This window comes from Barbus barbus (genome assembly GCF_936440315.1).
Source record: "Barbus barbus genome assembly, chromosome: 9".
NCBI classification, from domain to species: Eukaryota; Metazoa; Chordata; class Actinopteri; order Cypriniformes; family Cyprinidae; genus Barbus; species Barbus barbus.
Genome location: NC_136737.1, coordinates 26,078,068 through 26,143,606, shown reverse-complemented (window position 1 = coordinate 26,143,606; position 65,539 = coordinate 26,078,068). Strand labels below are relative to the sequence as shown.

Genomic DNA, 65,539 nt, shown 5'->3' with positions numbered 1-65,539 from the left:
CTGGTTTTAAAAATGTGAATTTTATTTTTACAGACACTAAAAATGAATAGCATTTATTTGACTTTAACTAGGATAACAGTACATTAATTTCTTACTGCTGAATTAACGATGTTCTGTCTTTTGGTCCGTAAACACAAACTTCTCAGTTAATATCATGTTCTCTTCATTTAGATGTGTCCAATCTCTCTGAAATCACGATATTTACTCTGGAATATATATGAATTATAAGTAATTATTCAATAAAGACATCAATAAACAATGTTTGCCGAGTACCCATTCTCCTGTTTCTATACTAGGCGCAGCATTTTGTTTGTCAGAAATACATGCTCGGTTTTAGTCTTTCTTTAAGTTGGGGTAGAATTAAATGAATGCCAAAGCTCAGCATTTTGTTGGCGTACCCCCTCCGTCACCTCACGTACCTCGGTTTGAGAACCACTGCTCTAGGTTATAAAATTAAACCTAAAAATAACCTGCAGGGAACGTTCCGGGAAGGGTCTTATTTGGTTCCCAATAATTAACCATATGGGAACGTTCTGTTTGTTGGGCAGTGTTTGACCGAGTGTGTGTGTGTGTAGTGAGTGTTACTGTGTTTGACTGCAGAAGAAGGTTTTGGGGAGTCAGCCCGGCGCAGACAGGAGGGGGCGGCACGTGTCTCCTCCGGGGAAGGAGAACATCAGCTGTGATCCGGCGAGCTGAGCAACATCAGGTCAGCAGCAGTTTAACCATCACAACCAACACACAGAGTGCATGGCATCAGCTACTCATGATCACTTATTTGTTTTGATTGGCTTTCGTCTTAGGTGTTTTATGTTGTTTTCTTTTCATTTGCTTTGCTTTGTTTTGTATTTTACTTTGTCTTCATTTGTTTTGCTTTGCTTTTGTGTGGTGTTTTTGTTTTGATTTAATTGTTTTTTTTGCTTTCTGTTTTTTTTTTATTATTGTATTTTGCTTTGCTTTTTTGTATTTGCTTTTCTTAGGTTTTTTTGTTGTGTTTTTTTGTAAAAAATGTATTTATTTTGCTTTTCATTGTGTGTTTTGTTGTTTTTGTTTTTATGTCATTTGTTTTTTGTTTTGCTTTGGTTTTATGTTTAGTTTTATTTGTTTTGAAAGTGTATTTAATGTTTACTTGTTTTTTTTATATATATTTGTTTTTGTTCTTTATTTCAAAAGTATGAATTGGTTTTAAATACAATTTTAATTTAGTTTTTGTTGAACAAGGCTCAATGCATAAATCTCTGCTTATTTTCCAGCGCGGACCGTCTTTATTGTGAATTCTGCCCGAATAGAAGACTTCACTCTACACAACCAGAGGAGATAGTTTTTTTTTTATTTTATTTTAATTATTTATATCTTTATATTCTGTATTGTTTTAACATGCTAAATGGTGAGACTAATTTTCATTTAATGTGAATTTTATATTTTTTTTAATTCGCTGTATGGTTTTAAACTGTTACATCAGGTTTAATGGGTAAACCACTTGTCAGTTACACTGGTCCTTTTAGACTGACCCATGATAAGATTAACTCGCTCAGCTCATTCATATCGCCAGGGTATATATGTGTAAATATATTTGCGTGTGCTGATAACTGGGCATTACGTATCTCACATTAATCACTCAATTCATGCTGTAATCAGATTTTAAGGGAACTATAGGCAACATTTACTCAGTGTTTTACTGTCATTTAGAGATCTGTGAGAATATAAACTGGCATTTGTTTACATATATATAGAGATATTGTCTTAATGTAACACTGTGAACATTCAAAATATGGTATTTTGTGACCAGAACAAGACATATATATATATATATATATATATATATATATATATATATATATATATATTTTTTTTTTTTTTTTTTCAAAACTTGATGTCGCTTTTCTGACCCAAGACTAAGTCTTCCATGTAATTTAACCACTAAGTCAAATAGGTTCCTGTATTTTTGTATAAAAATGTATTTGAGTGTACGATAATTTAGTGCTTTCATATTGAGAAGTGCACAAAGCAGCTGTGTTTTTGTATTAATTGCTGTTAGGTGTTATTTTTGAAGGGTTCTGGGTCTTGGCGAGATGTTTCGAAGGTGTTCGTACGTTACAGGTGAGATGGATGAAGGTGCAGAGGTCGGGATGTAAGTGTTTGTGTGAACTCGAGTGGGTATTAAAGGATGTTGTGAAAGGAATTGCTGGTTTGGCTTTGACCCCGAACGTCTCGGTCTTATTCCTCAAAGCAGAGTGTGTTTTTCATGTTTCTGGAGAGCGCTGTGAAGTCACTTCCTTTCATTGTCTTTCATATATATCTCTTTCAGATGTGTTTGGTCATAAGCACTCTCCAAATGCACATTCCCTCGACTGATAAATTGCATAATATTAAATAAAACGTCTTTCACACCAGTAAAAAAGCAAGCTTTCAAGTGTGAAATGGCATTAACAATTCACATGGACTTTGCAATTCACAAATTCAAATACATTTTCACAATAATCAGCAATTGCTGAAGTGTTTAAGGAGAAGAAGAGCTAAAGTTTTTTAAGTTCAGATATGGGTGCTATCTGCAAATGTGTGATTGACATTAATTGGGATGTTTTATGTAACTGTGTGTGTACAGATGGTACGAGTGGAGATTGGGGATTTTGTTAACTGTTGGAAAATATGTGATTGATTTTGTTTTCAAGTTAAGTTTTATATTTTCTTTTTTTGTTACAGCAATTAAAACTGGAGTTTTTAAAGAAAAAACATTTTTGTATTTAATCTGGGAATCATTTGTATTTGTACTTAATCTGTGCTTGTACAACGAGCCGTTCCGTGTATTTCTTTATTTTTGATTAATTTTGACCAGCTGACCTGTTTCTCGTGTGTTGATGGTCAGTGCGCGGATGACCACTAGAGAGCGCTGCCGCACAGCTAATATCCCTCCGCGCTCGGCCGCATTGACTGCTTCTGACGGGAATCTTGACCCGATGCAAAGATTTCGCGCTGATTTAATAATCACAAATCATGTACTTTAAATCATTTAAAAATGTCCGTTGGCAGAGATTCGCCTATACTTAGAGTTGGACTACAAATGGAGGGTTATCGCTTTGGCAGCCTTCCAGTTTGTGATGAAGCATCGGGACTAATTTAATCGTTTTAACCTGTTCTGCTCATTATCTGTTATTTGTCTTGCTTAGGACGGATTTGGGAAATGTTTATGTCGAAGATTTAACTCAATGTTAATTCAAAGTGTCGTAAAGGGACGGCGTGATTAACTAATCAGACTTAAAAAAAAAAAAAAAGTACAGTAAATTGCCTTCAAAAATGTCTTGTTTGCTCTGTTTGGTCTATAGACCAAACAGAGCAAACAAGACATTATATATGTGTGTGTGTGTGTGTGTGTGTGTGTGTGGCCCTGGAGCACAAAAGCAGTCATCAGTAGCACAGGTTTGTTTGTAGCAATAGCCAACAATACATTGCATGAGTCAAAATTACAGATTTATTTTATGCCAAAAATCATTAGGATATTAAGTTAAGATCATGTTCCATGAAGATATTTTGTACATTTCATACCGTAAATATAAATACTTATTTTTTTTTAAGCTAAGTGGTTGCAAACAATTTATTTCAGCTACAATTAAATAAAAAATAATGTTGAAAGTATGTCAAATAAATTTATTTAACTGTAGCTCTACTGTAAATATATCAAAACTTAATTTTTGATTAGTAATATGCATTGCTAAGAACTTTATTTGGACAACTTTAAAGGAGATTTTCTCAATATTTAGATTCTAGGCCAAAATATTGTCCTATCCTAACAAACCATACACCAATGGAAAGCTTATTTATTGTATCTAGTGTATGTATCTCAATTAAAAAAAAGTAAATAAATGACCCTCATGACTGGTTTTGTGGTCCAGGGTCACACACACACACACACTTATATTTATTTATATATATATATATATATATATATATCACCACAGAGTGCCTTTCAACCCTCACAATACTATTTTTAGCTTTTAATTTCCCATTCACTTTGTCATATCATAAATAGTAGACACTCAAGTACTATAGAAACATATTAGCTGAGCTCCCACACATTTTGTTAGATAATTATGGGCCATTATTCAAAGCATAAACCATAAGGTGTATATATATATATCTATATATATATTACATATATATTACTGTTAAATACGTTTTCATTGCAATATTAAGATGCAAATGATATTTTCTGAAAGGTATGATGTCCCTTTCCCAAATAGGGTTCTTTGTTTGCTTTAAAATCATAAATGCATAAAAGATTTTATGTAAACCATGTGTTTTTAAAGAAAGTTTTCACACATGTATTTTTTCTTATTTGGGTGCAGTTTTTTGTTTGCACGTTATTGCCCCCACACCGAGCTATTGAACACACTGGATTATATAGATATGATTGAATTATTATTTACAATAATGCAGAACACACAAATCATGACAAAATATGATAACTTCTAAAAAAATAATAAATAATATATTTACATCCTCAATCACATTGCTATAGCGACCCCTCCCCATTCATTTTCATTCATTTTGGACTTTAGTATATTTAAACGTACATATTTTGAAAATACTGTATTATTTTTTGATAAGTTTGGGAAAAGCAAGTAAGCAAACTCATACAAAGAAAATTTGTCAATGGAAAAGTCACCAATTTATTCACCTAAGCGGTTGAAATTAACGCCACTAAAGAGACAACAAAAATCTGTTGTCCTGATGTCACTAAAGGGGATGGTCTTTTTTTAAAGGGCCGGATTTCCCAACACGACAGGGTGGACAACCATTGAAGGGACATGGAAAAAAATATTGTATTCTATTCTACTCTCATTCAAATTTAATGAGGAGTGCATGGGACAAAGCAAAACAACACGCTAAAGAGCCAAGTAATGCTTTTGTTATGAAAAACTTAGCCTAATATAGCACACCCTTTTATAGGCATTTTTATGTTAAGTTATCATGGCAAATTAGTTCTTTATGTACAGGTCACCAAAAGGCCCCCTGCAGTGATATTAACCCATATAATATATAGTAAATGTTAATATAAATGTAAATTAAAAATTGCATATTGCTTATATAAATACACACACACACACACACACACATTTATGTATATGTATGTGACAAATAAAATTTGAATTTGAATTTGATATATATATATATTATATAAATATAAATTATACACACACACATATATATATATATATATATATATATATATATATATATATATATATATATATACACAATTTATATAATTTATCCATTTCTTAATTTATTTTATTAGTTTAAAAACATAAAATTATATGTATAATCACAATTTAATTTACTTAAATTTTTATGTATTTATATTTTTTCTGTATGCATATAGTTTATATTCATGTTCCATGGTTTGATTGGGTAATTTGCCTATTGCACGAACTGAGAAATGTCCATGTTACACCAAATAAATGATTAAACCAGCGTAATTGCGAAGAGTTTACAGTATGTGCTTAGTACAGACTTTCTGTTTACAAAATTGTTTTATAAAATATTATAAAAAAAAAGCCTATTGTCGATGTTTTTGTAAATAAGACATTCAATAATTTTCCCCTAAACATATACTTCTGCAAAGTCATACTTGTGTGCACATGAATGCTCAGTTATTGTGTTTCTGCAGCCTCCTCTTCCTCCCTCGTCATCCTCCAGACCCCTGCCAGAGAGCGTAATTACATCTGCAGGACTCCCATTACTGTGATTCTGTGTGTGTGCGACCGTTAGAAACCATTGGAGGGTGTAATATTGACTGGGAGGAGTCCGAAGCAGTGATTTGTAGATCCTTTGATGGATGATTCCTATATGTGAATGAGGGAGGACGCGTGTGGGAGATTGTACGAGTCTGTCTTTTTTTGTTTTCCAGAGCTCTACCCTAGAGGAAAGAAAGAAGAAAGAGAGAGAGAGAGAGAAAGGGAACCACTGTAGAAAGACAAGCACCTCACAAAGCCCAGACAAAAAACAGCCTGGAGAGGAGAAAATAACAAGTGCTGTTATTCCTGAGGGACCTGCAGTCTGTTAGCTTTACTTTTACACTTGGTTGTTCACATTTTGAGTGTTTTAAGAAGCGATACCTGTCCTGTAGTTTATGTTTGGGCGTTTGCAGCTGCAGTAGAGGTTTTGGTTTGGAGATGCCGGTCAGGACTGGCTGTCTGAACGCTGAACTGATGCTTCCCAGCTGTGGTTTGTGGATTTGGGGTTTGTTGGTCGTCCTTCTCCTGGCGGGTCAGTCTGGAGCGTGTCCTCCTCACTGCTCCTGCACAGGAACCACTGTGGACTGCCATGGACTTGCCTTCAAAAACATGCCACGAAATATACCAAAGAACACAGAACGACTGTGAGTATCTTCTGCTGATTGCACATGTGTCACTATACGTCACTAATGTATCTGCATTATTATGCATTTGTGAATGGCATAGGCTGACCATTTATGTTAACTAAACTAAAAATGAATATCCGTTTTTTTATAGACAGATTTAGTATTGGCCATGCATGACATATAACCAATTGTTAGATATTGCTAATGAAAACTATTCAAAATCATTTTCCGTAAACAATAAAGCTGAAATAAAGTAAATATTACATGAAAAACTGAAAATAAGTTGAAGTACACTAAAACTGAAATAAAAATAAATTAAAGCTAAATTGAAGTAAATAGAAAACGACTAAAATGACAAAAGATAAAAATAAATACATTTTAAATACAAACTGAAAATACAAAATAAATAAATATATTAAATAGTACAAGAAATAATATTAGCATTGGCAATACCATGAAAATAATTATCGGCTTATCGGTATCGGTTAAATTTTTAAATTTTAAGCTACAGTATTTAGATAAAATCATTTACTAACCTTGTTTGTGCAAAATTAAACCCGATCTTTAAAACCTCAACAAACACAACATTTGTGTGATGTGCTGAACGAGTTCAGAGTGTTACATTGAGAAAGTTCCTGTAAATAGTTTTATGTCAGATACACATGATAGATGGATAGATAGATAGACAGAGATTTGTTTGCACAGTCAGTAGTGTTTTAGTCAGAGAAAGGACAGCACAACAACTGTTGTGTTCTGGTTTTGTTTACAGTGTCGGCCTTTAAATTATGCACTGGCTCTGTATATGAGCATGTTTGTGTATCTCAGAGGTTGGAGTATCTCATGTCAGAGCTCTATCAAACCCTCTGTGAGGCTCAAGAGATGTCAAATGTAACTGATACTACAGGACATAATGTCCATTGATTCAGAAGATGTAATTCCGGTTATCATCCTCCTCGAGCGCGCTTTCAGATCATACTGAGATGTATCATATGTTTGTTTACTTGGATTGGCGTGTGATTTAGTAGTGCCTCATATTTCAATTCATGCGCTTAAAGGAATTGTTCACTCAGAAATGCCATGTTGTGCCAAACGTGTATGACTTTCTTTCTTCTGCACAAATATTTGAAGAATCTCTCAGATTTTTACATAGATACAATGAAAGTCAATGGGGTCCAAATATTGTACACCTCAAAAAAGGTATTGGAAGAGTAATCCATGGTTAAATCCAAGTCTTCTGAAGTTATACAATAATTGTGTATGAAGAATAGAACAAACTTAAGTAGTTCATTTGCAAATCAGATCAAAACATACATTAACTCACATATTCATAGCCCCAAATTAAATATAACGACACATGATTGGACCCCATTGGTATTTGAGTCATGACATGTGACCAGCTTGAACCCATTGCGAATTCTGTGTAGGGCTATCTTATGCCCTTAAATAAAATTCCCAATCATGTGGAATCTAATTAAAATGACTGGATTTCCCGCTCTATTGTAAATGTGACCAGACCTTAAGGTTAGGTCTTTTTCCTCAACAGGAATTATGTTTCAGTACCAACAAACAATTCAGGAAAGAGCCGCAATAAACAATGAAAAGGCATTTAGATGAGGTTCAATGTGTTCAACCCTGTTGAACATTTAGCAGTGAAAACAATATTGATAACAGCAAGCAGCTCTATAGTGAGGAGGACATTCCCTAGTGGATGCACAGCAAAGAGAGTCATTTATCAAGGAGACTGCACTAGCCAAATTAGATCCCCCATCGTCCCCTGAGCTTTGCCCCTGCGGTGGTAAAAAATGGAGCTGCGGAGGCACCGTTATTTGAGTTGGCTGGGGGGAGGCGGGGATCGTGAAGGGGGGCAAAAGGCTGCTGAGGGTTGCAGTGCTCAAACGGCTCAACATGATATCACTGGCCAATAATAGAGTTGAGAACGGACAGGATATCTGTGTACAGGCTGTTTTTGTCTTTTGAATGAAATGAATTGAAACTAAATGTAAACGGATTGATTAGATCATAATATTAAATATCTGGTGTAGGGTATCTTGTGTCTCAAATGTTCTGTAAAAGTGTTCAGTGTAAGCCTAGCTGTTCGTAAGAGATTGAATCAGAAGTGATTGGTAGGGGTCGAACACTGAAGGTGCGTATGTGCATGTGCCAGAATGAGTAACAAGGTTGAAAATGTAGCCTAAATTAATTTGTCACTTAGTAGAGCTTAGCTAGTTTGAGACCAGATGCTGGTTTCTATAAAAGCGAAGTCCAATAAATTATATATATATATACTGTATATATATATATATATATATATATATATATATATATATATATATATATATATATATATATGTGTGTGTGTGTGTTCAGTGTAAATTAACAGGTTGAATCTTAAGTATAGGATGGATGATTGTTTGGGACTGAACTCTGAAGGTGTCTAGGTGCTTATGTAGGGGTGCTGATAGAGCTTATCGACCTCCTAGACAGGCTATTGACTCTTGAAATCGTGTTCCAGGGGTAAGGCTGAAAATTGCGTGGCCCCCTTAGGATTGTCCTAGCCTTTCCCCTTGTGTTAATGAATATGCCAGAATGGGTAACGGGGTTGAAAATCTAGCCTAAATTAATAATTTACTGTAGTAGATCTTAGCTAATTTGGGAAGAGATATTGGTCTCTTCAAATATAAATTCATTAAATTAAATATATGTTCAGTGTAAACTCAGCTCTTCATGAGAGATTGAATCAGAAGTGACTGGTATTGGCAGAACACTGAAAGTGCGTAGGTATATGCCAGAATGAGTAACAGGGTTGAAAATGTAGCCTAAATTCATGTATCTCTTAGCTAGTTTGGGAATAGATGTTGGTTTCTGCAAAAGTAATGTCTAATTAATTAAATAAAATATTTTAGTATAAACATAAGCCACTTTTCCACCGAAATTACCTGGAACAATTTGTCCCAGGAAAATTTTTTTTTCCAGATCTGTTGCTGTCTGCATTCCCATCGTGGGCTAAAGCACCGTGAAGATTAGGCAAATAGTCTGGTGATGTACGACTGTGTGTGACTGCTCCTCCCAGTCCAGCGCCGTTTTTCAGTACCAAGTATTTTGGACATGCGTCCACGGTAGTTCGGACTTCACAATTTTGACTTGGGAGTGTGAAGTGAACTCCTGAGGACGGGACGATGTAAGTCGGGTAATTCTGCAAATGGAACAGCATTGTACTTGATAACATCAGTCAGCTCGCTGTCACGAATCCTGGCCATGAACTTCCATTCGCTCACCACCAGAGGTCACTCGCTCACTGCATGGACTCTTGCACTACACTACACTACTGTTGCACGCCACCTCAGACTACAATTCCCATCATCCATTGCACTGACGACACACAGCTGATTGCACTCACAGGTGTTTCCCATTGACTCTGATCTACTTAAGCTGTTCCCTCAGTTACCTCATTGCGAAGTCTTGTCTTGCCATGCAAACATTTCCGAGCGTTTATTCTGTGTGTGAGCCCCCGTGTATGACCTGGACTGTTTACTGGACTCTGATTCTCTGCCGCCTACCTATTCTGATTCAACCTGCCTTGTCATTTGATTATCCTGTGTGTATGCGCCTGCCCTGATCTCTAGCCTGAACTCTGACTTTGATTCTGCCTTATCTACGTTGTGTTTGAAGCCCGTGATTGAACTCTGCCTGTTTGACTTGCATTCTGTTTTAATAAAGCTGCACATGGATCCTAACGTCACTGACTCCTCGGTACACTAACCATTAGGCCACGTGGGAAGTCGTGGCCTAATGGTTAGAGAGCTGGACTTGTAATCCAAAGGTTGCGGGTTCGAGTCTCCGGCCGGCAGGAATTGTAGGTGGGGGGAGTGAATGTCCAGCGCTCTCTCCACCCTCAATACCACGACTGAGGTGCCCTTGAGCAAGGCACCGAACCCCCAACTGCTCCCCGGGCGCTGCAGCATAAATGGCTGCCCACTGCTCCGGGTGTGTGTTCACGGTGTGTGTGTTCACTGCTGTGTGTGCGCACGTTGGATGTGTTAAATGCAGAGCACGAATTCCGAGTATGGGTCACCATACTTGGCTGAATGTCACTTCACTCACTACACTCGCCTTGGCTACTGAAATTGTCCTCACTGTATTTACAATGATATGAAACACCACTGCCTCTTTTAATTTTCCTTTAAACATATTAATAGCCACAGAAATGTAGTTTAGGGAACGTACATACATTACAATTAAACTAAATATTATATCAAACAGCATGTTCCGCACACAAGTCCCAACCCCGAAAGTTCCTGACCTTTGAAAAAGTACTACCTCGCGAGCCGGGACTTTCTGAGGGGCAAATTTTTACCTGGAACTTTATTTAGATCCTGGTCCCTGCTGTGGAAACACACTGAGTACTGCCCCAAAGTCCCAATGACTATAGAATACCCAAGACGTGTCACTCATATTGTTTTGAATGGGGAAAATTACACCGCTCAATCGCAGGAAGCCCCGGCTTCTGAATGAAAGAGCCAATCGTGCGCTTAGGGCTGCGCATGCTCACTGGCTGATCAAGCCTGAAAAATGAGCTTTTTATAATGCTATTTGAGCAAAAGAAACAACATTAATGATACAGTTTTTGTCAGATTTCTTTGGTGATTTTAAATATGAAATTTAATCGCAAGCTTAGTGAACAGTTATGGAGAATTTGATGTTTCCCAATTCAAAGAGATAGGAGGTGCACTTGCATGCCCGAGAGGCGTTTCAAAGATGGCTGCCGAGTGACATGATTTGTCTTAAAGAGACTTTGAAAGTCCCTAGTTCCTGGGAAAAGTTCCTGCGGTGGAAACGGGCATAAAGATGTCCATAAGAGGTTAAATCTGAATATGGGACTGCTGATTGTTGGGGCCAAACTCTGAAGGTATGCCAGAGTGAGTAACAGGGTTGCAAGTTACAGGGTTGAAAATGTAGGCTAAATTAATTTGTCTAGTTCACTAGTTTGAGGCTAGACGTTGGTTTCTACAAAAAAAGTACAATAAATAAAATTCATGTTGAGTATAAACTTTTCATAAGAGGCTATTCATAAGAGGCCAAATCTGAAGTATGGCTTATGTAACTCTGTGTGTCTCTAGGGCAGGGGTCCACAAACTTGATCCTGGAGGGCCGGTGTCCTGCAGAGTTTAGCTACAACTTGCCTCAACACACCTGCCTTGAAGTTTCAAGTATACCAAGCAGGACCTTGATTAGTTGCTTCAGGTGTGTTTGATTAGGGTTGGAGCTAAACTCTGCAGGACACCGGCCCTCCAGGATCGTGTCTAGTGACCCCTGCTCTAGGGTTTCTGGGGTCGCTGGACAGATTATTAACTGTTGGCTCCCCTCAAAATCATTTTCTGGGGGAATGCTAATATTACTGCTCCACCCATCTGACTAGAGCCTTAGAGTTATCCCAACATTTCCACCATTACAGCTCCCCTGTGTTTATGTACAGTAAATGCCAGAAAGGGTAATAGAGCTCCAAGTAACAGGGTTGAAAATGTAGCCTAAATTATTCTACTACTTGTTGATCTTGGTTTCTTGTTTGTTTATTTGTGGTTTCTTATTAGTCAGCAACTTGGGTAACAGGGTTGAACTTGATGCAGTTAATACTACAATTTGTGTAAAAACTGAGAAAATACAATGACTTTATGTACTTGACTTCCTGCCATGCTGTGTAAAGCTGCTTTGACACAATTTGCATTTTAAAAAGCGCTATATAAATAATGGTGACTTGACTTGACTTAACTATAAAGGTTCCAACAGATGTTTCAACAGATTTCCTGGATATCATTATTTAAAGAAATGTTCCATTTTTATTTTTTCATTCTCCCCCAAGACTCTCTTTGACTAGATTTTCCACCACGATGAAATTCCGATCTTCTCTATATTTGTAACAAATGACCTTCAGACCATGAAAATTACTTAAAAGGTTCTTAATATTTAAAACTGTTTTTCTGTAGCACCAACAAATTTGACTTTGAAGACCCAATGTTAGTTAAATAATTAAATCTGTTCAGCCTTATTTCCCTGAGAAAAAAAGTCTAAAATAAACCACCCGAAGGTTATTTCTGCCGAGAATATGTTTAAAAACATGTTAAATACAAGTTAATTGCTTTTTGTCAAATTAATTTTTATTTTCCGAATATATTTTCTAAAGATTACTTAGGCCACATTACGAACCACTGTAAATGCATGAATTATATATATATATATACCCTTTATTGCCACACAACTGCACTGATTGAAATGAAGGTCCTCTGGTTATGTATCTGTGACAAGCTATTAGCTTATTTTTCAAGCTCTCAAGGAAACTGTAGGCATGTATAGCAAATTAAGAGCTCAAGCTGCTTTTGTGTCCAATTTTCAACGTTAATGGTCCCAGTGTTGGCCGCAGATGCTGGACTAATTAAAGGATTAAAGGAGTCACCTAATTCACTGCCCTGATTGGTCACACCTGCGCTCTTTTCCACAATAGTGCCATTACAGCCCGTGTCCCAGGTGACACTAGTCTACGGGTGTTTGCAAATGTATATTTCCACTACAAAAGGGGCAGCCTGTCAGTGTTCACCTCTGAACGTAACCCTCCCTTGCATGCGCAAATTATTGTCTTTATGGATTTTATCTCAATTTCTTAGGTTACAGTTTATTCAGGCATGTGTGCTGGACTGCTGGTGTCCAAAAATTGTCTACATTAATCTCATGGCTGTAAGGGACAAACTATTGAGATATTAATTAGATCTCAAATTTTTTTCCTCTTACCATATCATATTTATTCTCTGTCCAACCCACATGAAATATTAATGAGTTTAAAAATATAAATAATATAATATCAGAATGGGTAACAGGGTTGAAAATATCTAAAATAAGCTACTTTGGAGTAAAATGTTGGCTTGTAGTTAAATATAATAAAATATAGAAAATATTTGATAGTACTTTTCTTAAATAACATTACAATATCTAAAACTTAGGTAACAGAGTTGACAAGTACAGTCGACGCTGTAATTTGTGTACAAAATTAGAAAGTGGAACAAAATTGTAAGCACATTGTAAAGACAACTCAGAAGCTTATTAACCCATTGACTAAAAAATAGACATAATAAATTTATTTAAAAAAAATAGTAATACATTTCAATGAATATTTAATTGTAACTAACTTTAATTAGTAACTACCAATTCCTCTTTCTTCTTGCTTTTAAAGGGACTTGAACTCAAACAACCTTACACGTATTGGCAAGGATGACTTCGCTGGCCTGAAGCACCTCCGAATTTTGTGAGCTTTATTCATTTATTTCTTCACATCAATCCTATTTTTGTTGTATTTTGTAATCTATAGAGATTTAGCCATTTAAATACACATTTATGTATGCCACAACAATAGCCATGCAGGAAGCAGACAAGAGCGCATTTTATCATGTAAACAACAATTAACAAGCAAACAGTTTTATTGCATTTTAATTACAGTTTGCATGCTGTTAGAGGTTGGAATGTGTGGCTGTTCTTCACACTCACTGTTCCTCACTTTGTGCTGAATGCTGATTTCTTCTTAACTTTCACTGTGCGTTACTCTATCAATCTATACAGGCACCTCATGGATAACCAGATCGTCACTATTGATAGAGGAGCCTTCAATGATCTGAAGGAGTTGGACAGACTGTGAGTTTAGAAATACATATTAATTATTTCTATAATACAGTATTCTGTTACAAAGGCTTATAATACCTGACATATGAAATCGTATTTAGAAAAATGTCCTTTTTGAAATGGAACGGTTTATTGAAACTTTAGGCAAAATCTAAAATTAGAAGCCTCTCTATCTCTGTCTCTATATATCAGAATGGGTAACAGGGTTGAAATTATACTAATTAGAAAATGGCACAAAATTATTTCCTTGAAAGTTACAGCACGTTGAGACAGTTGGAAAGTATATTTGATGGATCGGGCTTTTATGACAATGATATGACAATATGGACAATATGACAATATGGAGCTCATACTCGAGGAGGAAAATACCACTTTATTCAGAGGCTCAATCTGAGCAAAAATATGCAATTTGGTGCAGATGCTGATATTTATATGGACAAAAGGTAAGATGAAATTCTGATAGCTTGTAATGTAATTCAATGAGGTTTTGGCATACCTGTATAGAAATGCATATAAATATCAGTCTAAGATGACGTAGTTGCATATCAAAAATGGTACAGTAGGATTTATAGGGTTAATATAATAGTTAAAGCATTTAACCCTCAGGTTCTGTTGAAATTGACTATATTCTTAATATCTGGACTCCCAAAGCTGGATGTGTAAAATGAATCACAGTTATTTTGAAATTAACCTTCACTTTCCCTTATATTTCTAAATTATTTTTACATATTTCTAGGTTATTTCCTATAACCTAATAAAAAATCCAGATTTCACAAAAGAATCATGGACAATTTAGCACTGTGCCTGGAATCTAATATAGTAACATAGTTTTTCTTTGGGATCAATTTGACTTTTCAAATTAATTTCATTGCAAATTGCATTTTTTTTCATGTTTTATATAATTTTCCTAAATTGAGTTTCCTGAGACGTATGTCTAAATGTGCTCCCCCTCAGGCATCTCAGCCGAATGGGCATCGGGGTTGAAAATATCTAAATTAAGCTAGTTTGAGTTCAATTGTTGGCTTGTGGTTTACCACAAATTAGGAAAATGTTAGAATTTTAATAACTTTACAATAGCAATCATTTGGTAACAGGGTTGACAAATACAGGCAACATTACAATTTGTGTAACTAGCTAGAAACTGGCACAAAAAGAAAAATTACTTTAAAAGCTATAGCATGTAGGGACAATAAGTAAGTAATCTTCAAACTGGGTTTAATTGTGAGCTGTATGTCTTTGTGCTTCCCTCAGGCGTCTCAACAGAAACCGTCTCCAGCAACTCCCAGAGCTCCTGTTCCTCAAAAATCCCGCTCTCTCCAGACTGTGAGTGACTGCTTCCTTATCAGAAACATCAGGAAATGCTTGTTGAGATGAAACCACCCATTCTCAGGCGAAAACATGACAATAACATTAGCATCTGGCTAATTTGACTAGCTTCTACCAATGAATTTGTGCTAAAACACCTTGCATAGTGACTTCCTAAACAGTCACATCTTAATAAGTGCTTAGGTTAATTAGATGTGGTTAGATGAAGAGTTTTTAGCATATATTGTTGGTAAACTCTGGCCTGTCATTGGGTATTTTTGTGTGCTATTAATTTATTATACTTATTCACGTATCCCATTGTTAGCTTTGCTAACATGCTCACAAACTCAATTGGAATCAGCCTTTCTGAAAAAGAAATACACTGTTGTAGCATACTTAAAAAAACCCCCCACTAATTATGGACTTAACATTACATTCATTCAAACTGAATATAATGTTAGAATCAGACACTTAATTGCATGCTAATTACAGTTTATATGCATCTCTATAGGCATTTTTATGAATATATTATCTTTGAAATATGACAATAAACATTAGCGTGTGGCTAACACCTTTGACGTGCTTGTGTATCTTCCTGGATATTCACATCTCTAGAAGAGCTCAGGTTAGTTAGCTGTGGTTAGTCAACGAGTTTTCATCGTTGAATCCATATACAGTTGGTAAAGTCTGCACTGTCGGGGGCAATGGGTCAAGAAGGAAACTATGTAGGAATGTGTGGGAGTACAGAAAGAGGCATAATGGGTGCGAACAAATAGTTAAGGACAGCTGTGTTTGCTTGTTATTTGGTTGTTTGTTCATGCCATTTCACACATTGTCTCATTAGCAAGTTGCCATATGGATATGGTGCGTTCAGTCAATCTGCCTGCGAACACCCCCAACCACCCACACATGCCTTTAGGGAAATATGTCTGCTATTATAAATTAAATTCATTAGGTCTTTTTCCTTCAGAGACATTCGTTTTGGTAACCTCAGGAATATTGGTTTATGATAATGTAGGCCATGTGGGTAATCTGTGTTGCTTTCTTGCTCTTTGTTTGAATTTTGTTGCGAACAATTAAATAAAGCAAGATCTAGTTCATTAAAACGTAATAGTCTTAATAGAAGATTCATTAGGCTAGCTTTGCTAATTGGCACCATGGTGGCGTTTTCCATGCACAATTAATTAACACATTTAATTAAGAGGAAATAAGAGGGGTGATTGCTAATTATGATTGGCATGCAGATTTTTCCTCAACTCTGTCACTGTGGGTAGCAAAAATGTTAATTTGCGCTAACTGGGTGAGAATGTGTATGTTACGAACCAATGAAAGAAAAGACTAATTATTCCTCAGCGTTCACGCTATTCCTGTCTCTTCTCTCCAGGAACGCTCAGAAATTGACTTCATTTGACAGACTACTCTAGCGTGAATAGCTTCATTCCAAACCCTAGACAGCTGCCTATAAAGACAGCATTTTACAGACTATTAGTGCGCTCCTAATGCAAAGGTTGTTCTGAATCTTAGGAATCAATGTGCTCTAAGAAATCTCATTTAGGACAAAATCATAAATATCACCATTCTTTGTAAGCAAGAAAATCCCATAAATGCATCACAACAAGCTCAGTCCAACAAAAATACAAGATAGCGGATGATAATACAGGAAAATGTCCATTATAAATATAGTTATAGTTCTTTCAGTACATTTATGTATTGATAAAAAGTAGTTGACTGTTTTATGCAATATTTTTGTGTGCTATGTTTATTATGTTGTGTAACATTTACATTTATGCATTTAGCAGACGCTTTTATCCAAAGCGACTTACATTGCATTCAAGTTACAGTTTTTACATTTTATCAGCTTGTGCTTTCCCTGGGAATCGAACCCATGACCTTGGCGTTGCTAGCGCCATGCTCTACTATTTGAGCTACAGGAAAGCCTGTAGCCGGTGTTCATTAGTGTATCAAATTGTTAGCTTAGCAAACATGGTAATACAGATATATTGGATTTAGGTAGACTTGTTATGTACAGTAATTTCATTATTATCTCATGCTTTTATTATCTTATTATATAATATGACATTCAAAGCTTTTCTTTCAAGCATTTAATCTAAACTAAAATATACTTTAATGTAAATTCTATTGAAATGCATGGTTCTGTATTTAAATATATTTGTAAGTACACATTTGTATTGATGAAGTTGCTATTTAATAAATGTAAAATACATTAACTTTAAATGTAATATTGTAACATTACAATCAAGTACTTTACATGTGCTTTGTTCGTCAACACATCAAAATAAGTGCACTTTAAAATGAAAAATTATGAAAACATGATGATTTAACATTTACTTTAAAGTAAATTATGACATTTTTACAAAGGACATTTTTTGCGTTTAGTTACAGTCATGAAAGTGTTTCTCTTCAAGTATACTTAAGTGGCCTGTTATTTCATTAATAATATATTATTATATATTATATGATTTATTATTATATATTTGGAAATTGAGTGAATTGAGTCTAGACAAAATTTTAGACAAAATTAGCATCACGTATACATCCTTGAAGATAAGACAAGTTTGAGCTTTGTTGATTTTTTTTGTTGCCGATGTATTATTGTTAACTTAGCAAGCTACTAATGACCAACTCCATGTGAGCAGATGTCCTAACTTAAACTAACCTTTAGAAACATATTACATGCATTTAAGGGTTAAGTGTTTTGTAGTGCTAGCAGTGAATGTTATGCACTTTTCAACTTGATAAATAGATAAAAAGATCTTCTTGTTGCTTTAAAAATGTTGCTGGTTTCAAAGGAGTCATTGCACTGAATGATTCTTCTACATGGTTACAAAATGGCCATTTTACGGCGCAAAGCCATTTTTGATGTACTTTAAAGAACTTTTCTTTAAAAGCTTTTCTTGAAAAATGATGCAATAATGGCACAATGAACCACTTCTTACAGTTCACTGGCCGGTCACACAAAAATGCGCTTGAGTTAGACGTTTGTCTAGTTGTAGCGCAAGTGGTGACATGAGGAATTATTTATGACAACTATAGAATTATTGAAAATTAATGCACGTCTGAGGTGTAGAGTTCATGTTTCTGTAAGTACCCTGAAGACACTTAGGCTAGCATGCTAATCATCTAGCGATATGCTAAGCTGTTGCTCTGAGTGTTTATCTTACAAAACATAAGCTAATTAAAAAATTGCAAATAAGAAATTTAAAGATCTGTAGCTTTGGTTATGTACAATATATGTAACAATTTAAAAGGCACAGCGATGGACACAAACTCTCTTCTCTCTTTGAGCTTCTGATGAATGAGTTTTGCCTTTGCTAACATTTAATATCCCTCTGTAAACAGTACGTCAAACACAAAAAGACGAATGTAAGAAAGTCAACAGCTAACAAAAGGAAACCAGTGTGGCTAGTCGCAGTCTCTCAGATCCCACAACTTGCTGCTCGTTTTTTCCCACTCAGGCCTCTATTGTCCTATTCTTCTTGCCTTCTTTCAAGGGTTTTCAAATAAAAGATCTGGAGTGTAATATTTGCAGAGGTTGAACGGTCTTACTATCCGTACTGTTTGCCTTCACCATTGGATATCAGCCAGGTTGAGACCGCAGCGAATGCAAACTGCACATCCTTGGCAAACAGCTTTGATTAAAGGGGGTTACCAGGAAACCCTGAGCTCACACTGAGAGCACTGGAAGCTTTTCTTCCCAGAGTTTAGGAGGTTGTTTCTGGTTTCCCTTAGTTTCTCTTAAAATATTGTTTCAATATCATAACCAAAAAAATCTAAACAATTTGGGTCAACACAACTTTAGCATGGAAATATGGCTTACTAACCTTTTCTGTGTAAACTTGTATTAAATTTTACAACTTTGTTGCCATGACAGCTCTAAAATGAATGTAAAAATGACTAGATCGACTTGAAAGCTCAAATAATCCAAAAGTTTAAATATACTAGTTAATGAAATATATAGGTTTCACATTTTTGTTCCTCCAAAAATTGACCTCATTCACTCCCATTGTTCCTTCCAAGTTCCTCCCCACAACCTTGATATTCGCTTTGTTTATAGCAAACAATGAATGAGTACATTTATTTTTATGATAATCAACATTACTTCACAAGTGTTGTTGTTTGTGTTTAACTTGTACTAAACCCTGAATGTATACAGAACTCAAATGCAAGAAGTATCATGATAATGCAATGCAGGTTTCCATTATTTACATGCAACATGGACGATTCTTAATCACATCAAAGCGATTTAAACATATTTGACTTTGCAATCAGATTCATCTTTAACATGAACAAATTGGCCTCATTCACTTCCATTGTAAGTGTCTCATTTTAACCCAAATTTGTTTAGAAAACAATGTTTAGAAAATGCTGGCATTTTACCCAACCGGTTTAACTCAACTGAACACTTATCTAACCCAGAGGAAGGTTTTCTTGTTCTGAGGATGCAATTGATACATACAGTACAAATGGAGAGCAGCTTCACTCCTGAATCCAATGAGAAATGTTGAGTTCATATTGATATCTCTGACTTTTGTGCAATAATATGTGAGATAATTACCAGATAATTACCTGAGTGGACCTGTAACCAGTGACCAGCATTCAAAGGTAATAAGCTGTTAAGTAGAAAATAACATGTGGGAATGACAGGCAATGAAACTTGGTTGCTCTCTAGAGCAGAACTTATTGCTTGAAACTATTGTCAAACTGTCCCACAGAGTACATATGTGGGTCAAATATAACCAATTTGTTGTATTACACTTCATAAAACTGTATTATTTCATATGAAATAAATGTATTTAATGCGTATAATAAATACATTTACATATTTAAGTGCTTAATAAAAATACCCTACAATTGTACTTTTAGTATACTATACTAAAAAATATTTTTAATGATATTTTATAATATTTTAATTCAACTTTAATTGTGAGGAAGTAGTGTTAAAGTCCAACTAAATATATAGTGAAGTATATTTGATTGTGCTAAAGTGAAACTATTGCAACTTAACTATCATAATATGCATTTAAAGACCGATATTATTCATAGATCATACAGTCCTCATTAATAGTGACATTAAAACACATTTTAAGCTTAATATTAAGAAATGGGCATTGTGCACAAGTACTATTCAAAATAAAGCTTAATTATAATTTTTATATAAGTAAGTCTCAAGCGACATGTCAGTAAATGTATTAATGGATTTGAACTATACTTAGTCTACATATGCCAATGGATAAAAGTGTTTATTTTAAAAAAATTTATGCTCTGGCTCCATAAAGGCTGCAGTGTAATTTGCCCTCTGACCAAGCAGATAAAGAATTTAGGGGAAGCATTGTAATAATCCACTGATTGCACTTAAAGAATGCAGAACTGATTTGCATAAAATTTAACTGTGAATCGTCTCGAATCGAATCGGTCTGGATTTGCAAATATCGTTGTTGAATCGAATTGAAACCCTATGAATTGTGAATTCAATCGATTTGCTGTTTACCCAGAGAAACACAGCCCTAGATTACATATTTCTTATTATGCTTCTGATTCACTGTACTGGCTCCGTGGCCTGACTTCTACTGGAAATAGTGCCTTACTGCATTTACTCCTTAAACAGAAAATAAGCTTTAATTTGCTGAACTCTTTGTTCGTCCTGAAGGAACATAAAAGGCCTCTATCAAACGGCGATTGTAGCTTGAACCAATTGCGGGGAACTTAACAACAGTTTGCAATTGCTGCAAAAATCACATGCATTAGGAAAAGCTCACTGATGGCTTTCACATGGAGAGAAAACAGATGAAATGACATTTAGGATTCCAGATGTTCTTTTATTAAATGTCAATTCCCTGCAGAACATCACCGAGCATGACTAGATATGAAATATAGATAGATTTCAAAACTATGGCACTGGGATTGTGTCACGCTCATTTTATCACCAAATTGGAAATATTATTAATGCGGAGGCATTCTTTTTAATGGTTAAAAGTCATAACAGAACAGCTTTGAGACCTCAAGAATGTCTCAAAATGTGTTTAGATTTGCCAAGATTGACTAGATATAAGCTACCAAAGGAATAGTTAATCAAAATAAATCCAAATAATAAATACATAAGTAAATGTCCTCACCCTCTGGCCAAAAAAGATGTTGCAGATGAGTTTGTTTCTTCATCATATTTGAAGAAATTTAGCATTGCATCACTGTCTCACCAATGTGTCCTCTGCAGTGAATGGGTGCCGTCAGAATGAGAGTCCAAACAGCTGATTAAAACATCACAATAATCCACACCACTCCAGTCCATCAGTTAACGTCTTGAGAAGCCAAAAGCTGCATGTTCATAAGAAACAAATCCATCATTGAGATCTTTTTAACCATTGCTTCCAGCTAAAACACGAGTCCTCTAGCCATAATATTGCTTCCTTTAGTGAAAACGTGGTATGAATTAGGTGTGAAATATGCCCAGGTTAAGCATCGTTTACAAGTGAAAACAGTCCAAAACTGTTCCAAACAGGTATGGTGAAGTTTGATGTGATGGACTACAGGAGATTTTTTTTTCTTTTTCACTGAAGCAAGCGTTATTATGGATTATGGACTCATATTTTGGCCAGAAGTGACGGTTTGAAATTAAAAACATCCTAATGATGGACCTGTTTCCACAAACAAGCAAGCAGCTTTTCATTTCACAGAACATTGTTTGATGGACTGGAGTGTGGATGACTTGTGGATTATTGTGATGTTTTTGTCAGCTGTTTGGACTCTCATTCTGACGGCACCCATTCACTGCAGAGCATCCTTTGCTGAGACAGTGATGCAGTGCTAAAGATGCAGATCAGTTTGTTTCTCCAAACCTGATGACGAAACAAACTGATCTGCATCTTGAAGGTGAGTAAATTTTCAGGTCTCTGAATCTGCAAAATAGCAATAAAAGTTGCATCTTGTTTTTATCATTTTGCATAATTAATTATTGATTTCATTTAAGTAGACCTTTCAAACTCTTTTAATTAGGGACTTAAGTGAAAATGCCATCCAGATGATCCCAAGAAGAGCATTTAGAGGAGCCACAGACATCAAGAACTTGTGAGTTAAAATTCACACAACTTTATTTATCTATAAATGTTTCTTTTAAGTTCCCCAATTTAAATGTAACCTTTAAATGTCTTGTGTTTGTGTTGATCTCAGACAGCTGGATAAGAACCACATCAGCTGCATTGAGGACGGAGTGTTTCGTGCCATGAGAGTCCTGGAGGTCCTGTATGTACTGACTTTATGTGCTACAGAGAAATAAAATTAGTGTTTTTTATAAAAACATTTGGTTTGCATATATTTCAGATTATATACGGATTATATATTCTTTATAACCTCTTTAATTCTCCTCCATAGCACACTAAACAACAACAATATTAGCACCATCCCCATTTCCAGCTTCAACCACATGCCCAAGTTACGCACCTTGTGAGTCCAGAGCTCGTTTTCCGCATTTCTCCTCACACAGAAGTATGAGAATTGACAATAGTGATACTTGCAAAGTCCGTTTTCAGCAGCTTTCTGCTTTTGTCTTCATAGCCGGCTGCACTCCAACAGTCTGCGGTGTGACTGTCATTTGTCATGGCTGTCTCAGTGGCTCAGACAGAGAGCGACACTAGGACTTTACACTCAGTGCAGTGCACCACCCAATCTACACGGCCTCAACCTGGCCGAACTGCAGAAGAAGGATTTCACATGCTCCGGTAAATCTGGCCTCCTGGAACATGGGCTGTAGTTTTGGCTGTTTGATTTTGTTTTTGGGTTAATTTTATTACCACTTTTTTTATTAAAAATTGAACTATAGGCTACTTTTATTTAAAACAGTTCCAGTTTTTATTGACAGATTTTCAACTTTTTACTTTGTTGGTAAATATTATAAAGGTGACATTGTGTTTCTTTGTGCATTCATTTTTATTGTATAAGTGTTTAAAAAAACGAAGCACATTTTAAACATTTATGAAATTACGATTAAAAACCGATTAAGAGTTTCAGCATTTGAGTTACTCAACTTTTTTGATATATGTAGTATGACAGTCACATTTTGTTTCTTCAACTTTTACGTTTAAGGGATTCATTCTTTATTAAAATCTTCTTTAAAAATAAAAACTTATAAAGGTCATGTTAACAGTGCCTTGAAAACATTTGATCTTAATTTATCATTTATTTTTTGCTATTTTCGGATTAACTTTTAGGAATTTAGTTTGTTACAGCCCCAAATTTAGACTGTGAAAATACATCCTAAAAATATTACTAAAGACAGAGTAAAACAATCATATAACATTTCAACACTTAATGTGTGAAAGTCATATATAATTTTGCTATGAGTTTTGCTGTTTGTACAATATGTATTTTCAAATGTCAGTGTACTTGTTTACCACGGAGGCTAGAGAAAATTATTATTATGGTGTATTATTTCTAATAAAGCTGTAATTTTAATCGCATCCAAATGAAAAGTTCTTGTTTACATTATATATGTGCGTGTACTGTGTATATTTATTATGTATATATAAATACACACGCAAATAGTATATATTTTGAAAATATTTACGTTTATACATTTATATATTCATTCATTATATTTTATATTATATATAAATATATTTAATATATAAACATAACATATTTTTCTTAAATGTATTTTATATATAATAAATATACACAGCGCACACACATATATCATTTAAACAAAAACGTTTATTTTGGATGCGATTAATCGCTATTAAGTGTTTGACAGCACTAAATTTTATATAAAAAATTCACCAAAGTTATGTAATTTGTTTTGTATAAACAAAAAGTTCGCTGTGAAATTAGTCTCAGAAGACAAAAATGTAATTTCCACGATGATTTGAAATGTGAAGGAAGTTTTTTTTTATTTTTTTTTTTTTATTTAGAAACACGCTAAAAATTAAAACCAATCAACTGCATGCTTAAGTCTAATATATATACTGTTTCCTTCTTTTCCTGAGGTGTTTTTGATTCCAGTCCTCAGCCTTGTGGTCTTGCGTCTGGTTCCTGTCCGCCAATGTGCACCTGTATGAACAATATCGTGGACTGCAGAGGAAAAGGTCTGACGGCGATTCCAGCTAACATGCCTGAAAGCATGACTGAGATGTGAGTATTTAAGATATTTAATATTAGCTCAACTTTAACATCGTTTTTGTGAAATCCCTTGTGAAAAATAAGTGCACTTTACATTCACCCTTGACTCTTCACCTTCACATCTGGTGGGTTTTACCCTTTCTTGACCCGCATTGGTGCGATCGATCGTTTGCTGTCTTTGACACTGACAAGTGCTAAAGGTCGCGTCCTTCACAGCGTAGTATCCATAATAATAAGGGAACCAAGGACACGCTAGTAGAGTTAACCATCCACCCTTGACATTTAGTTAACTGGCTCTCTGGTTTTCTGTCTTTCAGACGATTGGAGCAGAACGGTATAAAGTCTGTTCCTCCAGGAGCGTTTGCCTCCTACAAGAGACTGCGCAGAATGTGAGTGATTACATTTATATACACTACAATATGAACTATGACACACATTAGATTCATTAGCTCGCATACATTTATGAGAATTACAATACATGCAGTTTTTGCACAACATGGAATTGTTAATGAAGGAATAATTGGAATAAATTCATTCTGGATCTACTGCGTTTGTTTGTTTTTCCTTATATTTATCACCATTATATTTTACGTGTTTCATAATTCTTTCTTTTACTCCACAGTGATTTGAGTAATAACCAAATATCTGAAATCGCCCCCGATGCCTTTCAAGGCCTGCGCTCACTCAACTCACTGTAAGTGTGCATTTATAATTCATTCACACTTACTGTGTCTGTTTTACAGAATTACATGCCAGAAAATAAAGGGATGGAAAAAAAAACCCTTTAAACATCATAAACGTATTTCCCAAAAAATAAAGCTGAAGCACAGCTAGAAATGGACCTTGCAAGAAAATGTCCTGAAAAACTCAAGCCAATGTGTGTGTTTTTGATAGAGCAAATCAGAAAACTGAGTTATATGAAATGACCAAGTCATAAACTCATAAAAATGCTGCAGGGGGTCTCATAAAGCCCACATCATATGATAAAATCATTCTGCAACAGAAATGTCGATGTAGATATTACTGCTAATGCTCCTTTATACAACACCGACCTACAGAAAAAAGATTTCCAACAGTGTTTCCAGCAAACACTTATTTTTCCACAACAGGAAATTATATTTTCAATTATTAAATTTTTTTTCAGGACCTGTGATTTAAAAATCACAATAAACAATTAATTTGCACATGAATGCAAAACTAAACATATAATCACAAAGGATAATTGTTATTATTACTTGTTAAGTGAAATGTCTCGACTCTGCTTACGTTATTGTTTTGAGAATTAAATATCCATTTATTCAAATCTGTAAACAGCACACCTTCATGTGGTGTGCATTTTACACCACTCTCGTATATAATCATTTAATCTGCGTTTGATTGCGTGTAAATTTCCAACATGTTCATATGTGCATGCTTATTAGCTGTGTTGAATTATGCATCGTGTAGCATGAAGAGTTCTTTGTAAACATCTGTTCTGGGAGAATCTCAGCAGGGCTCTGATGTGAAAGTGTGCGGTTTGTGTAAATATATGAGTGTGTGTCTAGCCTGCATGCTAGTCGTCTCTAGCATACATGTCTTATATGATTTGACTGCGCGAGGATGCATGCGATTCAGCTCAGCGGGAACATTGCTTCATGACAGATTGTCTTTTTTTTTTGTTATCAACATTTTTTATTTTTATTTTCCATACATAACACAACATAAAAAAGCAATATATATATAAAAAATAAAATAAAACAACAGACACATACTCAACATCTCAAAGTCCAGTCAAAACTAGGGAGAAAGGGAAGAACAGAAAAAAGAAACCCACAGAAGTCACTCCTCCATACAGTCCCGTATTTCAAAGAGAAAGCACTGCCAAGCATCAATGGTAGAAGGCTTGGCCCCATTGATTCGTGCTGTTGTACATTCACAAGACACTATTTGCAGGAGGCTACGGAAGATTGTCTTTTTTGATAAAACGGGTGATAAAATCTCATAGACTTACATTTAGTCAGTCTGATTCATTACTGCTAACTGGCTCTTTTGAGCAGTTGAATAAATTATTCAGCAGTTCAGTCAGTCGCTATAAATATTTGATACAGTATTGGTTCATTCAAGAATCCGTTTTTAATACATTTATTTCAGAATGTGCAGATATCTGATTCATGAATGAATCACCTATTGAGTCTAATCTTTTCAGTGAATCAGTACCACTGATTCACTCGGCCTGTACCACAGTACCACTGATTCACTCGGCCTGTACCACAGTACCACTGATTCACTCTGCCTGTACCACAGTACCACTGATTCACTCGGCCTGAACCACAGTACCACTGATTCACTCGGCCTGTACCACAGTACCACTGATTCACTCGGCCTGAACCACAGTACCACTGATTCACTCGGCCTGAACCACAGTACCACTGATTCACTCGGCCTGTACCACAGTACCACTGATTCACTCGGCCTGTACCACAGTACCACAGTACCACTGATTCACTCGGCCTGAACCACAGTACCACTGATTCACTCGGCCTGAACCACAGTACCACTGATTCACTCGGCCTGTACCACAGTACCACTGATTCACTCGGCCTGTACCACAGTACCACTGATTCACTCGGCCTGTACCACAGTACCACTGATTCACTCGGCCTGTACCACAGTACCACTGATTCCCTGAACCACAGTACCACTGATTCACTCTGCCTGAACCACACCACAGTACCACTGATACACTCGGCCTGTACCACAGTACCACTGATTCACTCGGCCTGTACCACAGTACCACTGATTCACTCGGCCTGTACCACAGTACCACTGATTCCCTGAACCACAGTACCACTGATTCACTCTGCCTGAACCACACCACAGTACCACTGATTCACTCGGCCTGAACCACAGTACCACTGATTCACTCGGCCTGTACCACAGTACCACTGATTCACTCGGCCTAAACCACAGTACCACTGATTCACTCGGCCTGTACCACAGTACCACTGATTCACTCGGCCTGTACCACAGTACCATTGATTCACTCGGCCTGTACCACAGTACCACTGATTCACTCAGCCTGTACCACAGTACCACTGATTCACTCGGCCTGTACCACAGTACCACTGATTCACTCGGCCTGTACCACAGTACCACTGATTCACTCGGCCTGTACCACAGTACCATTGATTCACTCGGCCTGTACCACAGTACCATTGATTCACTCGGCCTGTACCACAGTACCATTGATTCACTCGGCCTGTACCACAGTACCACTGATTCACTCGGCCTGTACCACAGTACCACTGATTCCTTGAACCACAGTACCACTGATTCACTCGGCCTGAACCACACCACAGTACCACTGATTCACTCGGCCTGAACCACAGTACCACTGATTCACTCGGCCTGAACCACAGTACCACTGATTCACTCGGCCTGTACCACAGTACCACTGATTCACTCGGCCTGTACCACAGTACCACTGATTCACTCGGCCTGTACCACAGTACCACTGATTCACTCGGCCTGTACCACAGTACCACTGATTCACTCGGCCTGTACCACAGTACCACTGATTCACTCGGCCTGTACCACAGTACCTCTGAATCACTCGGCCTGTACCACAGTACCACATTACCACTGATTCACTCGGCCTGTACCACAGTACCACTGATTCACTCGGCCTGTACCACAGTACCACTGATTCACTCGGCCTGAACGATTCTGGTTCTTGGTTCAATGAATTGTTGAGTTGTTAATCCGACTCATTACAAATCTGACATGTAAAGAAAAAGATGTAACTGTTCAGCCTAATTTGTATATTAATTCCCCAGACTGGTTTTATAAACTGGATCCAATTCATTAGGATGATTCATTAATTAATTATGATAAATAAAAGAAGACATATCTGGAATTCAATGAACAGGTTATTAACAATTTTATTTATTACTTTGTTTATTATATGAATGAATCATTCATTTTAGTCAGTTGAACCAGTTCACAAACTCAGTTTGAACCATTCATTCCCAAATGTTTTTTTTTTGGTTCAAAGTATTGGTGAGTTGTTTAACCGACTCAATACAAGTCGCACATGTGCAAAAGATTTGGTTCTGTGAGTCACTGACCTGTAGGACAGATTCAATCTCATTTGCGAATGAAACGTTCAGACTGGTTTTGTGAACTGATTCACTAAAAAATCATTCATGAATGAGATGCTGATTACATTGAAGGAGAATTTCATGTGGAATTTAACAAATAAGTCATTAGTATTAATATTCATTCATTCATTCATTTAGTAATGACTGATTCATCAATGAATTGTTCTATTGAGTCGTATCTTTTCAGGCAAACAGTTGAACCAGTTCACAAACTCAGTCCGAACGATTCATTCCCAAATCGTCAACAAGACTTGTGAAAAGCTTGACCCAAATACTTAAATTGCTCAGATTTACTTTGTGAACTGGTTCAAATGGTTTATTTAAAAGATTTGGTTAATTAGAATGATTCATTCATAGACTTTCATTTAGATCTGATTATTTTTCTTTCGAACAGTTAATTTCAATGACCAGTTCAATAAATGATTCAGCAGTTCAGTCTGAATTGTTCTATTGAGTCATAACTTTTCAGTTAATCAGTTGGACCAGTTCACAAACTGATTCTAAATGATTCATTCCTAAATCGGTTTTTGGTTCAAGGAATCTGTGAGTTGTTAAACAGATTCATTACAAGTCAGACATGTCTAAAATGTTTTGGTTCTATTAGTCACTGATTTGTGAAATGCTTAAATCATATTACATTCATTAAAAAGATTCAATTCATTAGAATGCATTGCTTATAAATAGATCTGCATTGCTTAATGCTAATACTGAAGAAGGAAGCTATATGTAAAAAAAAAACAGACTTGGGCATGTGCTCTTATGACTTCAGCTAATAAAATGTAAAATCATAAAGATTCATAAAATGTAAAAAGTAATCTACTGTAGTTAAACCTAACCTGTTTATGGCATTTGTATTTAAATGTATGTGTAACCTTGTGTCTTGAATGGTCAATTTTTATGAAATCCACATTTCCAAGCCCTGCAGACTTGGTTCAAATGAAACTGTTTATCCAGCACCATTGTATCTCATTATTGTGTTTTGTTTTATAGGGTTCTTTATGGAAATAAGATTACAGATCTGCCTCGAGGTGTTTTTGACGGATTGAGTGCATTAGAGTTACTGTAAGTACAGAAAAGCCTATGTCAATGTAAAATTACCACCCATACAGTTGGGCATATTTAGTCAGCCACCAATTGTGCAAGTTCTCCCACTTAAAAAGATGAGAGAGGCCTGTAATTTTCATCATAGGTACACTTTAACTATGAGAGACAGAATGGAGGGAAATAATCCAGGAAATCACATTGTAGGATTTTTAATGAATTAATTGGTAAATTCCTCTGTAAAATAAGTATTTGGTCACCTACAAACAAGCAAGATTTCTGGCTCTCACAGACCTGTAACTTCTTCTTTAAGAGGCTCCTCTGTCCTCCACTCGTTACCTGTATTAATGGCACCTGTTTGAACTCGTTATCAGTATAAAAGACACCTGTCCACAACCTCAAACAGTCACACTCCAAACTCCACTATGGCCAAGACCAAAGAGCTGTTGAAGGACACCAGAAACAAAATTGTAGACCTGCACCAGGCTGGGAAGACTGAATCTGCAATAGGCAAGCAGCTTGGTGTGAAGAAATCAACTGTGGGAGCAATTATTAGAAAATGGAAGACATACAAGACCACTGATAATCTCCCTCGATCTGGGGCTCCACGCAAGATCTCACCCCGTGGGGTCAAAATGATCACAAGAACGGTGACCAAAAATCCCAGAACCACACGGGGGGACCTAGTGAATGACCTGCAGAGAGCTGGGACCAAAGTAACAAAGGCTACCATCAGTAACGCACTACGCCGCCAGGGACTCAAATCCTGCAGTGCCAGACGTGTCCCCCTGCTTAAGCCAGTACATGTCCGGGCCCGTCTGAAGTTTGCTAGAGAGCATTTGGATGATCCAGAAGAGGATTGGGAGAATGTCATATGGTCAGATGAAACCAAAATATAACTTTTTTGGTAAAAACTCAACTCGTTGTGTTTGGAGGAGAAAAAATGCTGAGTTGCATCCAAAGAACACCATACCTACTGTGAAGCATGGGGGTGGAAACATCATGCTTTGGGGCTGTTTTTCTGCAAAGGGACCAGGACGACTGATCCGTGTAAAGGAAAGAATGAATGGGGCCATGTATCGTGAGATTTTGAGTGAAAACCTCCTTCCATCAGCAAGGGCATTGAAGATGAAACGTGGCTGGGTCTTTCAGCATGACAATGATCCCAAACACACCGCCCGGGCAACGAAGGAGTGGCTTCGTAAGAACCATTTCAAGGTCCTGGAGTGGCCTAGCCAGTCTCCAGATCTCAGCCCCATAGAAAATCTTTGGAGGGAGTTGAAAGTCCGTGTTGCCCAGCGACAGCCCCAAACATCACTGATCTCTAGAGGAGATCTGCATGGAGGAATGGGCCAAAATACCAGCAACAGTGTGTGAAAACCTTGTGAAGACTTACAGAAAACGTTTGACCTCTGTCATTGCCAACAAAGGGTATATAACAAAGTATTGAGATGAACTTTTGTTATTAACCAAATACTTATTTTCCACCATAATTTGCAAATAAATTCTTTAAAAATCAGACAATGTGATTTCCTGGATTCTTCCCCCCCCATTCTGTCTCTCATAGTTGAAGTGTACCTATGATGAAAATTACAGGCCTCTCATCTTTTTAAGTGGGAGAACTTGCACAATTGGTGGCTGACTAAATACTTTTTTGCCCAACTGTATATAAAAATTGCTTAATGGTCCGTGAATAAAGTAGCACACTGAAACCGCATCATCCAGACAGTCATAGTAATGTCTGAGCTGTCTGTCTTTCTCTCTTTCAGACTATTAAATGCCAATAAAATCCACTGTGTTCGTGTCAATGTCTTCCATGACCTTGAGAACCTATCGCTATTGTCCCTGTATGACAATAAGATCCAGACTCTAGCCAAAGGCACATTTACTCCGCTGAAATCCATCCAGACTCTGTAAGAGACGTTATATAACGATCAATTGATTTGGGCACTTACTGTAATAAAGACGTTTTGCTGACTTTCTTTCAGTCACTTAGCTCAGAACCCGTTCGTCTGTGATTGTGGTTTGAAGTGGCTGGCGGACTTTTTGCGTTCCAACCCAATTGAGACCAGCGGCGCACGATGCTCCAGTCCTCGACGGCTCGCCAACAAACGCATCAGTCAGATCAAGAGCAAGAAGTTCCGCTGTTCAGGTAGAATACACAATCACACTTTTGCAGTTATTTACAAAGAATTTATAAATAATTCCATACATTTATTTATTTAAAAGTACGCACATAACTTTTAATTGGGAAGTTTGTTTGAAGTAATTGTGTAGACAGTAATTGTTTCTCCAAGCAACACATTAGTAGGTGTTCGTAAATCAATCAAATCAGTTGAGTGAATGGTTTAATGATTTGCTCATAAAAGCAGTCACTTGTTTCATTCCTGAAAAAAATCAAATGTTTTTGAACAAGTCAGTTAAATGAATGATTCAGTGACTCACTTATATAGACAGTCAGTTGTTTGCTTCCCGAATAGACAATTAGTAATTTCGTTCCTGAGTGAATCAGTTTTATTGAACAAATTGGTTGAGTGAATAATTTAATGATCAGTGACTTGTTTTATTTCTGATTTAATGTTTTGACTAAATCAGTTGAATGAATGACATTTACTCACTTATAGTCAGGTTCATGCTGCCACCTACTGGCATAAATATGTAACCTGCATAAAGAGTGACTAAACATCACTCAACCAATGAGATTCAAGGAAACATTTGTATAAATGCCAGTATATTCAAGAAAATCTGTGGTTTCAGTCTTTTATTTGTCTAGTTTTAGGTCTCAAATTTAGATCTTTGCTGGGTTCATGTATATCTACACTTTCGTAGCAGCTGCATTTTCTGTTTTCTTGCATGTGTTGCCATAGCAGCCAAGGAACAGTACCACATCCCAGGTAAGTTGTTTATGTCTGTTAAGTATCTCATTGAACCTGGTTTTGTATATGACTAGAAATAATATTTGTGACCCTGGACCACAAAACCAGTCATAAGGGTAAATTTTTTTAAATTGATATTTATACATCACATGAAAGCGGAATAAATAAGCTTTCCATTGATGTATGGTTTGTTAGGATTGGACAATATTTGGCTGAGATACAACTATTTGAAAATCTGTAATCTGAGGGTGCAAAAAAATCGAAATATTGAGAAAATCGCTTTGTTAATGAAGTTCTTAGCAATGCATATTACTAATAAAAAATTAAGTTTTCATATATTTACCGTAGGAAATTTACTAAATATCTTCATGGAACATGATTTTTACTTAATATCCTAATGATTTTTGGCATAAAAGAAAAATCAATAATTTTGACCCATACAATGTATTTTTGGCTATTGCTACAAATAGTGACTTAAGACTGCTTTTGTGGTCCAGGGTCACATATTTGATGCAAACTGAATAATGGCCTACTCTCCTTTGAATAACAGTGGTTCTCTGAAAGCATCTTTATATTTGTCTTAGGCGCAGAGGACACACGTTTGAATAAGGACTGTAACAGCAAGCCTGTATGTCCACCCAAATGCCGCTGTGAAGCTACTGTGGTGGATTGTTCAAATTTACGGCTGACCAAGTTCCCAGAGCAGCTTCCGCTTTCTACAACTGAACTGTAAGAGAATATATCATTAAAACAGAACAATTACAATATGGCTCTCTCTGTTCCAACATCTAGTGAGCTGCTTGTGTAGGGAGTATTTTAAAGGGATACTCCACCCCAAAATGAAAATTTTGTCATTGATCACTTACCCATCATGTCGTTCCAAACCCGTAAAACCTTTGTTCGTCCTCGGAACACAATTTAAGATATTTTGGATGAAAACCGGGAGGCTTGTGACTGTCCCATTGACTGCATAGTAAATTATACTGTCAAGGCACAGAAAAGTGTAAGTGGTAACCATCAGTAGTTTAATCTGAATTTTATGAAGAGAATACTTTTTTTGAATTCTCTTCATAATTTTATGAAGAGAATACAGTAATACACCCGGTGAGACTCTAACTGTCACTTCATAAAATAAAGTAAACATTTTACTTGTCAAGCGACAATAATGAATATTTCTTTTACAGAACTGGAAAAATGTACAATATGAAAATAAACAAATTTAACAAATCACTGACTCGTGTCTCATTTATTATATTACCCCATTTACACTGGGTTACACATGGATACGCTGTTTCCATTCAAATCAAAGCGTAAATAAACGTACAATACATATCCATGCATTACTGATGACAGAGAATAGCGTACGCACTTTGCGTCCATCGGATGCTCTCCCAAATTGTGCTGACCTTGACAGTATAATTTACTATGCAGTCAATGGGACAGTCACAAGGCTCCCGGTTAAATTGTGTTCCGAAGACGAACAAAGCTTTTACGGGTTTGGAACGACATGGGGGTAAGTGATTAATGACAAAATTTTCATTTTGGGGCGGAGTATCCCTTTAAGTCATCAAGTCTGTGCACTCAATATGAAGAATGTTCCTTTAAGTAGACTGCAAAATTGTGCTGCCTTCTTTGTGATAACTTCTTTCGGCTATCTCCTCTATGTGAAAAGTCAATCCCAGAATGCTTTGTGACAAACTCTGGATGAAACAACCGAAATGTTGATATAATTCTTTTAGTATTTTTTGTAGATAAAAATAGTTTTTGTGCTGCTTATAGTATTATTGTAGCATTTTGTTAGCTTAACGACATGCTAACTTTGTTTATTTCATTGTCTTTATTTCAGACGGCTCAATAACAATGACTTGTCCATCCTGGAGGCAACAGGACTCTTTCGGTCCCTCACACATCTCAAGAAAATGTGAGATTGACATTTATGTTCTACATAATATAATGAAACAATGTCAAAATACACTGTATTACTTACTGTTGTACTGAACTGGACAATAAACCAGTTTTTGGTGCGTTTCTCTCACAGCAACCTTAGCAACAATAAAATCACTGAGATTGAGGATGGAGCTTTTGATGGCGCATCGTCGGTGGTTGAACTTCACCTCACTGCCAACCACCTGGTGTCTGTACGTGGAGGAATGTTCCAGGGAATGGACGGATTACGCATGCTGCAAGTGCCCTTTTCACTATCATTTCTGCCACAGCATTTCTAGTACTCTGAGTAGCATGCTTGTTGTATAACTGGTTGTGGTTTACATAATTAAAAACAATTTTTAAGTCTTTAGTTGTTCTACTTTTCAGTTACCAGCAGAAATTTGAGATTGACTGATTTAATTGACTGATTTATTGGTTGGTTGATTATTTGATTGGTTATTTGACCAAATGATTGGTAGTATGCAACTGACCGGTTGGTTGGTTAATTCATTGATTGATTAGTGTTGGTTGGTTGTTTAATAGAGTGGTTGACTGATAGTTGGCTGACTGACTGATTTGATGACCAACTGGTGGGTTAATAGATTGGTTGGTTGACTGATTGATTGATTGGTAGTATGAGTGATTGATAGGATGACTGATTGGTTGGTCGGTTGGCTGATCAACAGATTGCTTGGTTGACTGATTGGATGACTGACTGGTAGGTTAAACGATTGGTTGGTTGGTTGACTGATTTATTAGTTGATTAACTGATTGATTTTGTTGGTTGGATGATTGATTGATTGGTTGGTTGATAAACATATCAGTTGGTTGACTGATTGATTGGCTGGTTGGATGACTGATTGATTGGTTGGTCAATAGATTGTTTGATTAGTTTGTTAACTGATTGACTGGTAGTATGAGTGATTGGCTGATAGGATGGGTGGTTAATTAGTTGGTTAAATAACAGATTGGTCAGTTGACTGATTGATTAGTTGGTGAACCGACTGATACATCAGTAGGGCTGCAAAATGATTAATTAACCTGCCATCCTATAACCACCTATTTACATCAGTAAAACAAATACATAAGTGTAAAAGAATGATCCATCTTTTTGTTGAGCACTGGTATTAAACAAACTCTCACAGCAGTCCAGGATGTTAGTATATCTGTAGTGAAGCTAATCCATTTATTTAAATGTATCATTATCTTTAAAATGTATCATCGCAAGATTGTGCAAATGCATCATTACTCAAGAGCAATCAAAGCAAGCTCAGCCATTTTCATTGTTCGTCACAGTCACCCTGGCCTGAAGCCCTGAAACCTTGTTTCTGTCTTTGTTAGGATGCTCAGGAATAATCGCATCCGCTGCATCCACAACAGCAGCTTCTCAGGCCTGCAGAACGTACGCCTGCTCTCGCTCTACGACAACCAGCTCACCACCATCATACCTGGAGCCTTCGACACGTTGCCAAACCTCTCCACTCTGTAAACACCTCTAGTTCTTGCTGCCTTTTATGAATTTGTCCGATCTGAATATATGTTTCTGTTAATGTTAACTCTGTTTAATCTCCACTGTCTTTTTCAGAAACCTGCTGGCAAACCCTTTTAACTGTGATTGTCGTCTGTCCTGGTTGGGCGAGTGGCTGCGATCTCGGCATATCGTGACGGGAAACCCTCGCTGTCAGAACCCAGCCTTCCTCAGAGAGATCCCGCTGCAGGATGTGGCAAAGCCAGACTTCCTCTGTGACAAGGGTAAATGACGCTCTCAGGTTTTTAGGTTTGAGCTGATCGTTTCACTGTCCTACATCTTCATAATTTAGAAGGTCTAAGCATTACTCACATATGTGAACGCAGATGTCTCTAGCTACTCAAGTTTGATTTAATGTGTTTAATGCCGAGTTCATACTGCATGATTTTGAAAATCATCGGATCATCGTTATTTTCACACTGCACAACCATCTGCGGTAGCATTCAGTCGCTGCTGTGTTCACATTGCACGATGGATCGGCGACAGGAGGTTACACACTGTATGACTTTACAGTAGGAGGAATCGCAGACAACAACTCTGTCTGGTCCGCAAACTACAGCCAAATGCACATGAGAAGCGATAAGGAAATAACGCAAGATCACGCTGATATTATGGTCTATAAATCATCCCCGAACTCACAATAATTAACAAATATGACTTGTTACAACATACAGTAGTTGTCAGAATTATTGGCACCCTTGATAAATGTGAACAAAGAAGACTGTGAAAATTAATCTGCATTGTTAATCCTTTTGATTTTTTATAAAAAAAATTCACAAAAATCTAACCTTTCAGTGGATAATAAGAATTTAAAATGGGGGGAAATATCATTATGAAATGTTTTTCTCAAATACATGTTGGACACAATTATTGGCACCCCTAGAAATTCTTATGAGTAAAATATCTCAACAATTTTGAGCAATTATGAACATGAAATTATCCAGCCATGGCTTCCTGTTTCACAGAAATATAAATAGGAGGGAAACCAAAGCCCAAATTCTCTTAATCATCCATCACAATGAGAAAAACCAAAGAACTGCATGGAAGAGGACGTGTGTCTGTATCATCCTAAAGCACGGTGAGAAGGAGAGTTTGAGTGGCTAAAGTCTCTCCAAGGACCACAGCTGGAGAATTGCAGAAAATAGTTGAGTCTCGGGGTTAGAAAACCTTAAAAAAAATGATCAAACAGCGCCTACACCACCACATGTTGTTTGGGAGGGTTTCTCATCCAAAAACAATCTCCAGCATATTCAGTTATCAGACACGACTGGAACTTCATGGCACTGTCTTCTATGGTCAGATGAAACAAAAAAATGAGCTTTTTAGCAGCAAACACTCAAGATGAGTTTCGTGCACACAGGGATAAAAAGTACCCCATGTGTACAATGAAATATACTGCTGTATTTTTGATGTTGTGGGCCTATATTTCTTCTGGAGGTCCTGGACATCTTGTTTAGACACATGGCATCATGGATTATATCAAATACCAACAGATAAAAAAATCAACAAGTGACTGACTCTGTTAGAAATCTGTTCCATGTTCATGGATCTTCCAACCGTACAATAATCCAAACATAAACCTCAAAAACAAAACAAAAATGGGTCTCTGGCCACAAAACCAAGCTTCTGCTATGGCCATTCCAGTCCTCTGACCTGAACCCTGCAGAAAATGAGTGAGGTGAACTGAAGAGAAGAAGCACCATCATCTAAAGGGTCTGGAGTGATTCTGGATGAAGGAATGGTCTCTGATCTGTTGTCAGGTGTTCTCTAACCTCATCAGGCATTATAGGAGAACATTTAGAGCTGTTAAACTGGCAAATGGAGGTTTCAAAAAGTATTGAATAAAAGGGTACATTAAATTGTGGCCAATGTGTATTTCAGAAAAACATTTATTTCATAATGATATTTCCCCCCATTTTAAATTATTATTCTCCAATGAAAGGTTAGATTTTTGTGAATTTTTTAAATAAAAGATCAAAAGGAATTAACAACGCAGATTAATTTTCACAGCCTTCTTTTTTCATATTTACCAGGGGTGCCAATAATTCTGTCCACCACTGTATATATATATATATATATATATATATATATATATATATATATATAAATACACACACACACACACACACACACACACATATATATATATATATATATATATATATCTTCATGCACCTGTTCTGTAGCTATATTCTAATTTCTAATGCAAAAATTTATATTGCCACGTTGTTTGTACATGGCTAATTGCGAAAATATTTACATGTATTTGCATATCTATATTTATGTTCATATAATTTATATTATAAATGAATATATTTAATATATAAATATAACATATTTTTTCTGAAATATATACATGCATGTGTGTATTTATATATACATAATAAATATACACAGCACACACATAAAAACATTAATTTTGGATGAAATTAATCATGATTAATCGTTTGACAGCACTAGATTTACATCTTGTAGATCTCAGAATTGTGAAAAAAACTCAGAATTGAATAAAAAAGTTGCAATTATCATTTTTATAGGCGTAAATCTGCTATCTGTAAACTGTTAATGAATTGCACATTGGCTAATCTTGCATCAAATGTCATGTTCTCTGTGTCTGTATGTGCAATGGTATCTCCTCCACACATACGCTCAGCGCTGGTTGAAGATGACGTGAGTTGTGTGCCTAAGCCGGCGTGTCCGGAGCAGTGCACATGTCTGGAGACAGTGGTGCGCTGCAGCAACAAGCACCTGTTGGCTTTACCCCGTGGCGTCCCACGCAATGTCACTGAACTGTGAGTCATGCGCGTGGGCGGGACCGGGCTTTATGCTAATGCAGGGGTTCCTGTCTGGCTGTATTTGGGTGTCTGATGAACTCGCTCTCTCTCTGTCTCCATAGATACCTGGATGGGAATCTGTTTGTTTCGGTGCCTAAAGAGCTCTCAGCATTCAAACAGCTGCAGCTGGTGTGAGTATCAGATTCAACATTACATTACAGTCACTTTCATTGTCATTGCTTTAATATTTAAATGCCAGCTGACCAGTTTCCCAAAAGCATTGTCAGCTAATTATGGTCGTTAATTCCATTGAAAGCTATTGGTAATGATGGAACTTGTGACCATAGTTGTTTTTGTGAAAACGCAAATGAATTAAAATAATTGTATTTCAATAATAGTAATAATAGCAATAATAATCTGTTATTGTTGTTGTTGTATAATGTTTCACTTAATAATAGTAAAATTTTTTATACTAATATCAACAATAATTACTAAGAAGAAATGTACTGTATGTAATAATTGTTGTAATAATTATTATTATATCACATAATATTATAATATTACTATTTCTATAATTATAAACATGATAATAATACTAATCTAGTATTATTATTGTTGCTGTTACATATATTTAATAATAGGAACAATTTAAATATTGTATGTATGTGTATATATATATATATATATATACACGTATACAGTATCTCACAAAAGTGAGTACACCCCTCATATTTCGGCAACCATTTTAGTATATCTTTTCAAGGGACAAAACTATAGAAATGAAACTTGGATATACTTTAGAGTAGTCAATGTGCAGCTTGTATAGCAGTAAAGAGTTACTGTCCTCTGAAAATAACTCAACATATAGCCATTATTGTCAAAAAAGCTGGCAACAAAAGTGAGTAAAGTGTATAGTGTATAGTGATAACAGCTATACATTGTTTAACCATGCAAAGCCACGTGTCCTATTCATCATGTTCATGTTTTTGTCTGCTTGATAGGACTATACAAATTTGTGTATTTTATATTAGAGCAGTTAACATTTGGTGCTTTGAGTACAATTCTCTCATACTGACCACTGGATGTTCAACATGGCACCTCATGGCAAAGAACTCTCTGAGGATTTGAGAATTATAATTGTTGCTCTCCACAAAGATGGCCGAGGCTATAAGAATGAATGAATGATGATGATGCATTTATATAGCGATTTTATTGTGTATTGCTGTACACCCAAACCACTTTACAATCATGTGGGGGGGGGGTCTCTCCTCAACCACCACCAGTGTGCAGCATCCACTTGGATGATGCGACGGCAGCCACAGTACACCGGTGCCAGTGCGCTCACCAAACACCAGCTACAGGTGGAGAGGAGAGAGAGAGTCATAGAGCCAATCAAGTGTATGGGGATTATTAGGAGGCCATGATAGACAAAGGCCAGTAGAGGGAATTTGGCCAGGACACATCAGGACCCCTACTCTTTACGAGAAGTGCCATGGGACTTTTAATGACCACAGAGAGTCAGGACCTCGGTTTAACGTCTCATCCGAAAGACGGAAGAGACGTTGTTCTTTATAAGAAGATCAGCAACAACCCAAAACTGAGTTACAGTTCAGTGGCCAGGGTCATACAGAGGTTTTCCAAGACGGGTATCACTCGGAACAGGCCTCACAAGGGTCGATCAAAGAAGTTGATCCTTGTGCTCTGCGTCAGGTGCAGACGCTGGCTTCAAAAAACAGATGCATGAGTGCTGCCAGCATTGCTTTAGAGGTTGCAGAAGTGGAAGGTCAGCTTTTCAGTGCTCAGACCATACGTCATACACTGCAACAAGTCAGTTTGCAGGGTCGTCGTCCCAGAAGGAAGCCTCTTCTGAAGCTGGCTCACAAAAAAAGCCTGCAAACAGTTTGCTGAAGACAACCTGGCCAAGAGTATGAATTACTGGAACCATGTCCTGTGGTCTGATGAGTCTAAGGTAAACTTGTTTGGCTCAGATGGTGTCCAGCATGTGTGGTGACGCTCTGGTGAGGAGTACCAAGAAAATTGTGCCTTGCCTACAGTCAAACATGGTAGTGGTAGCATTATGGTCCGGGGCTGCATGAGTGCTGCTGGTAACATGGATTCCAACATGTACTGTGACATTCTGAAGCAGAACACAATGCCCTCCCTTCAGAAGCTGTGCTGAATGGCAGTTTTCCAACATAATAAGGACCCCAAACACACCACCAAAATGATAACTGCCTTGCTGATGAAGCTGAAGGTAAAGGTGATGGAGTGGCCAAGTATGTCTCCAGACCTGAACCCTATTGAGCACATGTGGGGCATCCTCAAGTGGAAGGTGGAGAAGCAGCATGTGTCTAACATCCAGCAGCTCCGTGATGCCAGTATGGAGGAGTGGAAGAGGATGCCAACAACAACCTGTGAAGCTCTGATGAACTCCATGCCCATGAGGATTAAGGCAGTGCTAGATAACAATGGTGCCCCTACAAAATATTGACACTTTGGACACAGTTTCGACATGTTCACTTAGGGTGTACTCATTTTTGTGGCAGTTATTTGGACAATAATGGCTATATATATTTTTAGTTATATTTAGAGGACAGTAAATTTGTACTTATATACAAGCTGCACATTGACTACTCTAAAATATATCCAAGTTTCATTTGTGCAGTATTGTCCCTTGAGAAGATATATAAAAAATTTAGCTGAAATGTGAGGGGTGTTATACTGTATATAACATAATTGCATATAATATAATTCTACATAATAATAATAACAATAATAATAAAATTAGTTATTGTTGATGTTGTTATTATACATAATTAGTAATGTGTAACACCAAACCAGCAGAGGGAGCTCTCACCAGAGTACTGACTGCTTGCCACTTCCTCTGCTTCCTCTACTGCCACTTCCTGTTTGTTGCTTTATAAGCCAGAGACTGAGCACATGTCAAACTGCGAAGTATTGCCTGTTTACCTGCCTTACCAAGCGTTTACCATTGTCTTTCTCATTGCCTTGCTGTGTATAACTCTGCCTGTTGACCTCGACTCTGATTTCCTGGATTTGCCCCTCTGCCTTGTTTGCTCGTTTGGACTGATGTTTGTGTACGAACTCTTTGCCTGCCTACTGATTTCCGCCTTCTGGATTGCCCCTGTGTGTATCAACGGACTCAACTGTGATACTGGTATAGACCTCTTACCTGACTTCATGTTTCTGTTTGTTGAAACCCCTTTTAATAAACTTCTGTGAATGGATTCTAACTCTGCCTCAGCGCCATCATTACAGAATACTTCGCCTACCATGAACCCAGCAGAAGTTTCAAATCTGCAGACGGCATTCGCTTACCAAAGTGAACTATTAAAGGGCTACCAGGAACAACTCGCTAACCTACAGTCAGTCAATGAACACCTGACGCACTACATCAGAGCACTTCCCTCACCCACGCCGAAAACGGTAAGCTTTGCTCTTCCCGATAAATTTAATGGATCCGCTGAGCAATGCAAAGGCTTTCTTCATCAAGTGGAAATTTATCTCAATCACCAAAGAGAGAAGTTTACTTCTGATGGGGACAAATGTGCTTTTATCATGACCTTGCTGACTGGCGATCAATTGGGCAGCTGCAGTCTGGGACTCTGATCCACGTCTAAGAACCTTCGTCGATTACTTCATCCAACAACTAAGAGAAGTTTTTGAATATCCAGCTGGAGGAAAGAGTGTAATGACGCAGATCCTGCATACTACTCAAGGTACCTGCACTGCTGCTGATTATGCTATTGAGTTCCGTACTCTTGCCGCCCAAAGTAGATTTAACGATGTATCTCTCAAAGCTATTTTTCAACAAGGCCTCACTCATGAACTCCAGACCGAACTGGCCTGCAAAGGGGAAAATCTTTTATTCTCTTATTTTCTAACACTCACCATCAAAATCGATAACCTAATGAGGCAAGCTCCTAAAGTAAGCACAACAGAGGATCTCGAGGTGAACCACTGCTTTCAGGCCAAACAATTCAGTATGCTGAACCCACTCCCTGTCATGAACCCATGCAACTTGGTAACACCAAAGTATCTGAAGAAGAAAGGATCCACCGTCGACAACTTCAACTCTGCTTCTACTGTGGTGAAACAGGTCACCGTTGCTCCGGCTGTCCCCACAAGCGCCAATCTACACCCACGGTAAACATTGACCATTACTTTCTTCTAACAAATAAGTCCCTTCGGCTCCCTATCACCCTCAAGACTGATGCTGCTTCTTTTGAACTTACAGCTATGATCGACTCTGGTGCAGCACTCAACCTCATTAGTAGCCGCCTCATCAAGCAACATGATCTCCTCACTCAACCTTGCATTCCCCCTATAAGAATCAAGGCCATTGATCACACCCTCATAGGAGAGGGCATCACCCACAGAACTAGAACTCTCACAATGACTGTAGGCCTCCTCCATCAGGAATCCATAACCCTGTACATGGTTGACTCATCACATCATGATGTCATTCTGGGACATCCCTGGCTGTCATGACATCTCATGGCATAGTGGTGAGCTTCATCGCTGGTGACCTTTCTGCTTTCATCACTGCTTAACTACTGTACCTGTATCCTGTTTCACTACCAGTATTGAAAGCCCCCAGACCAGTAAAACAGTAGACATCCCTTCCTGCTATAATGATCTATCAGAAGTATTCAGCAAATCCAAAGCTACACAGCTACCACCTCACCGTCCATGGGATTGTGCCATTGATCTACTTCCAAATGCCATGCCACCCAAGAGCAAAGTCTACCCATTGTCAAGAACCGAGAATCAAGCCATGGAAGAATACATCGACGAAGCCATGAATTCAGGGTTCATCCGACCATCCACATCACCAGCTGCTGCAGGCTTCTTCTCTGTGGAAAAGAAGGATGGTGGACTGAGGCCTTGCATTGACTACAGATGGCTGAATCAGGTAACCCTCAAATTCCACTACCCACTTCCCTTAGTCCCCTCTGCCCTAGAACAGCTACGTGAGGCCCATATTTACACCAAGCTAGACTTAAGAAGCGCATATAACCTAATCAGGATCAAGAAAGGAGATGAATGGAAGACCACCTTCCTCACCACTAGGGGACACTATGAATATCAGGTCATGCCCTATGGACTTGCCAACTCACCAGCAGTGTTTCAATCCTTCGTTAACGAGATTTTCAGGGATTTGCTGAACCAGTACGTAATCGCTTACATTGATGACATCTTGATATATTCCAAGACAGAAAAGGAACATATCACCCACGTGAGAACTGTCCTCAAATGACTCCTGGATAACCAGCTATATGTCAAAGCAGAGAAGTGTGAGTTTCATGTAAAACAAACCATTTTCTTGGGATATCACATCAGCCACGCAGGAGTAAGAATGGATGAGACCAAGGTCAAGGCAGTCACCGAATGGCCACAACCCAACAAAATCAAGGAACTCCAACGTTTCCTTGGCTTTGCAGACTTTTATCGACGTTTCATTCGTAATTATAGTCTTGTCTCAGCTCCTTTAACCTCCCTGCTCAAAAATAAACCCAAGAAGTTACGGTGGACAGAGGAGTCCACAAAGGCCTTCACATCTCTTAAGGAGAGATTCATGACCGCACCCATCCTTAAACACCCTGACCTGAACTTACCCTTCGTGTTAGAAATCGATGCCTCGGACTACGGAATCGGAGCAGTCTTATCCCAACGCCATGGGCAACCAGGCAAATTATTTCCCTGTGCCTTTTTCTCAAGGAAATTAACCGCAGTGGAACGAAATTACGATATTGGCAACAAAGAACTTCTTTCCATGACAGCTGCCATGGAGGAGTGGAGACATTGGCTCGAGGGCGCTCTTCACCCATTTAAAATAATCACTGATCACAAAAATCTGGAATACATCAAGAACGCTAAACGACTCAATCCACATCAAGCTCGATGGGCCATGTTCTTCACTCGATTTCAATTTTCAGTCACCTATCGACCAGGCAGCAAGAACAGTAAGGCAGTTGCACTTTCCAGACGGTATGACCCATATACCGAGAGTTCCTCCCCAGAACCAATTCTTCCTCCTAGTGTAATCATAGCCCCAGTAACCTGGGATATCATGGAAGAATTGCAAAGAGCCCAGCAGAATGAACCTAGCCCAAATAACTGCCCCCCTAACAAACAGTACATCCCTCACAACATGCGGCCACGTATCATGCAATGAGTCCACACCTCCATCAGCTCAGGTCACCCTGGAATTTCTCGTACCCTCCAACTCGTTAAAAACTCCTTCTGGTGGCCATCCATGACTCAAGATATCACTGCTTACGTTAAAGCCTGCCAAGTCTATGCACAATCTAAAACACCCAAAGAACTACCATCTGGTCTCCTTCGCCCCCTTCCCATACCACAACGTCCATGGTCTCACCTCTCCATAGACTTCGTAACAGATGTACCCCTCTCTGATGGTTTCACTACTATACTGGTTACCATCGACCGATTTTCAAAGTCCTGCCGACTAATTCCCCTAAAGGGTCTCCCCACATCAATGGAAACAGCTCTGGCCCTGTTAAACCATGTCTTTCGAATCTATGGCCTACCAGAGGATATAGTCAGCGACCGAGGCACCCAATTCACATCCCAAGTGTGGAGAGCGTTCTGCAAACACCTCGATATCAATGTGAGTCTCAAGTCAGGGAACCACCCGCAATCCAACGGTCAGGTAGAACGCCTCAACCAGGAAATTGGCCGGTACTTACGCACCTACTACAGCCGCGAACAACATCGATGGTCAGAATTCCTACCATGGCCAGAATATGCTCAAAACTCCATAACCCACTCATCTACAGGTCTCACCCCCTTTCAGTGCGTCCTGGGGTTCCAACCCCCTTTGTTCCCGTGGTCTGGCGAACCTTCTTCAGTCCCTGCTGTGGACGAATGGATGCAGCGTAGTGAGAGGGTGTGGGACAGCGCTCACGTCCGCCTCCAGCGAGCTGTACGAACACAGGAGTTCCAGGCTAACAGGCGATGGCGTCCACACCCTCCCTACCAACCAGGATAACGGGTCTGGCTCTCCACGAGGGACATCAAGTTGCGGCTATCCTGTAAGAAGCTCAGCCCCAGGTATGTTGGCCCTTTAAAGATTCTTAAACGTATTAATGAAGTAACTTACCAGCTCGAGCTTCCTACTAACTATCGGATCTCCCCTACCTTTCATGTTTCCCTCCTCAAACCGGTCCACCCGGAGGCTGACCCCGGAGCCACAATCCTAGAGCAACCACCCCCTCTGGACATTGACAGGAACCCCGCTTACAGGGTGAACATATTGCTGGATTCAAGGAGGAGAAGGGGTCAGCTCCAATATCTGGTGGACTGGGAGGGCTACGGACCTGAGGAGAGATCCTGGGTAGCCGCCCGGGATGTCCTAGATCCCTCTCTCATCGAGGAGTTTCACAGAGCCAGACCTGACCGACCAGCACCTAGACCACGGGGACGACCACGTAGAGCCCCAGGAGTTGCTCCTGGGGGGGGGGGGGGGATTCTGTAACACCAAACCAGCAGAGGGAGCTCTCACCAGAGTACTGACTGCTTGCCACTCCCTCTGCTTCCTCTACTGACACTTCCTGTTTGTTGCTTTATAAACCAGAGACTGAGCACGTCAAACTGCGAAGTATTGCCAGTTTACCTGCCTTACCAAGCGTTTACCATTGTCTTTCTCATTGCCTTGCTGTGTATAACTCTGCCTTTTGACCTCGACTCTGATTTCCTGGATTTGCCCCTCTGCCTTGTTTGCTCGTTTGGACTGATGTTTGTGTACGAACTCTTTGCCTGCCTACTGATTTTGTCGAAGAGTTTTATTAATCAAAATACAAATGAATCAAGTGTAATCAATGTGAAAATAGCCATTTATGTATCAAGTTATTCTACTATTAAAAAATTGTATCTGCCTGTATGTGTAGAGGCCTGCAGAAGAATGGAATGTGCAGACATATGGTGTAAGGTAAAGCTGCACATCCTGTTTTGACATGATAGGGTCTCTTCCTTTAACGTAACATAAATTGGGGCCTATTGTCTGCTCTAGGAAACAGATCAGATGGAGACTGTTAAGCAATAATGGTATAGGAAATGTATAGAACACGCCTTAAACTGAAAAAACTGTATTTAAGAGGGAACAAACATAGATTCGGGAGATTCACTGCAGGGTCTCTCGGTTTTATTGTCTCTGATAATAAAATCTAAATTCTGGCATCAAAACCCCAAGACTGGTATAGACCTTTTACCTGACTTCACGTTTCTGTTTGTTGAAACCCCTTTTAATAAACTTCTGCGAATGGATTCTAACTCTGCCTCAGCACCATCATTACATAATGTAATATTCTATAATATTAAATATTTTATTAATAATAATGTTATTATTTTTGTATAATGTTTCACTTGGAGTACAAAAAATGACATGATAAATTGAATAATCACAGCAATAGCGTTATTAACAAAAAAAATTATAATAAATTATTATTATTACAGTATATTAAATGGTATTCTTCTTATTATTGTTACAGTATATTAAACATAATATAAATAATAAAAGTAATATTATTTTATAATATTTCACTTGATGATAGTACAATGATGACAAATGAATTATAAATAATAATTTTAAGAAATTAAGCTAGAAAATGTTGTGGTGCAGGTCATTATTATTATTATTATTATATATTGAAAGTGCATTTAACATGTTTTATTGTGTTTTATTTCAGTGACTTAAGCAACAATAAAATCAGTTCCCTGTCCAACTCGTCTTTTGCCAACATGAGTCAACTCACTACTCTGTAAGCGTGTCTCACACACACACACACACACACACACACACACACACACACACACACTCACTCACACTTTCTCACACACACACTCTCACACACACACACATTCTCACAAACACACACACACACTCTTCCACTGACGGTTGCTGACTGTGAGCGTGTATTTATGTGGTGTGTTTTGCAGGATCTTGAGTTATAACGCGCTGCGCTGTATTCCTCCTCTGGTGTTTGGAGGCCTGTCCTCTCTCCGCCTGCTGTGAGTTTATACTGGATCTGCTCCTCTCATACACTCTTACTGTCTCACAGGAAGTGCTGTTGTTGTGATTGTGAAAACTGTGCTCTGACAAACATACAGATGCAATTGACCTGCTCTCAGCCAACACGTTTCCTCCTCACTGTTGTCCATTTATTGCAGATCTCTCCATGGCAACAATATTTCTGAATTACACCAGGGAGTCTTCAGAGACGCAGTGTCTCTCTCACATCTGTGAGTCTCACCTGTCTCACATTCACACCTGCACCTACAGCATCACGCTTCTGTCTGGCTCACCCACATTATATGATAACAGATATTTAATTAAAAAAAAATTTAAAGTCGTGACGTATTGTCAAGTATGGTGACCCATACTCGAAATTGGTGCTCTGCGTTTAACCCATCCAAGTGCACACACAGCAGTGAGTAGTGAACAAATGCACGCGCACGCACACACACACACACACACACACACACACCCGGAGCAGTGGGCAGCCATGCTGCAGCGCCCGGGGAGCAGTTGGGGGTTCGGTGCCTTGCTCAAGGGCACCTCAGTCGTGGTATTGAGGGTGGAGAGAGCGCTGGACATTCCCTCCCCCCACCTACAATTCCTGCCGGCCGGGGGCTCGAACTCGCAACCTTTCGATTACGAGTCCGACTCTCTAACCATTAGGCCACGACTTCCCCCCACGACTGCCCACGATATGACATAATCAAGAGAAAAAATAAAAATCATACGTTGATTTATATAAATGATGCACATTTTTTGGATTGTGGCAGTTTTGTTACTATAATGGAAAAAAAAAATAATTAAAAGTGTTTTCTTTTTTACTTTTATCACACTTTTTTACTTTTAACTTTATAAAGTTATTTTTATAATGATTTTATTAATATGATTTTTGGTAAGCTAACGTATTACAGTAATGGGAATCAAATAAAAATTGCCTTTGGGAAATATTTTATATGATCTTATTAATAATATGCTAGTATTATATTGTATGAATATGTTGAATTAGCCTTTATTTTTATATTTTATGTTTTAATTTTAGTCATTTGTTATGTGTTTTTGTAATTTTTTTTAGTATATGTGTATATATATATATATTAACATTAATTAAAGTGTTTAAATATAATTTTATATAGCAATAATTTCACATTCAATCTTCAAACAACATAAAGACAGTATATATATTTGTTTAAGGTCATCTTTTTTAGGAGTGATGGGGAATATTTACCTGTGTTAAATATTAATGCCGTTAAGCTGGAAAAATGAATCGTCTGTGTTAATGCGCTTTTGACAGCACTAATACATATATATAATTTTAGTTTTAGTAATTTATTTCAGTTCGTTGCAAAGGAAACGCTTCTTAATCTAATATTTTTTTAAATTTCATTTTCATTATTTTCAAGTTATACATAAAACATATTGATGTTTTACAGTAATGGGAATGTGTAATTGTGATGACAATACATGAAAATAATTGCATTATGATTATATTAATAATATTTTCATCATACTATTGTTACTACTATTGTTGTGGTTGATGTCATATATAATCAATAATATAATATTATAATATTATATTATATACATTCATATTATTATGATTATTATGAGTATTATGACAATGATTATTTTTGCTTTTGTTGTTGTTTCACCTGACGAGAGTAAAAACATAAAAATAAAAAAAAATGTACGGCAGATAGTAAATTATTATTATTATTGGTAGTAGTACTATTAAAAAAATAAAAAAATAGCTTTGTTGTAAAATGGCTTTATATAAACATATTTAGTCATGTTTAAAATGGACCAAAAATGTTTACGATAAAGGAAACATGAAATGTATTTTAAAATGGATTACAGTGAATAAGTAATAAAAAAGTATGAATAAATGGACATAAATTGAAATGTTGCAATGGTTTTCACTTTTACAGCTGGTAATATGTTGAATTTTCATTTCAAACAGGACGTGAATGCATGCCTGTTTGCTTCTGGGTTTCTCAGCCATGTGTGTGTGTGTTTCTCCAGGGCGATCGGGGCGAACCCGCTGTACTGCGACTGCCGCCTGCGCTGGCTCTCTGACTGGGTGAAGAGCGGGTACAAGGAGCCCGGAATTGCCCGCTGCGCCGGGCCGCAGGGCATGGAGGGCAAGCTGCTGCTCACCACGCTGGGAAACAGCTTCCAGTGCACAGGTATGTGACAGAGACCGCCGTCTCAGAGAGAAAAGATCATTTCTGTCAGGATTCAGCTGGAGCGCCTGCTCTCCCTCAGGTCCTGTGGATCCATCTGTGTCGGAGAAATGCAGCCCGTGTTCGTCAAACCCCTGCCAGAATCACGGCCGGTGCCACAGCGACCCGGTGCACCAATACAAGTGCAGCTGCCCGCAGGGATACAAGGTCCTGAGCAGAAACATGTCACTGCTTCAATACATCATGATTTAACTGCAGCACACTTAAAGGAATAGTTCACCCTAAAATGAATATTTGCTGAAAATTTATTCACCCTCAGGTCATCCGAGATTAGGACGAGTTTGTTTCTTCATCAGATTTGGAGAAATGTAACATTGCATCACTTTCTCACCAATGGATGTGAATGGGTGCCGTCAGAATGAGAGTCCAAACAGCTGATAAAAACATCAAGATAATACACAAGTAATCCACACCACTCCAGTCCATCAGTTAATGTCCTGAGAAAAGAAAAGATGTTTCTGTAAGAAATAAATCCGACTTTTAATATTTTTTTTTTACTTTAAACCATTGGTTCCAGCTAAAACACGAGTCCTCTATCCATAATATTGAGTTCTCAAGTGAAAAAGTGGTCTGGTCTGAATCAGGAGAGAAATCTGCACAGATCAAGCAAAAACGGCTGTAAACAAATATTGTGCTGTTTCTAGCAGCTGCTTGCACTCTCATTCTCATTGTGAATAGGTGCTGTCAAAGGATGAATGAGTGAATGGGTGCCAGACTCATCTACATCTTGGATGAACTTCCAGAAAATTTTAATAGTTCCTAGTGTATTGTATAATAAAAAAAAATGAACACTGAAATCTTAGAGCTGCTGGTAGCCCATGTACAAACTGGGGAACACATAAATTCCTACATTTTGAAAATAAACATACATGTGAAGTTAATAAACATAAATTGACCATTTCAAATAAACATATTTGTACTTCAGTAAACATAAATAAACCATCTTAATTAAACTTAACAGTACTCCAGTACAGTATCCTTCAAAGCAAATCTTTAGCAATGAACACCCCCACTGCCTTTGTTATTTTTATGTGTCTCTCGGAACCAGTTGGGTATGTTTGCTGGAAGGATTCAGCGAGGGATTGTTGTTTTTTGGAGGACTTTATTACCTTCTCTGCTATCCTGCCTTCAGACAGTGATATTGCTGGGTGATGGCGCCGCAGATGTGCAGTCATGTTGGAAGTATTTCCGTTTGAGTAGGCTATACGCTTGCACACAGTCATTTTTTTGTTCACCGTTTTTTCTTCCTCGGCATTATACTCAACGGCAAAACCGAAATGTCTCCACACCGCGGATTTGAAAGACGTCCTCGTACTGTTGCCTCAGTTGACCGCCGCTCGCCATGTTAAAGTGTGGAATGATGGTTAAGCGCCCCCTAACTTTAGAGCATAGTGATTGAATATTTACTCGCGGGGAGGAGTTTCCTCATCTCAGCTCGTAGACTTACAGGCACACACAAACAGTCAATTCGGAGAGAAATAAAACGCACATAAATTATTTAAACGTAAAACCGTAAAAACCGCAACGGTTCAATATTATATTGAGAATTGTGGCATCCCTAATATATATCATATACACATATATAACGTATCAATGTGTCCTATGGTGACGGAAAAAAAAAAAAAAAAAAAAAAAAAATCTCTTAACATTGAAGATAAACCTCTCATGCTATTTGTAACTCTAAGAATGAAGATACATTTTTCTCATGTTATTTGTATGTTAAGTTTTTTTTTCTACATTTTTGCTCACACCATAGGACACAATTTTTATTTGCCCAATTTATTTCATACCAATTTTTATTTGTCAACTACCCATATATATATATATATATATATATATATATATATGGGTATTTTTGACCCATACAGCCAGTAAACCTGACCTGACAGGAAAATGAGCATATCCAGAAAAGCAGTCCAGCTTCTAAAAGGATTTTTAGACTCCTCAAATCAGTTAAACATGTCAAATAACAACACATTTCTATAAAACACAAGCACCAAAAATGAACACTTGCCCTATATGAAGCCATTCCCTATAGACATCCACTGTAAACATACAGTAGACACTGACTGTGCTCGTTCCGAAATACATCGGAGAATGATTTTCTGCAGGGATGCCACAGCTTCTGTCAGTGAGACTTGATGTTTTGGAAGAGCATTGGTTTGAAAGCCTTTCTGCTGGTGTTTCTAGGGGAGAAACTGTGAGCTTTCTGTCAGCGCTTGTGAAGGCGATCCATGTGTGAACGGAGGAAGCTGCTACAGCGACGAGGCTAGAAAAAGCTTCAGGTGCGAACACACACACACACCTCACGGAAGATTAGAAACAGCAGCAGTGTTTGACTCTCTCTGTGTCTCCAGCTGCTGGTGTCCCGTGGGCTTCGTGGGGCAGTTCTGTGAGGTGGATGTGGATGACTGTGTGGAGAACAAGTGTGAGAATGGCACCATCTGTGTGGACGGAGTGGGAAACTACAGCTGCGTCTGTCCGCAGCCCTTCTCAGGTCAGTGTTAGTGTGGCCTCGGCTGGTTCATGCTATGTTCTTCTGCTCTGATTGGTGAAGGAAGGCTTGATGTGCGTTACAGGCCAGAAGTGTGAGGAGTACGAGGAGGATCTGTGCTATCCGGGTCAGAATCCTTGTCATCGAGGATCCACCTGCATACCCACCGTCACGGGACCCAAGTGAGCACAAGGCACTAATCATGAGATGCTTGTTATAAAAAAAAAATATTTCATATAAAATATTTAAATCAGAGTAATACATATCATGCACTGCTATTTAAAGGTTTTGGGTCTGTGAGATGTTTTAATGTTTCTCAAAGTCTGCATTTATCTGATCAGAAAAACAGTAATATTGTGAAATAACTGTTTTCTGTTCAAATATATATTTTAAAGTGTATTTAGTGTCACATGATTCTTCAGAAATTATTTTAATGCGTCGATTTTGCTGCTCAAGAAACATTTATTATTACTATCAGTTTTAATGCTTTGTGGATTTCTCCCCCCCCCCCCCCCCCCGACAAATAGAAATTTCAATAAAACAGAATATAATACTATAAAAGTCTGTACTGTCCCTTTTGAACAATTTATTGCATTCTTGCTGAGAAAAAATATTCATTTTTATATATTAATAGTAAAAGAAATCAGTAGTGTGCGTATAAAATATTAATAAAATATAAAAGGTATTTTATTTCTATATTATTTATGTGAAATAAAAATGTTACTTAAAAATAAAGCTGTTGTATAATACTTCATATAAAATATTTTTCTTTTATATTAACTATCATAACATTTTATGAATATAAAATCATAAAAATGTTTTATATTTGTATAAAATAATATTCATATAAATATGCTGCTTCATATTTTTTGTGGATTTTTTCCAGGAATTCTTTGATGAACAGAAATATCAAAAGAACAGAATTTATTTTAAATAGAAATATCTGATAATATTATAAAAGTCTTTACTGTCCCTTTTGATCAATTTATTATTAAACATTAATTTCTAAAACTAAAAAATCTTTCTTACACAAAACTTTTGAATGGTAGTGTATGTTTAAATATTTTATATAAAATATAAGGACAATATAAAAGATATGTATATATTATTTATATGAAATAAAAATGCTACTTAAAAATAAAGTTATAAAATAAATTAAATATAATATAAATGCAAATATAAAGTATTTTTCTTTCATATTAATCATCGTAAAATATTATAAATATTTAATAATATTAATACAAATATAAAATCTATTAATATTAGCATTTAAAACAGTACAGTACAGTTAATCAAAGTCATGTGATAAAACCAATATGTTGACAAAAACCCCCACAAAATAGATAATAAAAAATATAATAATAATAATAATAATTTGACCTTTTTATGACAAGCAATGCTAGTTAAATGGCTGTAAAATGTCAGGTGGTGCGACCCCCCCAAAACTTAATGATAATTAACTTTTTACATTGAAAGATGTATTTAAAACCTTTGAATGTTATATATATATATATATATATATATATGTGTGTGTATATATGTATATGTATATATATATATATATATATATATATATATATATATATATATATATATATATATATATATATATATATATAATCTGAAAAATCAACTAACTTGTTCTTTCACCTGATGAATTTTGCCGAGTCTGAGTCGCTCTGTAGAAATGTCATTTCTATTCACGATCCTGTTTATGGCAAATATTTGCTGTCGTGTTTGAATAGGCCTTTCAGCTGAAAAGCAGCATTTAAGGCCATTCAAATATTGAAGTAAATTAGATTTCTGAGCTGTAATGAAAGCGGCGTGTTTGTGTTTAGGTGCATCTGTACTCCGGGCTTTGTGGGCGATGACTGCAGTGTGGATTATAATGAATGTGAGGGTCATTACTGTCAGAACGGAGCACGCTGTGTGGATCATGTGGCCGGATACACATGCATCTGTCCTCAGGGCTACAGGTGAGTCAAAACCACTTTATATTACAGTCAAATTTATTTCATTTCATTGTCATGGTTGTTTAATATGTAAGACTAATATAAAATATATTAAGCTTGACATATACCAATGTGATATTCTATATATAATTTAAAATATTTAATATAAAGTAACATTAAAATGTTTTAAAATTATTTGTTTTATAGCTAACAAAAATGTTTTATATTTTGCATAAATCAGAGACAATGAACAAAATATATTTTCTCTTATTTTAAATGTTCAATAGGTGTTACCACATTAATAGAATTTTTAAGAAATAAAATATTTAATTATAACATATTGTTTTTCACTGTTAAAACATTAAGTAGTCCTGCCTATTAATATCTGTCAATGACATGACACAAATTTATTATATTAATTCAAAAATACATTAAAATCCTGTTAATACATACAATGATTTAAATACACCCCTTTAATTATGAAAATATATTTAATTTCTGAATTAAAATTTAATTTAGATATTTTTTTTGTTGTGCTTAAGTAGTTTGTTATAATCTTTTAATATGATTTCTATTTTGTTAAAATATTACATAATTTTCAATGTGATGTCTATATTAATCTTATTTATAATACAATACAATATTAGATAGATAGATAGATAGATAGACAGACAGACAGACAGACAGACAGACAGATAGATGATAGATAGACAGACAGACAGACAGACAGACAGACAGATAGATGATAGATAGACAGACAGACAGACAGATAGATGATAGATAGATAGATAGACAGACAGACAGACAGACAGACAGACAGATAGATAGATAGACAGACAGACAGACAGATAGATAGATAGACAGACAGACAGACAGATGATAGATAGATAGATAGATAGACAGACAGACAGACAGACAGACAGACAGATAGATAGATAGACAGACAGACAGATGATAGATAGATAGATAGATAGACAGACAGACAGACAGACAGACAGACAGATAGATAGATAGACAGACAGACAGACAGACAGACAGACAGACAGACAGACAGACAGATGATAGATAGATAGATAGATAGATAGATAGATAGATAGATAGATAGATAGATAGATAGATAGATAGATAGATAGACAGATAGGTGTATTTGAAGGTGTAATTTATATATAATTTATATTATTCTATTATAGATAATAAAATATTTGAAATATGAATTAATGTTACTATAAATATGAAATAAAATCTATTATTAATAATATAAAACCATCCTCTAAATCAAAGTCATGTGGTACAACCAAGATGCAGAAACATGCAGGAAAAACACAACAACAACAACGATGATAATAATAATAATAATTTTATCTTTTTCCTACAAGTTAGTAAGATTAGTTCAGCTTTTAAAACGTCATGTGGTGCAACTCCCCAAAAATGTAATGATGAATGAATAATTCATGATATTATAAAATGAAGAGTTCATTTGCAAAAACAGTGATTTTTTTGTGATTTTTCAATAAATAACTAAAAAATACAAATAACTAACACAATGAAACATGATTTTTGAAAATTAAAAAACGGATTTTTTAAAATAAACTCTTCAAATATACCTTTCTACATTGAAAAATGTATTTAAAAACTGAAGAAATAAATGATTACATTTGAATACTTGTATCTAAGGTTTAACTAAAAAATGTTATTACTTTTTAAGTAATGGTTACGCTACATAACATTTTTAGAGTATATAAATGTAAACTTTTATTAACGGTCAGCCATATGAAACCAACATTAATACAAAGAACATGATTTTAAGAACTAGATCTGTCTTTTTCTTTATTACGAACACTCTTGTTCGTCATCCGCAGCGTGATTGGTACAGTATGTTATGCAGTCATTTATGATGGTGTGTTGTTTGGTGGCAGCGGCCGTCTGTGTGAAGTGTCTCTCTCGGCTCTGGAGGGCTGCGAGCAGCTGCTCTGTGAGAACGACGCCCCCTGTCTGGAGAGCGCCGGTACTGCAGCCTGTCAGTGTCTGCCGGGCTTCGGCGGGCCGCGCTGCGAAAAACTGCTCAGCGTCAACTTCATCGACAGAGACTCGTACCTGCTGCTCAACGACGTCAAGAACCGGCCTCAGACCAACATCACGCTACAGGTGCAGGAAAGAAACCAGTTAACTGCTGTCCGTGTAAAAGTAAAAGTGCTGTGTAAATGACACTAAATGACAAGTTAATAAATAACAAATTGCAATAATAAATTGCAAATATATGTTAATAACTAAATATTGCATATATATAAATATAAATAAACGTATGCTAATATATAATTATATTATCACTTTATTATATATATATATATATATTAAAAGAGATATTTACTGTAGCCTATAGAATTTTAAATTTTTTTTGAGTGCTGTTTAATTTATGATAATGCAAAAGAGACAGTGACCTTCACCATATGCCCAAAATATAAAGCAAAAACAGCTCCACAATTAAATTATTTTGGTCTAAGCATATGCTTCGGATTCATTTTCTCTGACCTTGGCACATGAAACATCTGCTGAACGAGTAAATGTAATTTTAACAGTAATTATCATATTTTTTATGTTTCTGCTATTGTTAGATTTAAGGATGCAATACAAAGCATTCAGTGAAGCACACAAGACAACACTCGTTTACAGCTGCATTGCCGTAATATGTAAATAACTAAATTATTAGCCACTGGTATATATTAATACCACATGGTTAATATAAAGATATATATATATTACCTCAAATATTTAAACACACTATACCGTCCAAAAGTTTTTTTTTTTTTTTTTTTAAATGAATACTTTTAAATGGATGCCTTAAACTGATCAGAAGTATAATATCAGTAAAGACATTTATGGTGTTACAAATAACTCAAATATTATGTTGCATATTATAATATTAATAGCCACCATTTTATGTTGTTGTACCACATGGTTAAATAAAAGGAAAATATATAATGCAATTTAACATTTATTTTTCTAGAAAGAAATTGAGCAATGATGGATTAAATTGATCAGAAGTGACGGCAAAGACATTTATAATATTACAAACAAATAAATAAAATTATGAATTGTATTACTGTTAATTGCATATTATTAGCCACTAAAATATACATTAGTACAACATGGTTAATATAGCAAATATTTAAGCAAATATAAATACATAAATAATAAAAAAAAGCAAATATGTAATATTATACAATATAAATAACTTTTTAAGTTACAGAGATAATATATAAATACATTTTATATTTTGTAGAAATGTTTAGAAATATCTAGGAATACAAATATTTAAACACCATCGTTCAAAGGTTTGGGTTTTTGAAAGAAATTGCTATTTTTTTTCAGTCAGGATGCTTTCATTGAGGAATCCTGAAAAAATATGTATTGTGGTACAAACTTTTTTTTGCAGCACAACTGTTGAATTTTCATGATAATCAGAAATGTTTCTTGAGCAGCGTATGAGAATGATTTCTGGAGGATCATGTGACACTGAACACTGGAGTAATGATGCTGTAAATTCTTTGATCACAGAAATAAATGACATTTTACAATATATTCACATAGAAAACAGAATTTTACAGTATTTTCTTTGTCAAATAAATGCAGCCTCGGTTGAGCACAAGGTCAAAATACGTAAAAAAAAAACCTCAAACGTTTGAGCAGTACTCTTTGGACTCAGGTCTCCACAGCAGAAGACAATGGGATTCTTCTCTACAACGGCGTCGACGACCACATCGCAGTAGAGCTACACGACGGCCGTGTCAAAGTGACCTACGACGCAGGAAATCAGCCGGGAAGCACCATTTACAGGTTTACATTAAAGACCACGCTCCACATTGAACATGTCAATACACCTGCTGTAATTCACTGCCTGTTTCCACAGCTCGGAGACAGTGAACGACGGACGCTTTCACACCGTCGAGCTGGTGACTTATGACCGGATGGTCAACCTCTCTGTGGACGGAGGGCTTCCTACCACTCTGGACAGCTTCCAGACCCTCACCAGAGACGCCCCACTATACGTCGGCGGTAAATTTCCACCTTCAACCTTCAGTGATCCTGTTTGACTGCAAAAAAAAATAATTCATTGGATTAACCCAAAAATGACCATGATTACAAATGTAATATTGATTTTTTTTAAACACAGCCACTGCACTGTTTTGCGTCTCTGAGCAACATGAATGAATGAATGAATCAACCGTTTAAATGATTCGGTTCAATCGCAATGACTCACTTATTTACAGTGACTTGCTGCCACCTACTGGCGGTTTTAATTTCACACTCAGAGGATCTTTTATAAATAATTTCAAACGTTTTATGTTTCAAAACACTTATGCATTTGTTATTGCAGGTTAAAGCATTCATGTTCTGCACTAAACAGTAGAGTGTAAATACATCTAAATGCCACTTCAGATGCAGCTTCTGTGTTTCCTCTGCAAAGATTCATTTTATTGATACTGATTTAATTTGCTTGGTAACAGCCCAAATGTCTTAATTCAAATGTCTTAGCCCAAACCCAACTGTTTGGGTTATACTGCTTAAATGGGAAATCTAACAGGATGGTGTTAAATAAAATTTTTTTTTTTTTTTTAATAAACCGAACAGTGTTGTAAAATCATTTTTTGAGTGTATCTCTAAATGCGTGTTTTATCCATCAGGAATGCCTGAAAACGCGCAGTCGCTGTCTTTGAACCAGTGGCCGTCTCTCAACGGCTCCAGTTTTCAGGGCTGCATACGAAACCTGTACATCAATAATGAGCTGCAGGACTTCACACGCACGCAGATGAAGCCGGGAGTGGTGCCGGGCTGCCGGGCCTGTGAGGAGCTGCGCTGCGCGAACGGACTGTGTCAGCTGGACTCCGCTGCCGGGCCCGTGTGCCGCTGTCAGCCGGGATGGGGCGGCCCACACTGCGATCAGGCCCTGCTGGCAGCCGCCACCAACCCATGCCAGAAAAACAAGTGCGTATCTGTGTGTTCAAGATGCATGCTCCAGTTTAAAAGAGAAGAAATGTTATATGTTATATTTTAAACTGAGATTTTTTTATCTGAAAGCTGAATAAATAAGCTTTCCATTGATGTATGGTTTGTTATGATAGGACAATATTTGGCCGAAATACAACTATTTGAAAATCTAGAATCTGAGGGTGCAAAAAAAAAAAAAAAAAAAAATCTAAATATTGAGAAAATCACTTTTAAAGTTGTCCAAATAAGGTTCTTAGCAATGCATATTACTAATCAAAAATACAAATTTTATATATTTACGGTAGAAAATTTACAAAATATCTTCATGGAACATGATCTTTACTTAATATCTTAATGATTTTTGGCATAAAAGAAAAATCGATCATTTTAATTTTGTTGGCTATCGCTACAAATATACCCGTGCTACTTATGACTGCTTTTGTGCTCCAGGGTCACATATAATAATTTCACATTTAATTGTTAAGGTTATTTAATACAAAAACCTTATATAAAATATATGGGATTTTAAATATATTAATGTAACATCAAATATTTCATTTCAAATGTTAAAAATGTTTGTTATATAGTATGTAAAAAAATATTATTATATTAAATACAAGTCTTATTTATAAGATAAATATATAAATAATATTTTTTATATTTTATATGTTATGCTTTATACCATGTGAAAATTATATATTATTTATATAAAATGTAAAACATTTTAGTCTATCTGTAAAACTAGTTTTATGCTATATAGCCTACTGAATATTTGACATAAAATAGAACAAAATGTATTATTTATATATTTTATGTAAAATATAAAACATTTCAATACATCTATATTCTAAAACATTTGTAATATTATTTCATTTCAAAATTACATAAGGCCTTTACATTAAATAACCACGTGGTAAAGCCAATTGAATGTTTTTATTTAAAACAAACATTTGAATAATTTTTATAGAAAAATATAGAGTAGGTAAAATAATTTCCTGCATACAAATTTTCATCACATAAGATAAAATATGAAAACACATTTTCTATTATATATAAAACTATTCAACAGGAACCACGAGGTTATTTGAAATAAAAGCATAATGTGACTATTTAGACTATTCGGGGTACGCCTACTTTCGTGTAGTAATTGAATTTTGTAATATGAAAACAGTATTATCCAGTGACCTTGTGTGAAATATTCCATTAATATGATATAAATCACTCGTAGTTAGGCAGTTTATAATCATAAAGCCAGATTTACTAACAGCTTGTGCCAATGCAAACCGTCTTTTTACGTAAAAAAAATGCACTGTTAGGATTTACTACAGACGCGTTGAGAAACAGTAATTTTTTGAATATATGTATTTGTAGAAGTTTCAATTTTCAAAATTTATGTGAACAGAATCACACAACATGTTTTACTAAGGTTTGCGTTAATTTACTGCTATTTGTGCCATTATTGATCAGCCAAAATAGTGTCTTAACTCATTTAGTGCCTGTGGTTTTAGTAGATTTAGGCAATTTTTGGGAATTGCGCTCTAATTGGCCCCGTTTATTAATTCTGGCCCCTGGTCTAAACCCGAGTGTTCTCTCTGTTGCGGTAAGGTGTGTTCATGGCACCTGTGTCCCGGTGGACCTGCAGTCGTACAGCTGCGAGTGTGTTGACGGTTTCCACGGGCCCCTGTGCGCTCAAGAGGACGAGTCCCCCGGCCCCTGTGCGGCGCTCTCATGCCAGCACGGCATCTGCGAGGAATCACCCACGGGACAGGCGCAGTGCGTTTGCGACAGCGGCTACAGCGGCCAGTTATGCGACACAGGTAAACCATGTTCATTTCACTGCTGGTTATACTCTCTATAATTGTGTGTGAGACAAATAAAAAATCTTGAATTTACACCACAAACGATTATCATAAAACATAATCTGACAGCAGAGCTGGGTAATAACTGATTACATGTAATCTGGATTATGTAATCATATTCTCAAAATTAAGTACTTGTAATTAAATTGTTAATAACAACAAATGTAATATATTTTCTTAGTCTTTGCATTTTTATATCAATATGGATTACGTTACTAACTACAATTTTTGTCGTGTAATTTGAAATTAGTAACAGACCACCGTTTTCAAGTAATCTACCCAGCTCTGTCTGACTGTATTCTTTGCCTCCAGTGGCTCCGTGTCAGGGTGAGTCGGTACGGGACTTCCATCGCGTGCAGCGCGGCGAGGTCCAGTGTCGCAGCACGCAGCCGCTGTCCTGGGTGGAGTGTCGCGGCGGCTGCAGGCCGGATTCGGGCTTCTGCTGCGGGGGCACCAGGGTACGACGCAGACGCTACAGCTTCGAGTGCGACGATGGAAGTTTGTTCACGCAGGACGTCGAAAAGACGGTCGAATGCGGATGTGGAAAGTGCGTGTAGATCACAGAAGACGTTAAAAGAGAAAATAGTGTGCATTTGTGTCTGTGGACCGTAACATCTGTGAGGTAGCTTGAAGAACTATTTAAGAAAAGATAACCCTTGCATGTGAATGATGAATTATGAGTATTTTGTGCTGTCAGGCGAGGAATCATTAACGTCGAAAGCAAAAATCTAACCAATGGATCTTAGATTTAAGAGTACAGTTTAACGGACAGCATGTTATACAGGATTTATAGTATTTAATATAATTGTAAAATATGTTTAACATTAATTTTAATTGTAATATATATGCGGTTTTTAATTTCCATATAGTATTTTTGTATGTTGAGCACCGACTTTGGTGATGTACAATTTTTTACCTTTTAGTCTGTTTTCTACACACAATTGTTTGACAAAGCTTTTTTCCCATTTAATGCCGTCTTAAGTGTTTTTTTTTGTTTGCAAGTGTTTCTATTTATTTCATTAAAGTTTTTTTGCCCCTTAAAAAGGCTGGTTTTACCCTATGTTTTAGTTTCTTAAGTTTGTATATGTGATTTCTACTGAACTTCATGCTGCTAGAAAAAAAAAAAACACTATATGAGATGGGTGGAAAAATTATAATTCACTGCTTGTGCATTTGCTCATAGCTTTGTAAATTAAATAGAAAACAATTATATGAATTGCGTTCACCCGAAAAATGTTGTTCACTTACAAATACACTGAAATATAGTTTTTTTTTCTCCCACCTCATATTTCAGTATAGGTACAAGTGAAGGTACTGCCTTCAGGAAATTTGAGTTTTTTTCAGAAAACATTTGCGTCTTTTATCAAAAGTATTGCATTTCATTGATAAACTTTGCATTTTCTTTCAAAACACATAATGCTTTCTTTGTGTTCACTCACGAATCTTTAGCAGTCACTTACAAAACTTTTGCATTTACCAGAGAAACTCGAAACTATTTGCATTCGTTCACAAAAAATATTGTTCCCCCTAAAAACTTTCCATATTTTAGTGATATGCATTCTATCACAAATACACTAAAATATAGCTTTTTCTCCTATTCCCTTTACAATAATTTTGATAAATACGACTATATTTCGATGAATACGAAAAAACGCATATGAAAATTTCGGACTCGGTGTGCAAGGACCTTTAAGGGTTTAGGACTTTGTTTGAATCACAAGCTTTGACTATAATAATAGTGATGTTTGCAGCAACCGCCACTAATAAAACCAGTGTATTATATACAAACCTTCAGAAAAGTATAAACAACAAAACCCTGCAATATTCTCACCATATAAAAGCATTTATTCTTTATGCAATAAATTAATCAAAACACTCTTCTCAGCCACAAGAAGAAGCTTGAATCCCTGTCCGTGCACCATATAAACTCTGTACATCTGCTGCTCAAGCATATACAGCTATTTTTAACCATAACAACTAACAATGCTTCAAATTAGCCGTGGTAACCTCTGCACCAATGTCATCTAAATCCAAGCTGTCTAATAAATAGACCTGTTGCTCTAATTTGTTGCTCATTGGAGCATAGTTTAATAACTTGGACTTTATATACTACTGGAGGCAGCAAGCATCCGTGAATATAGGATATTCAAAGGAACTTCTTTATTCTGTGAAACATAAAAGAAGGTATTTTGAAGATTGTTTCAGAGTTTTACAGTGTAGGTCAAATGGCTCCAACATTGTCTCCAAAATATCTTCTTTTGTGTGCTGCAGAACACATCCAGATTTGGAAAGACATAAGGATAAGAATATGATGACAAAAATTTCCTATGATGCCACCTAACCTTTCTTAAAAGAACCAGTTTTTTCTTAAAAACATTAAAATTTCCCCTACAAACAATCTTTTGTCGAATGGAAAGGTTCTGTAATTGTTAAAGATTCTTCATGGAACCATTAATGCCAATAAAGAACCTTTATTTTTGAAAGTGTTGTATGCTAGAATCACTTCCCAACCCTATCTACACAAAAGTTATCAGTTTTAAACTCATGCTCATGAAAACATGCCTTTCACATATAAACAAGTCTGAAAAGTATCAAAAGTTAGTTTATCCATCTAGAAAAGTAATACGCTTTTTTTATTTATGTATGTGCTTTAACAAAAACATCAACAGTTTATTAATTTCTTGAATGTGCCCGTGAGAGTGTAATGTTCTTTATGACCAAACACATCCATTCTTTGTGAACTGTTCTCAGTTTTTTAATTGAATGCATTTTCTGCAGTTGTTATTCAGTAATGCGGACACTTACTGAGTGCTTGTAACTGTGCACAGTATGAAACTGACCTTTCCTCTCACTGACATATGTCAGTTTAAAACAATGGAGGCGCTTAGTGGGTAAGTGTAGTGTTGTTGGTATTGCTAAAATATGGACCAATCAAACATGGGTGATGTCAAATGATTTAGCTGATGTAATGCATTTAAGGTCAGCATACACAGTACACAACAACATTGCGATAAATCTCAAATGGTGTAGTCATTTAACATCTTGGTGTTGCTGACTGGTTATTACCTAAATGGCACATTAACATAATTGGTTTCCTAAAAGGAAAGAAAGTGGCCAAAATTAGAAGGTGATTATTAGACATATACCCTCTGTCCGTGGCATAAAGAGACATGGCACATGCAAGTGATTTTGGAAAATAAGGTGTGTGTGCATATAAGCATATAAAATACTGATTACGAGAACAATGCAGTGATCTGGATATATTTTTTTGGCACAAAGTACAATAAATGTTTTGAACTGCAGTGATATTTCAGTAGTTCAACTCTGTTATGCAGGACAAAAAACAATCATTTGTTTGAACTATTGAGGCTGATGTGTCCATGTCAGTCTCTACAGTAGTTCAACTCTGTAAAATATAGTGATCTGGATTTTTTGGCACACAGTACAACAATAAACATGGTGGAGTGCTATGATGTTTCAGTAGTTCAACTCTGTGACAGAAACAACTGATCGCTGTTATTTTGCTTCTGCATAACGAGCTTGACGTGACCTTGTCAGTCTCTCTGGAGTAGTTCAGCTCTGTAATGAGGGGAAAAATAACGGTGATCATTTTTTTTTTTAAATAACAGAGTTGAACTATCGAGCTCGATATGGCCAGTATATTGGCAGGCACACGTGAAATATTGATAATATTGACATTATAGTGATAAAGTTTGTTTATATTGGCCTTGTCAGGCTGTTTAGTTCAGGGAAAACTGCAGTGATCATTACACTGTACAAAATGTGCAGTGGTGCAATGATATTTGCCCATTAAAGCTGTTATTAGACGTGGCACTGATTTTCAACTTTAACATTAAACCCTGGAAAATGCTACAGTTTGGTGCAAAACATGTTTAAAGATAAATGTGATGGCTTATTTTTTTTTAGAATTATAATAATAATAATAATTAGTGATTGATTATAAGGCACACTTTCTGTGACAGGGTTGAAATAATGCAGCGTTCATGAATCGTCCACTAGAAAATTTGGTTGATTTCTTGAAAATGAATCAGTAAACCTCAAATGACATGACTAAAATGAATATTCTATCAGAGACAACAGTAGAAACATGCAACAGCACCATTAAGCAGTCTCAACACTTCGTTTTCACAACAAAAATTTATTAGAAGAATAGTGGTTTTCATAAGAAGGTTCTAGCATCCAGTGAAT

The 65,539-nt window shown here is 36.6% G+C and overlaps 1 protein-coding gene across 1 annotated transcript; it reads left to right on the top strand.

Moving 5' to 3' along the window:
• Positions 1–6,206: 6,206 nt before the first annotated feature.
• LOC306875280 (slit homolog 1 protein-like) lies at positions 6,207–62,369 on the top strand (the record flags this gene model as incomplete). The annotated part of the gene is made up of 37 exons (XM_079425751.1): positions 6,207–6,376; positions 13,578–13,649; positions 13,961–14,032; positions 15,272–15,343; positions 22,337–22,408; positions 22,511–22,582; positions 22,712–22,783; positions 22,895–23,058; positions 24,322–24,466; positions 24,772–24,843; positions 25,077–25,148; positions 29,584–29,655; positions 31,404–31,547; positions 31,623–31,786; positions 32,502–32,528; positions 33,095–33,239; positions 34,357–34,431; positions 34,549–34,692; positions 35,778–35,921; positions 36,022–36,188; positions 38,618–38,756; positions 38,861–38,929; positions 47,471–47,542; positions 47,721–47,792; positions 47,952–48,023; positions 49,819–49,982; positions 50,062–50,186; positions 52,230–52,324; positions 52,397–52,536; positions 52,619–52,715; positions 54,372–54,509; positions 56,402–56,630; positions 58,189–58,319; positions 58,393–58,538; positions 59,168–59,468; positions 61,077–61,288; positions 61,643–62,369. The coding sequence occupies 37 exons, from the start codon at positions 6,207–6,209 to the stop codon at positions 61,885–61,887; spliced, it is 4,584 nt and encodes a 1,527-aa protein (XP_079281877.1). The 3' UTR covers positions 61,888–62,369.
• Between the last annotated feature and the right edge of the window lie 3,170 nt (positions 62,370–65,539).